Genomic DNA, 72,089 nt, shown 5'->3' with positions numbered 1-72,089 from the left:
TTCTAACAAGAAAAAACATGCTGGTAAACCTCATTTTAATAGAAAAAATGATCAGTTTTTTCAGCAGGGGCCCACAAACAACCTGCAGTCTGTGGGCGGCAGACAAGCTCTCAATCCACAAGTTTCAGGGAAGAGACCTTGGCAGGCAAACCAGTCACAGAACAGACAGGGGAACAGTTATGGTCAGCGCCAGAATCAACGCCAGAACCAGACCCAGAACCAAATCCAGACTCAACCTCAGAACAACCAAGTGTTCAAGAAACATGCAAATCGATAGAACGGGTAGGTCAAGAGAAAACTTTAAGTCATATACAAAACTATTTCCAATTACCAATGAATTGCATTATCAATCAAAATTCTATTCCTGTAGGGGGAAGAGTAAGTCTTTTCCTACAGCATTGGAACTCAATTACAAAAGATCCTTGGGTTCTCCAGTGTGTAAAAGGAATAAAATTAGATTTCTTAGCAACACCTTACCAAAATCAAATACCAAATCAAGCCTTTTTCAATCAAGAGAATCAGGATTTGATAAACAAAGAAATAACAGGACTTTTGAACAAGAAGGCCATAACACAGTCTTTCCTGACAAAGGATTCGTTCATAAGCAACATTTTTCCGGTACCAAAGAAGGGAGGGGGTCAAAGACCTGTTATAAATCTAAAAGGCCTAAATGTTTTTTTACGTTACGAACATTTCAAAATGGAGGAAATTCATTTGTTAAAAGATCTTCTTTGAAGAACGGTTGGATGGTAAAAAAAAGACCTAACCGATGCATATTTGACATTGCAAATAGCAAAAGAACACAGAAAATACCTCAGATTTTTTTGGCAGGGAAACATAATGGAATTCAGGTCCCTCCCGTTTGGGATTGCAGTAGCCCCAAGAATATTCACAAAACTAATGAAGGTACCCATGACTTTATTGAGACGTTTATGTGTACGTCTGATAGTTTACCTAGACGATATTCTAATAATGAATCAGTCAAATCAGAAAATTTTGTCAGATCTCTCAACAGTTTTGTCAATATTAAGGGGCTTAGGTTTTCTGATCAATACAAACAAGTCCGTAATGGAACCTTCACAAACAATGGAGTTTCTGGGTTATTCAGTAAACTCAAAGTTGTTGACTTTGTCTCTCCCGAAAAAGAAGGTAGAGAAAATAAAGAACAGTTCAAATTTAATGCTAAAACACAAGAAAGTGTCAGCAAGAGATTTAGCTCAGTTGATAGGTCAGTTACAGCAACCAATCAAGCTGTCCTTCCAGATCCTCTGCATTATCGCAGTTTACAAATATTGAAAACAAAACCCTGCATTTGGGGGGCCATTACGATCACCAAATCCAGTTAAACGAGGAAATTCAGAACGAGTTGCATTGGTGGGTAACCAAGCTGGGGTCTTGGAACGGGAAAGCGTTACTAAGACCAGAACCCCATTTAACCATTCAGTCGGATGCAAGTCTGTCGGGATGGGGAGTAACATGTCAACAGATAAGTATAGGTGGGCTTTGGATAGACGAGGAAAAATTCCTCCATATAAATCAACTCGAACTAAAAGCAGCAATGTTCGCAGTACAATTTTATGCCAAAAATCTACAAAACAAGCATATTCTTATACAAATGGACAACACAACAGCAATTGTATATGTAAAAAAAATGGGGGGAACGATGTCAAAAAGACTAAATTCCCTAACAAATCAGTTTTGGGATTGGTGTCTTCAAAGGCAATTAACAATCACTGCGGACTACATCCCAGGAAAAAGCAATGTTATAGCAGACTGGGAAAGCAGGCATTATGCGGATTTCAGCAATTGGCGGTTAAGTCCGATACTTTTCAAAAGTCTCATGAAACGCATAGGCCCTTGCAATGTAAATCTGTTTGCAGACAGGTCAAATACTCACCTGAATCAATATTTCAGCTGGAAGCCAGATCCCCAAGCGAAAGCGGTAGATGCCCTTCTCCAATCCTGGAGAGGGATAAAGGGTTATGCTTTTCCCCCGTTCTGTCTAATAAGTACGTGTCTGGCGAAAGTTCGGGAGGAAAACAGTCAGATAATTCTGATAACTCTAGTTTGGCAATCCCAGGCTTGGTACCCTCTGTTACTTCAAATGTCAGTAGATTATCCAGTGTTACTTCCCATGAGTCACAACACTGTATTGTCTCCCATGAAAGAGCCACACTCACTGATTCTGAACTAAACATTAAAGCAGAGTGGACGGTCTCCGGAGATCATTTAACGCAATTGGAATTTCAGAGGAAACTAAAGAATTACTCCTTGGATCTTGGAAATCGGGAACAAGATCTTCTTACGACAGTGCCTGGAATAAGTGGTCTAGCTGGTGTAACTCACGGGAAATTGATCCCTTTTCAGCACCTTTGGCCGCTATCTTATATTTTTTGACTTGGATGTATAAAGAGGGGTATCAATACAGAACTTTAAATGTTCACCGTTCGGCCATATCTTCAGTCCTGCCATATATCGATGGTGTCCCAATTGGTCAATAACCTATAGTAAAACAATTAATGAAAGGTGTTCTACAAAATAACCCACCTTTACCAAAATACTAAAATTTTCATGGGATTTGGATATTGTTCTTAAATATTTATCCGCTTTACCAATAAACAAAAAACTTGATTTTTCAGTTTTAGGTAAACATTATCAATTTTATTGGCTTGGCAGCGCCTAAAAGGATATCTGAAATTTCAAGGTTAGACAGAAGATTCATGTCCAGAAACAAAAGTAGTATAATTTTTCATTTACCGGGTCTGTTTAAAACACAAAAAGATTGCAATAACAGATCAGTGAAATACTGCAAATTTTCAAAGAAAAATTATGTGTTATTTCTTGTATACATGAATATGAATTGAAAACGGAACATTTAAGGCCTGTTAGTAAACATGAACCTGATCCTTTATTAAGGTCAACTAAGAAACCTTTTAAAGGTCTATCTTCACAGACAGTTGTAAATTGGATTAAATGGGTTATGAAGGAGGCAGGAATCGACATCTCATTGTTTCAAGCACATTCTTGTCGCATGGTCTCAACTAGCAAGGCAGCGATGAGTGGCATCAGTATGGATGATATTATGTCCATGGCAGATTGGTCCAACACTAGACTAGGACTAATGAAAAAGCGGGTTTTGCAGATAAAGTTTTAGAAATGGTAAGCTTGCATTAAACGTGCATTATTATATCTCACGAAAATCTTAGAAATATAATTTCAGATTTTATGAGGCCGCAAAGCGCCCGAAATGAAATATTGATTATATGATAAGATTAGAGTGAGATATAATAATGCATTTCCCACCCATCCCACCCAAATGCATTATTATAGAGAAATTAAATACATTGCAAATAGATGTGGTATGATAACAATAAGACGACTCTTGATCTAAGTATTTCTAAACAGTATTCAATAAAATATGAAATATTACACAGAATGTTTATTCTCGAATGCAAACTGGAAATATACATCTATATCATTAAATTTTTCAGAAAGGATAGAGTTGGATGAACATGTATATGACTGGTATTCCAAACAATAATTGCAGTTTTGCAGCAGTGTGGCGGAATATGATGACTTTAGATGCTGGATTTTGCTTTTTGCTTAGTGAACTGATAATTAGTATTTTGGGTGTCAATTTGTTTATTCATTATCCAGATGCATAGAAATATGTCTATGGTGAACTATATCCAATGTTTACTGAATCGGTTACTTTCGTATCAGATCTTTTGAACAAGAACATGATATTTTATTGGTACAGATATTGGTTTTGTTGTTTTATATCAAACATAATTGTTTGAGGTTGAAGGTTTGGCTTCATTGAAAGTCAATCTATTGTAGCCCGAAGTATACGATGTTACCTATGGGCATGCGAAGTAAGGTATTAACTGGATTGTAACATTTTTTATTCAGGGGTGTACTTTAAAGAGCTGTTATTTGATTAGAATTGAAGGTCAATGCATTATTATATCTCGCTCTAATCTTATCATACAATCAATATTTCATTTCGGGCGCTTTGCGCCCTAATAAAATCTGAAATTTCCCTATGTAACTCTACAATTTGGCTAGAGAATTCGTTTTCTTTAACTTCTATGCTTTCCTTTTTAATAAAGTCAACTAACCTTTCTTTAAATTGTATCAGATCCAAGTAACAATCCATCACACTTGAACACAGCTCACATTCTTCACCCACCAATATCATCTATGACTTCCCCTTCATCTTCCAAAGCACTAGCAAGTTTCCCACTTTGAATTTCTAATTTTTCGGAATACATCTTCAGCTTGTCCGCACATTTCGTTGCCTCCAACACAAAACGTTGTTCGTCGAGTTTATCTACCTCCGAGGATAATATGTGCTTCCCGTTCAGTATTTCTGTCTGAATACTGTACCTTTTTCGCACACCTTTGGGGAAACGCACATTTGACACGTTGAATTTCCTGAATTAAGATCCAATTTCGGTATAGACTTAATTCCCGGGTTCCGGCACCATTTAATGTTGTGAAGTATTCGTTACACTAACATTAGAATAAAACACAAACTGAAGTGAATAATATATCCTTTAATAATCCATTTGTATCATGTTACAGCATTTTATTATTTGTTAACATCTCCTTAATATTATCAATGTTCTTGTAAAATATATCTCCGTTATCTCCGATGCACGATTTTATAATGAGTTAATAACAAAGAAAACATACAATTACAGGAGTCATTAAACAATTAACGGAGTTCAATTACATTATATTCAAACGGAGTTACAGGTAAAGTCAGAGGAGTTGAAGATTCCTAACAGTGTCACAGATGACAACTGTCGTACCCACAATCTGGACCTTTTCCCGTCGGTTTTGATCTATCACCGGATCTGTAATTTCGCACGAGCAGCACAGAGGGTGATATATTTGGACTTCTAACCCTCCAGGAGCACCCATGTTAACCACCGATTTTTAGGTGGGGCTCGTGTTGTCTAGTTTTTTTTCTAATTATACTATGTTATGTTTATGGACTTGTTCGTCTTTCCTTAGATCATTTTAGCCATGGCGATGGGTTTTTTTTTATAATTGATAACTGATAATTATAGAATTGAAAAGATAATTGGATATCGCTTGATGTCAATTCAATCAACTATACTCAAATACAATTATAAATGACCCGGTTGCTCTCATGAGTATTTATACTTTTTTCTCAACATATACTTCTTACAGGAAAAATTGTCTTTATCCTAGAGAGATATTTTTGATTTCGCAGTCTCCACTTCATATGTATATATATAGAACGGTTTTAGATATTGCAAATATTGTGTCAGGAACTCAGACTATAATTTAATCAACAAACACGTTGAATGTTTGAGTACGATACTTTAATCAATAAACATGAGGAATGTTTGAGTACGATTCTTTAATCAACAAACACATGTAATGTTTGAGTACGATTCGAATTTATGATGGAATCAGTTTGACAAACATACATGACAAGTTGTTCTGTACATTATTGAAGAATCAGTCCCCCTAATTGCCAAGTGTTAATGAAAGGGTTTGCGATCTTAAACCCCAGGTTTATATTTTGTAATTTGATGAACTGAAAAGTTGTACTTTCCATAACGCACATAAAGGCAGATTTCTATTCTATCATATGCTAACTTTACAGGTATAATATAAAGCCATTATGTCATTAATTATGGACTACATTTTCATCCTGATACGAAAGCTGCAGTTATTAAAGTTTATCACGAATTTTGTCTTTTAATAAACGGAAACGCTTAATATCTGTAACTGTAATTACCAGTGACATTTTCTTCTAACCAGGCATCATCAACCTCAACTATTGTAAAATTACCACATCAAACGATAGAAGAACTGGACAATTAAAGATTGACAAAAATAGACAAAAAAGTAGTTACATAAATAAAGGTCATAATAATCAAGCCAGCACAATAAAATATCTTATAATAAGGATATGGGACGGATGAATACAAGAAGAAATCCTGATGTTACAGTATATGTTAATCATATTTTGCAGGTAAACAAGTTATATTGCTGCTCTTTATGTGCAAAGATTCAGAAATGCCTATGTCACAGAAGGACTTAACAGATAGATGCAGACCACACGTATAGGGTCAGATATAAACAAGGTCTTTGTTAATTACTATTAAAGACTTCAACTGTTCTATAAACTCATATTAGTCAGACATAACATATGTAACTGGTCAGGTCATCCTACAACTACATCCGCGTGTTGTCCGACAATGCAATCTTGTAAAAGCTACAAGTGGGTTGATGTTGATCTGCCCTATGTGTATATGTATTCGACACGAAAAGTGAAATCCCCCAAAACACTGATCTCTGAGGAAATTTCTAAACGGAAATTCCCTAATGAAATGACAAAATCAAAAGCTGAAACGAATTGATAACAAAACAAACAGTGAACATCTTACAATTGACAAAGGTTAATACAGAGATAGATAAAGGCAACAGTAGTATACCGCTTTTCAAAAGTCATAGAACCTATTTTTATTTATTTGTTATCATAACATCATTACCATGTCACCTATAAACATACGTACTAAATATAGAAAAAGACCTCCCAATAATATAACGTCCAACAAATCTTTGATAGAACTTTAATTTGTGGAAAGAAACTTAAATCAAAATAAATAATGGAAGCTCCGACGTCTAAGCTGTATACTATGCACGTCGATATAGATTCCATCCGTGCTGCAAAAATAAATTGAATACATTAAAAAAAAAAACAACGTAGTTTTAATAAAAAAAATACGAATTTTGCAGATTTCCCGTGCAAAGCTTGAGAATGACTAAATGTTATACAAAAAATTGGAGCCACCTCAATTCGATTCATGTCGTGTGGGGCCCGTATACTCTTGGGTTTACATAAAACGTAGTAATATAATTTGTTTTGGTTTTTTATTTTCGCACCGATATTTAACATGAAAAAGTATTTTAGAATTTATTTGTAGGGATTTTTTTTCAATTATGTCATATTATCTATTTTAAATTTATTGCAGACAGGCAAATTTATTTCCATAAGATAATCTCTTTTCTCAGCTTCGGTGTATTAATTTCAATACTTCCCAGAAGTTAATAAAACACATTGTGAATTATTTTTGTTTTCTTTTTTTCTATTTTTATTGAACACTGCCATTTATTTAGTGTATACGATACAGTTACATCGGAGGTAATGACGTTGCTAACGTAAAATGTTATTTCGCAACGTCAAACTGTGACATATCGGGACATTTATATCATTCAAACTGATTAAACTTTTAAACGAGTTCAGGGACCCCTCTTTTTTAAAATGACATTAGGTTTGATTACGTATGAAGATTATTTCATGAAAAAGTATGCATTTTTTTCAAATTTGATAAATATACAGCAAAAAAATACTTTTAATTTTTTCTACATTCATTAACATTTGACAAATTCTAGTTATTTCTAAACAAAAATTTCATGAATTTATAGCATACTTAGGTAAAAGAGAAATTATCTATAATATAACAAAAAACAGCTTGTGTTTGTCTTTAAAAAAAAAAGTTATGCATTTCTGTCGGAAGGAAAAATACATCCCCAGTCTGAATTTTGAGCATATATCTGAAATTTCGACCTCAATTTACTAAAAAAATAGCACATGAAGATATTTTTTTTTAATCGCATATTTGATTTAAGCAGGTAAAAAATAGTATATTTGCAAATTTTCATCAAAATTTTATATGGGATCAAAACTGTATAGTATGCCCTTAAGTAGAGCTATTTATAAAAAAAAACCAGGCCGAACTCTAGTATAATGATGATTCAGGATACAAAAACCGCAGCGATTTTTTAATTTTAACTACTAATAAAACTGGAAAATATGAAATTAGTTTAGAGAACGTATCTATGCATTATCGTTCAATCAGATACAACCTAATTATTTTGACTTTGGGTGAATTTATATAAAACAAACCCACAAAAAAAACCCGAATTCATCATCTTCTTTTCACCAAATACCGCTTGGTGGTAAAACAATTATAAATCAAATTTATCCTCTTTCATCGAACAATTCCAACATGAAAAATATGAAGAAAAAATATCAACATTCCTTGAAACATAGGTAGATCATTACGAATTTGATTAGTTGGATAACAGTATCCTTTCAAAAACATAACTTCCTCCAGCATTATTACGATTTATATATTGACATATTTCTAGGACGAAGACGTTTATGCACCATAAATCCTGAATGAGTTATGTATGTAGAAGTATAGATGCTCTAAGAAATAATAAAAAAAAACAATATTTAAAACAGCAGCGGAAGACTTTGGTCTTATTTTTAATTACTAAACAATCTACAAGGTTCTATAGCTGCTTAATCTATTAAATCTTTCCATTTCTACTCTTGTATTACATACAACAATATTTCGCGTAGTCGGGTTGTAAAATATCTATAAGCGTGGGGGCACATTTTATTTATTAGCTTGAGTGCATGTCGGCTTTTAAGTTCTAAAGACGTAGAGCTTCTTTATGGACATGTAAGATAAAATTCATCTATAACATTATGTATGTACATATGTATAAACCTTTTTTGTTTAATATCTGATTTGTCTTAGAGGAAGATAGTTCTTATTATGCATTAGCTACAATTTTTTTTTTTATTATATGACAAGTCTGTGGCTCCTTTTAAAAAACGTCTTACGACTAAATATGATCATAAGTAACATTGAAATGTTGATGAAGTTCTAGTATTTTTCTCATAACAGTTTTTGTGAACTGAATCGTTGAATACTTGACAACTTCACAAATGAAATTATTCATCAGATAATCTTGGTTAATACATGACCGACCAAACAATTCAAGTATAATTGGTCTGAAATTACTACAAATTGTCGACATTCCTATGTGAACGAATTGTGCACCTCTCCTTACCGACCTCTGCATATGAGTCAGAGTAAAAAGACCAATGAAGCCAGGTCATTTAACTTAAGATACACTGATGATTATCATGGTAGCATACGCTATAAATTTCTTATTTCGGAATAACATACGGCTTTTTTTGTAAATTGTGAACCAAAAGTTAAATAAAGGAAACAGTGGTATACCACTGTTCGAAAATCATAAATCGATTGAGTGAAAATAACTACCTTTTTCATGACTTGGTACAGGACATTTTAAAAACAATTGTTGGGTTGAACCTACTTTTGCGGCTAGCCAAACCTCGCGCTTTTATGGCAATGTTAAATATAACGCTAAAATTACAACATGACTACAGTACAAATAAACACAAGAGCTTTCAGCACAGAGAAATACACAAATAACATTACAATAAATAAAGGCAACAGAAGTATACCGCTGTTCGAAATTCATAAATCGGTTGAGAAAAAAACACAAATCCGGGTTACAAACTTAAACTGAGGGAAACACATCAAATATAAGAGAACTACGACACCACGGAAACACAACATTAAAATGTAACACACACAGAAACGGATTATAGTATAACAATGGCCATTTTCCTGACTTGGTACAGGACGTTTTAAGAAACAAATGGTGGGTTGAACCTGGTTTTGTGGAATGCCAATGAAATTTACAAAACTAATTAATATCAAATTGTGATAGTAATTAGATAATTAATTGTATTATCTAGCTTTGTCGGTGTTTCTTCTGAATTAAACTGTAAAACAAATATATCGTATACATTTAGTTGATTCAAACTACAATCGAACAAATGAACTGGGTGATTAATTATCTTTCCCATAACACACGAATACAACAGAACAAAATAAGATTTACAACTACAAACGATAAGACATTTGACAAAATCCGATGAGAATAACAAATATAACATTAAAACTAAATACAAGAATTTTGGATAGAAAAATACCGTGACACGTCTTATAGCAACCCGAATCCACACTCAGCAAAACAGTCACCATCGGGAATAAGTCACGTTCGGTAATTAAAAGATCAGACGACGAAATGACAAACCACAATCTAACACGTGGTAAAAATGTCCTTAATTATTTGGACAAAGACACATCGTATGGATCAACCAATTTGTGATGGTGTCAGTAAAATTTACAGAGTGTTATTTTTTATCTGTCATCCTCATAACTTTTTGGGAGCAGTTTCTGCGTTAGGAGCACACTCCTCTATATTAAGTCCGTATAGTGTGAACATGCACGAGCATAACGTATCAAATGAGATATTTCAACACCATACGACGGAGTAGAGGGTATGGTACTGCTGAGAAATGGGAAATTGATATTTCGGAAGTTGAAACCATCCCGTTCGTCATATATTTCAGTGTGAAGTCGTCCATCTGTGTCAATATTGAGGAAAAGATCAAGATAGGAAGCAGTCCTTCTATCATTTGTATCCTTAATTTCAAGTTCACTGGGATATATGATACTTATCCGAGGGCAAATAAATATATATATATATATAGTATAAAAAAATGAACATTTTTACGTAATACGATCTGGCGAATTTAAAAAAAATTGTTTCAGATAAACTTATAAATGTGACTTTGTTTCAGCAACGGAATATAATGAATCCCTTGAGTATAATTATATCAATCTATTTTACAAAAAGGTTAACAAAACTCATGATACAAAAGTGCCTTTGGTATCTTCCGCCTGACGTTAGCAATACGTTCACATAAGAATGTAGTAAAGCTATGACATTTGTCTTTATAGAAAATTATTAATTAACCACTTAACCTTTTCATACCGGTATTCATGCGTTAATCTTTCCTTTATTGCAGCAATGTGATTAATTCTTTGTATAATTGTCCTTAATATTATCAATACGATTTTACTATCATTTTAATTGGAATAATTAATCCTCTGTATAATACTGGTAACACTATGAACACGACTGTAATGTCAGTTTACGTCAACACAATATGTTCTGTATAATATTCATTAAAACAAATATTTTACTCTTATTAATTCTCAGCCCTGAATTTAATAAGATCTGTATAAATGAATAAAGAAATTGTAATGCAGAAAACCAACATATCAAATAAACCTTTTAAAGTAAGTTTTAATATTTGTGTTTGGTGGTACATATATATATATATATATATATATATATATATATATATATATATATATATATATATATATATATATATATATATATATATATATATATATATATATATATATATATTGAAACAATACAAAACGTTTTGAAGGATCCATTGTATATGCCAGTTATACTCATTGGTACTGCAAACACCAAAACGTCAACATATTTAGTCACCATGACTCCTACTCAGACTCATCATGCATTGTGCATTCCAAATTTCTGTATCATTCCATTGGCGTTCTCTTTGATTTCAAATGAACAGTTTTAATTCTGCCAGGTTGTTAGTCTGTCTTGGAGTGAAAGGAAAGTATTGTTATCTCTGGTTCCTGTAGTTTTTGAATCATTACTCAGCTCCTACTACAGACAATTATAGATATCTTTTTCATCGGTGATCAAAAGAGATAGATTTCATAGTTTTGATCATATTTTTTTTCACTTGAGAGATCTACTGTAAATTCTGAAATTATTGCGGTTTTTTTTTTATTGCGCATTATCGGGGTTTTTATTATTGCGCATAATGCGACTAGGAGAGAATCGCAATAATAACTCGCATTTTAATACATGATACAAATGTCTATTTGCACATCTTCTTGAAATTTCAATAGTTAATCTTTCGTTTTTATTCATTCTTAAAAAATTGCAATAATAAATGCACGCAATAATTTCTGAATTTACAGTATATTCTAATTTTCATTTTGCTTCGAATGTACTCGAGCGTAACGAACGACCTTTAATGTACATTTAAAACCAGGAAAGGCCCAAACTATTGCATTAATATCTTCTTCATGTTGATCGATACTCAAAGGTTTGTTCACTGCTAGAGTAATAGTCCTTACAAGGTAACATTTGCCCTTTCCAAATAACAAAAATAAATGGGAATTGATTTCAGATAGTTGAAGTTTTCATACGTCATTGAAACAATGAATTAATTAATTTCTCGTTCTATTTTGAAAGAAAGTGCAATTTCAAGCCACTGTTCATTTGTTATCTCCCACTTCACGGTCATATTGATGATTAATATTCCATAAATAATTAGGTGTCATGTTGGTGACGGTAGCAACTGCGATCATTTCCTGATGCATTTGACACATCTGAAAGTCGTTGGTGTTTTAACTTTGAAGAAATAACGTTGACTTCTGGCGGTTCATTGTTTTGTAGTAGTGTATAGCTTGATATTTGGTTCCTTAATTTCCATTTACTACTTACATTTGTCTTATAATTGCAATACAACTAGTACATCTTGTGAAGCTTGTATTTCCTTAACTTTTTTCTCTTCTCCCTTCGTCAGATACAACAAACATTTTGCACGTTAATACTGTTCTTATTTAACGTAATAAGAGTAAAACATTCATTCATTATAAAAACAAAATTAGAAATAAGGCTGAATTTAACATCTTAAATAAAAAACAAAACAACATTGCATGACATATTTGGCATACAAATATTTCTGTTTTATTCTTTTCAGATAATTCACTCTATTTGGATGAAAACAACATGCAATAATGTTCAGATGCACCGTAACATAGATATACTTTGTGAATATTTGGATTATTTCTGAGTGGATGAGCCTTATATATTTCAAAGCTAGGAAAATACAAGTACCAAGGGAACAATGACCAAAAAAAAAAGAAACTTTGACATAAAGCTGTCGAGAAAGATTTTACAGAAAACCAAGGATTCATCAAAGCTACTCCACTTATAAAGCTACGTAAACTCTTTTAGAAAGAAGATTAACAGTTCCACAATTGAAACCATGCGTATTGCTTTTATTAAATTTTATAAAGTTTAATAGATGTTTCTGGTCTCACCTGTTTATAAATCATTAGTGAATTATCTAATTCTACGATTAGATATAATCTGAATGCCTAAAAAAACACCGACCGCTTTCATTACAAAGGATAAATATTACAATAGAAAAGACAGAATATTTCAATCATGAAAAGGCATTAGAAAAACAAATATTCGTAAAGGTTTGGCGGAACCCAGTGTCTCGCCTACTTTTACTGTTAGTCGCAGACTCAACACAAATATGAAAAAACATTATTAATAATTTTCCTCTAGATATTATCCTTTTGATTGTAAGAAACTTCTGCCCAAGTTGGGTAAAAATCCTGGATGGTTTATGAAATAATAAATGTTTTAAACACTAAAACTGCAGACTATATGTAATGTTAAATGGAAGAACAAGCATATTTGTTGACGCCATCGCCGTGGCCAACAACGACGACAAAATATAGGATCGTCATGTCTCGCTTTTCCGACAAAAGTCGCAAGTCGACAAAAAATAATTCAAAAGCAAATCACATTCTATTTAAAACCGAGGATGATTTACATGCAATTGGAAGATGAGCGGTTCCTAGCTGCTTCAGTTTTATCACTTTTTATGCTGCTAATGATACTTTTAGACTTTAACTCGAAAATGTTTTCAGGAATTTTCATGAAGTCTCCCTTTTGATCTTAAATAAAATCCATGTTGTTTTCGAGTTAAGTGTTAACCAAAATATTCACATATAGTCATTCACTCATTTACCCTAGAATGCCTAAAATTATTTCCCTTTGAACTTTAAATTTATGTTTAGACTCCCGTTTGTTTTTCTTCTCATATGTTGTTCCAGAGACTTGTACAGGTCTTATCATACTGAAATAAGACAATTTATACATGTATTGGGCAATAACTGTCTTATGTCTGGACTATTCGGTTCTTTTACAACCTTCATTCCGCGGAGCATTTTATTATATTTTGCGTTCACTTATTGAAAATATAATAATTAACATGTTAATAACGACAACATGGTCGTTACCTGTGGCTACAGGTTTACTTAGTAAATACAGCTGTTTCACAAACCACGTCTCTTCATATATAGTTTGATTACGTACGGTTTCCTATATATGATCTCTACGTATCTTCTCATAGAGATATAACTTAAGAATGTTACCACCTGTATAAATTAACATTTATTAGCGGCCGCCTTGACTACTGAGTTAGACACAAGATTAAAGTAGGGGTAGTCCGTTATTTAAGTATGAGTTAACACTCTTAGAAGTTAGGAACATATACGTGTTGATAATGTGCATCACAACAATATAGTTTGACCTTTGAAAAAAAATAGTTGTGCAAATAAGCTGTCCATTCCAGGATTTATATTTAAAATTATATAATAAAAGTGATACAGTTTTAGCCTTAAAAGAAGTCCCTACGGTAAATTGCATTGTCTATGTGTACAGAAATGCAACATACAGATATTTTCGTAACGTTCAAACAAGCCGGTATTAATATTGATCATTAACAGTTCTGTTAAAGAACAAATTCCTGAATATTTTGATAATAAAATTGAGAAAGGAAAGGGAGAATGTGTCAAAGCGACAACAACCTGAACATAGAGCAGACAACAGCCGAAGGCCACCAATGGGTCTTCAATGTAGCGAGAAACTCCCGCACCCGGAGGAGTTCTTCAGCTGGCCCCTTTAAAATGTATACTAGTTAAAATTAAAGTGATAATGGACGTCATACTACACAACTCCCTCTCTTTTGTTATGTTAACAAAATATATACCCGGTTATATTTGTTAAGGTATAGCCAAAAGTGTAAAAATGTGAATATAAGTGACTGTGCACAATTTCATCTATATACATATTATCTATTTGATATTATTCCCAACTTTGTACTTAGTTTATATCTATTTTACCCTTTACTATAATGATCTTACTATTTTGAACATATTTTGTATTATATGGTTCAATGAATCCAAAATACTCTTTTTGGGCTATTGGACACTTTACTTAACAGTTGTTTTATCTGGTTCTATCTAGTTAACAGTTCACCTTTTGACTATATATATTGTACTTTTTAACTTTATTGTCAATGCAGAATAAGAAACACCAGAAACAACACTAAGAGCCGTAGCCAGCATTATCAGGTATTTACAATTAAGGGTTTTTCAAATTAGTTTATGGTTAAATGTTTTTGACTTTAATATTTTATTTAGTTTCATTTACTTTGCTAATTGCATTTCAAACTTTATATTTTCTTATTTACCTGTAATTAACTTTCAATGTCGTATAGTATTTTATATAGTCAACTTACTTTAGTGAACAGTTTTCATTAGCATTGATTAACAAATTGTTTACATTCAGAGTGTTCATTTAACTGTATTTTGCATTATTATTTAAGAAATAATTCCTTCATGTCATGCTCTATGCTCTTTTTAACATGGGTAGGCATTATATTTGTCGATATTTTACACTGAGCGTTAGCGAGGTGTAAAATGTGGTCAAATATAATGCATACCCATGTTAAAATGAGCAAAGGGCATGACATGAAGGAATTATTTCGATTCTAATAGGACAAATACAGTAGTTTTATAGGTCGAAGCGTACGAAATAACCGTAAAAATGTTTGGCTGTCCCCGTTTCCTCCTCGAGGAGTCTGTTCATTGCACTTCATATTTAATAAGTCTAAAAACTACGAGCAGGGTAAATGTATGTTGTTTCATAAAAATATATAATAAAAGTTTATGTTAGCTGCTTAAATGTATATATTGTAAAGAATAACGATGTAAATAACGTTAATATAAACAGTAAGTTCGTGCGCATGTGACAAACATATTTTGTGCTCATTAGAACACGGCTTTGTTTACAAAGCTTAATAAGGACGTCATATTAGAATTATTTGCAATTGTGTAATTAAACATAATATACATTAGTTGCTACAAAAAGATATATTCATATGCATTTATATGTAAAGTTGTATTTATTTGTCATTATCTGTTTATTTCAGATCTGTCGTTGCCTTCTATGTTATATTTATTAAAATATATGAACGTTCTGCATTCAATTTATCTGAGCCTTATTCCACCTGGTCACATGACAATACACCTACGTCATGTAACTGCAGTCATTCCGAATACATTTATGGCCCCAGTTCCCATGTTATAACAGGAAACCTTTACATTGTTCGTGTTCGAGAGTTGAAATCATTCCTCAGTAAATGTCCCCCGTCAATTATCAATTGGAATAAGTGTCGTTATATCATCCACGACTCACTCCGTACTTACTGCTTGCAATTGATAAAACGAGAAAAAGGTGACAAAAATCTTTGGACTCTTTTTTAATTCTGTAATATTACATAATTGATATACGTATGCATCATTTTAAAGACTATTTTACTCCTAACAACAGCCATACTAACCTTATTTCTCGTTTCAAATATAAACCAAAAGAACTCGCCAAGACTTTTGTTTTGTCCCAGCCGATAAAGCTGCTAATAATATCATTCTTCTTTGACGTAAATTTTACATTGATGTTCTGCAAAAGGAAAACACCAAGTCACCAACATTCCAACCAACTCGATTTTCGGAAATTGACATCTGTAACAAGCATAAACCTTAAGAAACCCCTTCACAAGTAGAACCATATACAATGAAAGTTTCAACTATGTACTGGCTTTCAAAACTGCACAGAACACCTTACAAATATAGATTTATTTCGTCTTTACGCCATTGTTCCACTACTAAACTGTATATTCTACTTACTAGCACGCATGGTACAATTAAAACATTGATAATAAAATGTTCAAATAAGGTTTTTGAAAATAGTGGAATTAATTTCTTTGATAGTGTCAAAAATTCTTTGAAAGTACTTGATAAATTGCATGCATATATTTGTGATTTTGAATCTGATCAAAGGTTTGATTTTTCTACCCTATATACCACTTTGCCTCATATTCTTATTAAGACAAAATTCACATAGCTGATTAAATCGGCATTTAAAAATCAGAATGCGAATAAATATATATATATATGTGCTCAAACTCTTTTAGGTAATTTTTTAGAACAACAAACAAAAGAATTATGACCAATAGAAACCTAAAAATAACTCATTTGATCAAAGGTCAATTTAACCAGACGCAGATAGGGCCTTTTTTATTTCTTAAATCATCAACGGTGAATTTTAGAGAAAAAAAACCGTTACAGTTCATTAAGTACAGATGCGCTGTCTACAGAGTTAATGATAGTATCCACCTGGTCATTGTCGTCACGAAATAACTAAATACCTACTATAAGTTTATGACTGACCTGGGACATAATTAAATGTATTAATGTCAAAGATTAATAATACATAAGCCATAAAAAATCCTGAACTAAAGGATCATATTTTATTGTCGAAATGAACACGATTAAGTATGATTTGTCAACGGTTTTAATTAATTGCAATTGTTATGAATTCCTTCGACCTTTCATGGACATAATACTTCAATCTACCGCCCGATGGAGATTATGGATACACAAAAAGTTTTTTTTTCAGCATTCAGCCAACTGAGCCAAGACAAAGCATCTGTACTAACATGTCTTCCTGTGAGATGTTAGAATTTCATATGGTATTGGCATAAAACCTCTAGTCAACCGATAGCGTCTTCGGTTCTTCTTAAAAATGTGCAAGCCAATGTAAACTCGCTGCGTTTAAGAACCATTTATGGCATTCGGCTGTTATCTCCTCTTTGGTCGAATTGTTGTCTCTTTGACATATGCCCAAATTCCATTATCAATTATTCTAATTATATAATAAATTCACGGCCTTATAGAATAGTTGAATCAAATTTCTGCCAACAATTCTGTCTGCTTTTTGCAATAACTACGCTGCGCGAGTGAAATAAGTGAATGTCCTTTAGGCCAACACATTTTCAATACCATTTGGCACTTGCAACAACTCTGCTTGTATGGCCATAAACATCCGTATCCAAAATGAACTGGTCAGTTGAATTTGGAAACGTGGTCACTGGTGTGGTTTGTAACGCACTCTTGCCTTCTATTAATTGTTCTCCAATCTGAAAGTTTTCTCTCTTTTGATATCTTGTTTGTGGATTAGCTATTTTTAGAATATCCTAAAACAAAATTGCGATGTTATTGAGAGAGCTGTTATCTATTTTTGTATCACTTCGACCTACTAGTCACCGGTTGTCATGCCTTTCTGGTTGACCGTCTTACATGTGAAACTTACTTCCCTGTTGCACAAATCGAATTTTCGATGCTTGAATTTTATTACACACTCACGAAGGCGTTCGCATGCAACTCTTAGATTTCTGATATGAAGTTTTCTCCACGACATTCTTGTCGAAGAAACAGTACAATTTTCTAAGTTGTACGTTAAATCAAATTCAAAGCACTTACATATTTGGATGGTGCATAATTTGCATTGTCCGGATCTCATTGCTTTTTGCCAATTTGAACAAACATCCAGTTCTTCATTAGCTTAAAAAAAATTTAAAATATACATTTGCGCCATTTTACAGGTAATATATAACCATGATATCGGAAAAGTTTAAAATATTCATGAATTCATCGTGGAAAAAAATTTAAAAAGTATTAACTGGGTAACTAAGAAAATTCGTACTGATTTTTTTAATAGAAAACTAAGAGTCACTTTTTTCAAATTATATTGTTCACATGTTTGATATGGCAATATGGATTTTGTCAAGTCTGAATTATTTGCTGTTAGTTTTGTAACGTGTAACCGGGCGGGGACGTTTAGATATTTTTATCCTCGGGTTCGTACCAGTTTCCTGGGATTTGAAAAGCAATTCAAAAGTTCTAAAGTCAATAAAATGTTTACACTATCACTATCATATATGAAACAAATAATATACTACATAAAACGAATTTCAACACCTATCAACCTAACCCGAACCTGTTATATTACAAACTGTTTAAACCCTTTCAGTCCGAAACTGTTTGAAACTATAGTCTGAAACATAAATGTATGGAACTGGTTTGAAACATAAATGTATAAAACTGGTCTGAAACTTAAATGCATGGAACGGGTCTGAAACCTTAATGTATGAAACTGGTTTGACGGTTTGGAACTATTGTCTGAAACCTAAATGTTTGGGACTGGTCTGAAACCTAAATGTTTGGAACGGGTCTGAAACCTAAATGTATGGAACGGGTCTGAAACCTAAATGTATAAAACGGGGCTAAACCTCAATGTATCAAACAGGCTGAAACCTAAATGTATAAAACGGGGCTGAACCGAAGTGTATCAGACGGGCTGAAACCTAAATGTATAAAACGGGGCTAAACCCTAATGTATCAAACGGGCTGAAACCTAAATGTATAAAACGGGGCTTGAACCTTAATGTATCAAACTAGGCTGAAACCTTATGTATGCAACCGGGCTGAAACCTATCAAAACGAATGTATTGAAACAAATTCCAACTGTTGTAAACTTACGACGTATAAAACTTTATTAAAATATATTTATAAAAGTGTTGGAATAGGGTAGCACTAAGGTATGGGTTAACAGCAAACACTCACTGCAATAGTTAGAGATGTGGAACGCAAAACCTTAGCACTAGCACTAGCCCTGTTTATACAACTTCTCAGGAACCAAAACTATCTATATCTTCTCAGGTTTCAAACACTCCACTTTGTTTGACTAATCCTGCTACTCGTCTCTAAATATTAACGGTCCTACCTTTCTATTCTTCTTCTTACAACGTCTCTGATACGAATGACAACTTAAACTGAATAGCTACCCACTTTTAATACTTCTAACGCGGATCTCGAAGAGAGCACCCTAGCAACAGCTGTACAGGTAAAGCGTCTGATAGCAACCAAGGATAAAGGGATGCATTTAGATACAGTTTTCAACGATAAAAAGATTAAATGAGAAACTCATAGAGATATCGGAAAACATATAACTGTAGAAATATTATAATATTCTTAAACAGTAAATTCGTAACAGTTTTATCAAAATTATATTGTTTCATGTATCGATTTGAATTTTTATCAAAGTTGGGTATTTTTGTGATTTTAATTTTCAGAACTTCTAGGATACTTTCATTGACATGGCCCTTGGATACACTCTTCGATCTTTCCAACGAATTACTAAAGTATAAATATTTTTACACTCAGTTTTAAATACCGTACGTTGAATAGAAACAGAATATAGTTTGGAAGTACTTGATAAATTGCATGCTTATATATATTGGTGATTTTGAATCTGTTCAAAGTTTTTATTTTTCTACCCTGTATACCACATTGCCTCACATTCTCGTTAAGAAAAATTCACACACCTTATTAAATGGGCATTTAAAAAGTCAGAAAGTGAATATATATGTTCAAACTCTTTTAGGTCATTTTTCAGTAGCAATACACAAAAAACTATGTCAATTGGACATACTTTGATACTATATATGTCCTTCAATTTTTTCTAGATAACATTTTTGTTCGCTTTGGAGTTTCCGTATATCGTCAGGTTATCGGAATTCCAATGGGGACTAACTGTGCACCACTTATTGCGGACCTGTTTTTGTATTGCTATGAGTTACAATTTATGACAAAAATCAGCAAAGACCCATCGAAACAACATCTGATAAACAAATTTAATAATACTTTTAGATATTTGGATGATATTTTGGCTCTCAATAATGACGACTTCAGTATGTATACTAAAGAAAAAAGTAAAAACACAAAAATACTGAACTCCGAGGAAAATTCAAAAAGGAAAATCAAAAATCAAAAGGCAAAATCAAAAGTCCAAACACATCAAACGAATGGATAACAACTGTCATATTCCTGACTTGGTACAGGCATTTTCTAATGTAGAAAATGGTGGATTGAACCTGGTTTTATAGCTAGCTAAACCTCTCACTTGTATGACAGTCGCATCAAATTCCATTACATTGTCAACGATGCATGAACAAAACAAACATACTCAAAGAGTAAAAATGTCAAAAATAGGGGTACAACAGTCAATATTGTGTTATCATCTTAATATCACTACATAAACAACAAATGTAACAAAGTAGCACAAAAAGGCATACATCAAATTTAACATTCTCATTTTGCTTATCTTATACGGCTGAATTTATCTATGTAAAGTCTACCCATAAATGAAAGAAGGTTTTCATTACTGGTGTAAAATTGCGCGTTTGAAATTCGCACAGGTAGACATAAAAATAATTTTGTCGTATGACGGCATACATAAATGCAGACTCACGTAAAGTAGATATAACAAAAAACAGACTTACAGCAAAAATAATAAATAAAATAATGGTGTGGTTCAAAGTATGACGGGACACATAAGTACAGTTTCACGTCAAATACGGCTGAATTTATCTATGTAAAGTCTACCCATAAATGATAGAAGGTTTTCATTACTGGTGTAAAATTGCGCGTTTGAAATTCGCACAGGTAGACATAAAAATAATTTTGTCGTATGACGGCATACATAAATGCAGACTCACGTAAAGTAGATATAACAAAAACCAGATTTAACAGTAAAAGTAATAATAATAAATAAAATAATGGTGTGGTTCAAAGTATGACGGGATACATAAGTACAGTTTCACGTCAAATGTATATCATAAAAAACAGACTAAACAGAAAAAGTAGTCTTATTGAATAAAATAGTTTAGTCATGCATAGTATGTCAAGATCCTTAAGTAAAAGTAATATCAATAAATGAAATAATTTTGCCGTTCAAAGTATGTGGTTTTACGTAACCACAGAGTCACTTCAAATGAATATCTAAAAAAGACATATAAAAGAATACTATAATACGTAATTAAGATGATAACAAACGTCAGTACGCAAAATCTATACTTCAAGACCATCTTGTATTATTTGTGAAGTTGATACGGAATATTTATCAACAAGTTCTGGGTATCTTCCGATGAACTTTTTTAGAAAAAGGACGAGACGTTCTTTGACATACCCCTGGTTCATCAATTTTCTGCTCAGACACTGGTGACGTTTTACAAAGTCTGAATAGGAGCTGCAAGCTCTTGAATACCTTATAAGTTGGGAAATGTATATTCCATATGCAGGTGAAGTTGGTATATTACTACTAAGGTGGGGGAAATTGATAATTTCAAAATTAAAATCGTCTCGTTTGTCATAGATTCTGGTACTGAGATGACTGTGTATGTCAAATTCGAGGTATAAGTCTAAAAATGAGGCAGAGGAAGCCGTGTCTGTGGTCTCTTTAATTTCTAGTTCTGGTGGGTATATTAATGGAATCCAATCAGAAAAGTTCGGATTGTTAATGGAAAGAACATCATCAATATATCTGAAAGTGAAATTAAATAACCTGGCTTCTTTGATCTTCTTGTTTTTGACAAGTGTCTGAAGGAACTCCGATTCATATGAAAATAAGAAGAGGTCGGCAAGGAGAGGCGCACAGTTCGTTCCCATAGGAATGCCGACAATTTGTTGAAAAAGTCTACCTCCAAATTCAACAAATATGTTGTCAATAAGAAACTCCAGCATACTGATCACTTGTTCCTCTGTGTAGTATGTTTTACCCTTTTGTTCCTTATTAACAAAATATGCCTTATGGTATCCCAAAGTGATAAATTTATAGCGTATGCTACCATTTTTATGATGAAAAGCATTGTGAATTATTTCTTTTAGACGGGTTTTCAATTTCACATGGGGAATGGTTGTATACAAGGTTGAAAAATCAAAAGTTTTAATAGAACTAATTTCAGAAAAAGACCGAGATTTAAAATGATCCAGAAGTTCTTTAGAGTTTTTCAGAATCCACATATGGTTAATACCACTACGTGAGTAAACAGTTTCACAGTATATCTGAAGACCCTCTTTAACTGCGGACAGAATTTTAGTCAATCTAATGGACAATTCTTTAGTAGAACAAGCAGATGAGCCGGCAATGTACCGTTGTTTGTACGGAATTTTGTGAAGTTTAGGTATCCAATACAAACAAGGTAAGTCCTCCGATTTGTTGTTCAATGCAATGTTCATAGAAGCCATGAAGGACTTATGATTCGCTAAAATCTCATCCTTGTCAAATGATATGTTTTTGTATGTGGGATTACCTGAGTGTTCATTTATTCCTAATTCTTTTATAAGACACTCGTAGTAATACGATTTACATACAAAGACAATATTATTTGAAGCTTTGTCCGCAGGAACAACAACATACTTATCTTGAAGAGATGATAGACATTTCACAGCCTCTTTGTCACTGAAAATGGACTTAGGTCGATCATTCACACAGTTTTTCAACTTATGAATGCGACGTTTTATCAGAGACCTGATTGTTTTGACCCATTCTGACAAAGTGTCCAGTTGCACTTCTTCTCGCTTAGCCCATGCTTTGGTTACATCTTCTGACATCAATTTATCCTGTTGAACTTACTTTAAATAAAGCTAATACTAACAATGACCACTGCCCTTTCCTCGATCTTGATATCTATATCACTAACGAAAAGCTTAATACTAAAATTTATGATAAAAGAGATGATTTTTCATTTCCTATCGTTAATTATTCATTTTTAGATGGTGACGTTCCCTTGTCACCATCTTAATTACGGTGTTTATATATCTCAACTTGTACGATTCGCCCGTGTATGTAACAATGGTTTAGATTTTAACGAGAGAAATTTATGTATTACTGAAAAATTATTACACCAGGGTTTTCGATGTCACAAACTAGTCAAAACATTTACTACATTTTATCATCGGTATAAGGACATCATTCGTAAACATAGCTCAACATGCAGACTTCTTATACGTTCAGGTACTTCACATCCATTTTTTATGGAAATATTCTTTATAAAGCACAAAAATGTCTGTATTCACCTCAGAAACTAACAAAACCTTTAAATAAATTAAGAAGGGATATAGTTACGATACTGTTGTCAGGACATTAAAGATTGCATATTTTGGCGTTAATATTGATTCACTTATAGGGTCTTTGCATCGGAATTTATTCAAAAACCAGTTATTGGCATGACACGGGTTATGTTCTCCTCATATATGTTATGATGGTATGATACTAAACCCCTAATGGGAAGAATTGTGCCTGATGTTCATATGATGAAATCATAATCTTTTAGTCAGTTTAATTGAAGTCTGGAGCTGGCATGTAAGTTAACTGCTAGTAGTCTGTTGTTATTTATGTGTTATTGTCATTTTGTTTATTTTCTTTGGTTACATCTTCTGACATCAGACTCGGACTTCTCTTGAACTGAATTTAAATGTACGTATTGTTATGCGTTTACTTTTCTACATTGGATAGAGGTATAAGGGGAGGGTTGAGATCTCATAAACATGTTTAACCCGCCGCATGTTTGCGCCTGTTCCAAGTCAGCAATTTTATTTACATTGAGAAATGACCCAAGTAAATATTTTGGGGTTGGATATATAAAAAAACTGCTGATTGTAATATACTAATAATGTTTGAGCAACTATTAAAACTAAAATAAAAATTACACAAGTACAATTCTTCCTTTTACCACCCTCAATTTTACTTTTATTAAATCATTGACTTCTTTTTAAGTATTCTTACTTTTATTCTGATTCTTGTCTGGAAGAAATTATAAAGACTTTTATATATAGAAGATTTCCTTTTGTTATCTAAGTTTCACAGAGACATAATTAAATAGATTCTAATCCAATATGTCATGTTATTTGAAAAGTGTTAAAAATTTGGCAAAAATAAATTGCTGAAGCCAAATGGATTCATGGAATGTCATAAGATACGATATTAAAAATCCGACGGAATTAACTCAGTGCAAAAATGTCTCCACACCAACGCATTTTTGTGGTATTATATATCTAATCAAGCTTTGGTATTATTGTAATATTTCCTGTCTTACAGGTATGAAGAAAAGTTTAAACTGAGTTTATCATACAAGGTAAATAGTTATATTTTAATTATTGTACATTTTTATAGATATCATATTTATTTCATATACCTTTTAACAATGGCATGTTTGATGCAACAAAATTATACTATGAATAAAATTTGAAGATAAAATTAAGTCAGAAACTGCATTTTACAAAAGGTTGAATCTAACTCTTTTTATTACTAATTTATTTTATCAGAAGGGAAGTGAAAAAAAACGAAACATTTTGTTTCTACTGAAAATTGGTTTTAAAAAATCATGACTTTGTTTTCAAAATCCGGTGCCTTACTGAACCTCAAACATGTACCTAAGACCTGGATTACTGGAAGACATTTATGTCGCCTGTGTTTGGGTCTTTGGTATCGTGTTATATCGTTTCTTTTTTAAATATCGTGTTTAAATACGTAAAAAGTATATATTTTTCAGGAAATTATGTGTTGTATTTATAATTAATTTCTCTAGCAAATACTTTTGCAATTACATATGTGTTTGTCATATTTTGTTTAGTATACTATATAATTGAATATATATTGGACAAGATGAAACGCATACATTCGAGTATAAAATCGTATTTGCAAATGAAGTGAGATACGATTATCTGTATCATTGGTGATTTAATCCTTTTTGATTTATAGGATGTTCTTTGAAATATTGTTTTTATTTATTGAACATTATCGGTACTTTTTTTATACAATACACCATATAAATATACAAACGCACTAGTACAAAAAAACTTATGTGATAATCGTATTGTATAACAATATCTGCTTCAAACGATAATATAAAAGTAACAATTTAGGTCACAGATTGACTTGCGTCCTATAGCGGTCTTTGCGAAGCTTCATCGATTATCGAAATCGAAGCAACTTTGGAACGACTGAAAAAGAGAACATTACCATAAATTTGGATAACAAAAACATCGACCAGTCTTTTGTCGAATTACATAATAATTAAAGAATTTCAGAGATTGTAAACGAGGTATATTTCTGGAAGTATGTAGGACCGTTAAGGACCCTACTTTAAGATGGAAAGATTTAAATTGAAATAATGTTTCTTGTCCAATACGGTCTTGAAACTGGATTTTTGTTAAGTAACCAAAGATAAGATGTCTTGAAAAAAGTCCCTTATCAAATGGCAAAATCAAAAGCTCAAACACATCAAACAAATAGATAGCAACTGTCATATTCATTATTCCTGAATTGGTACAGGCATTTTGAAGGTTATATGCAACAATTTATTTTGATTATACGTATATGTTCTTAAACAAAATGGTACAATTATATAGTGTTAACTTCAGTGAAAAAGGTTAATATAATTTCTTTAAAGTGTAGCATTTGAGTTTAGACCAAGAAGAGTAAACATACAAAGGAAACTGCCAATGAGCCTTATACAAGTCCGATATTAACGGAAGACATATTTTTTCCATATTAGTTTTGTTTGATTTTTAGTTGAATTGATAAATCATTGCAGAAATACCTTTATTTATAAATGCATTAATTTACAGATGACGGAAATATCAATCATGGTTACCAAGTTGATTGCTGCATCAATCACGTTACAAGTAGTGGCTTCACTGTGTGCACGGCAGCGAACTATTCATACTATACAATATCTTGACTGTCGACCAAAGAGAGTCTTATCCTTCGCTTGTTCTGGAACATGCAGCTCATATTCAAAGCCATCTTCTTTGCAGCCTGGAGAATTTGACAAACATTGTGAATGCTGCCAAGAGAAAGATACAATGACTAGACAAACAAGAGTAATGTGTCCCAATGAAGGTGGAGACACACCCTTTAAGTACAAAGTAGTATCAGTGTCTGTTCCCGTGTCTTGTATGTGTCAACCATGCTCACATTTCCCGTTGTCTAATGCTCAAAGTGAACCAGATAATATCCACGAAAGAAAGCGAACAAAAAATAACACATACATTGATTTGCCGTTATAGATCACTGCAATCAATGAAATGTTTTTGAGAGTGTACATTTTTAGTAAATGTTTGCAAATAAGTAAAATAACAATGTATACGTATGTGTGTAACTACAATTATTTGACAATGATTATCTATAATTGGTTCTAGTTAATATTTTCGTTGTTCATACCGACCGTTCTTTGCATTAGATAAAACTTGAAGGAAGAAAATATGAGGTGTTTTATAACTCAATTAAATATGTGTAGAAATGCAATGGTTTTCATGTTAAAACAAATTCGAAAACTCTCGTTGGACAAACATGAGATATTTATATATTGATACAAATTGAAATTTAATAAGAAAATTGTCCTGAAGGCGAGCGTATTACGCTCCGATAGGACAATGTCCAGTATCCTTAATGGAAATTGGTTTAAGTACTGAAAACATGTCATTTAAACGTATAAAAGAGGGACGAAAGATACCAAAGGGACAGTCAAACTCATAAATCTAAAACAAACTGACAACGCCATGGCTAAAAATGAAAAAGACAAACAGAAAAACAATAGTACACATGATACAACATAGAAAACTAAAGAATGAACAACACGAACCCCAATAAAATTTTAATAAAAGCTAATTGAAAAAACTATACATTTTGTTGTTCTTGGAATATTGTGATAGTTAAAGCATAGAAATATGGTTGTATGCATTCTCGCTACATTGAAGACCCATTGGTTGCCTTCGGCTGTTGTTTGCTCTATGGTCGGGTGGTTGTCGCTTTGACATATTCACCATTTCCTTTCTCAATTTTAGTTTTCAGGTTACAAAATTGGACGTATAAATACGCAGTAAAGCTGGGTAATAGTATTAAGATGGGTAATTGTATTGCGTTTCTTCATATTGTTTCATAGCTCGACCATGTATAAAATAATGATCCGTTATCAATTTAATATGAACTCCTACGAAAACAAATAAAAAAGTATAAATGCCTACGTAGTTGTACTTACTTATCCATCTTTCGAAAGCATATTGTTTGCACATCAAGTTTATTATCACATCAGTACGCAGTACACAAGGCGAATGTTACCATGTTTTAAAATAAACAATATTGTTTTGTATTATTGGTACTGAATGCTTTATAACAGACATATAGTTGTTAATTTCTGTGTCATTTTGGTCTCTTGTGGAGAGTTGTCTCATTGGCAATCATACCTAATCTTCTTTTTTATATTTATAATACATTTTGTACAATTCCACGTTGACATGATTGATATAAAAAGAATTTTCAAGGAAACTAAGCTTCCAACTTTCTTGGGTATAGAATAAAACTGAGAATGGAAATGGGAAATATGTCAAAGGGGACAACAACCCGACTAAAGAGCAGACAACAGCCGAATTGGTCCTCAGCTGGTCCCTAATTAAAATTGTGTACTAGTTCAGTGAAAATTGACGTCACATAAAACCATAAAACATATAAATAAACTAAAATTAAAAACCTTCAAGACTAACAAAAGCCAGAGGCTCCTGAATTGGGACAGGCGCAAAACTGCGGCGGAAAAAAAATGTTTTGTGATATCTCGCCCCCAACCTATGCCTCTAGCCAATGTAGAATTAAGAAACACATAGCAATATGCACAGTTCAACTCAGTTCAAAAGAAGTCCGAGTCCGATGTCAGAATAAGTAACAAAAAACACTAAACAAAAAGACAGGGATACAATATGTTAACAAAGGACTACTAGCAGTTACTGACATGACAGCTCCAGACCTCAATTAAACTGACTGAAAGATTATGTCTTCATCATATGAAAATCAAGTACAATCTCTAACATTAGGGGTTTAGTATCATACCATCCTAAAATATATGAGAAGAACATAACCCGTATCATGCCAACAACTGGTTATAGAATAAATGTGTGAATTTCCGATGCAAAGACCGTATAAGAGTATCAATCTGAAAACCAAAATATGCAATCCTTAATTACCTGGCAACAGTATCGTACCTATATCCGTTCCGAATAAGTCTGTTTAAAGGTTTGGTTAGCTTTTTGGGGTGAATGCCGACATTTTTGTGCTTTGTTAAGAATATTTCCATAAAATATTGTATGTGAAATACCTTAACGTATAAGTCCGTGTTCACAGCAAATGCCATGTACAGTAAGTAAACCTGTTGACAATTAGTTTAATATGATGTTCAATTGTTTCACATTAACTTTGTTCACATCTTGGTTTAGCTACCTATGCATAATATTTGTTCACACTTGTAAAATATATGTCATTTAAATTTTCATTATATAGAATCGAATTCAAATTTCTCGGACAACTTTTGGAGCAGTTCGGGAACGACCATTTCCGTGCAAAATGAATAAAATATTTGCGAATAAAAATTCTGCATCAGGAATAAAAACCGTAACACCCCCTTGAAGTAAAATGGTTTCTCTCTTTTGAAAGCCATTTTGATGATTTGCAGAACTTCAAAGATACTAAAGATGTCTCTATTACGCAATAAAAAAACGTAGGCTGCAGCAGCGTGCTTACAGACGAAGAAGAAGGATTGAGATGTTAAGGATTACTGAAGTTATATCATTTCTCCTCTGAAGGAGTATTTGGTTAAGAAAACTGTGGGAACATGTTGTGAATGGGTCATGGAATTTGACTGATGTTTGTAAAAACTTGAGACTTTCCAAGAAAACATTCAATTGCTTGTCCTAGGAACTAGAAATACATATAGAGAAAAAGCATGAACTTCAGGCAAAACATAGCTGTTAAAAAAGGGTTGCAATAACTTTATAGCGATTACCCACAAATTCAGAATATTCTAGTAAATAATTTCACCCCTGTTTGCTGTTTGGCGGTCGACGTATTGCACAATTTCAAAATGAAACTTGCAGAATTATAACGGATAATTTAATGCTGAAGAATATAACAACTACGACTTTGGCTTTAAAATAATAGTTCGTTGTTTGCAAAATAGTGCTTTGTCAGTTTTACACCGGATACTAGTAAAAGAATACAATTTACAATTTACGTATCTCTCTTCTTAGCAATGCATTTATGAGTGAATCGTTGATGAGTACCTGAGTAAAGACAGTGGCAAAAATTTCTGTGTACGTCCAGTCGATTCGGAAAGACATTTGAATTGAATTATGTGTTTGGCAATAATGATGTTTTGATTCTTGAAAAAGGAATAATAAAGCTACCTTCATTGTGTAACAAAGCAAATAACTTTATAATTGTTATAAATAATTATTTCATTCCAAAAAAGTTTCTTCTTTAAATACAAGGGAACGTCACCATCTAAAAAAGGGTAAATAACAATAGGAAATAAAAATCATCTCTTTTCTTATAAATTTTGGTATAAAGCTTCCCGTTAAAGATATAGATATCAAGATCCAATAAATCGAAATAATTATCAAAGGTACCAGGATTATAATTAAGTACGCAAGACGCGCGTTTCGTCTACATAAGACTCATCAGTGACGCTCATATCAAAATATTTATAAAGCCAAACAAGTTCAAAGTTGAAGAGCATTAAGGGTTGAAATTTTCCAAAAAAGTTGTGCCAAATACGGCTAAGGTAATCTTTGCCTGGGATAAGAAAATCCTTAGTTTTCGAAAATTAGTATTGTAAACAGGAAATTTGTAAAATTGACCACATTATTGATATTCATGTCAACACCGAAGTGTTGACTACTGGGCTGGTGATACCCTCGGGGACGAAACGTCCACCAGCAGTGGCATCGCCCCAGTGGTGTAAATAGTTATCAAAGGTACCAGGATAATAATTAAAGAGTTTGAACCAATCTAATTAAAATTAAATCCTTTAATTGCTCCCGTTCTGATATGTCAGAACGGGAGCAATTAAAGGATTAAATTTTAATTAGATTGAGTTTGAACATATATACTCGCATGCCGACTTTGTAAAAACCCATTTAATCAGGTCTGTGATTTTTTTTCGTAAGATTATGAGGCAAAGGGTAGAAAAACTTTGAACAGATTCGAAATCATCAATTTGAGCATGCAAATTTTATCAAGTACTTCCAACGAATTTTTGACACTCCAAAAGTAATTAATTACACTATTTTCAAAGGCCATATTTGAACAATTTATTATCAGGGTTTTGATTGATTAGTAAAAATAATAGATAGTTTAGTAGTGGGACAATGTTTTGAAGACGATAAAAACTCTATATATGTAAGGAGTTTTGTGCAGCCTCGGAAGCCAGTACATAGTTGAAACTTTCATTGTATTTGGTTCTGCTTGTAAAGAGGAAGCTAAACGTGTGTTTGTTTCAGCAGTAATTTTTCCGAAAATGGAGTCAGTTGGAATGTTGGTGAATTCTGGATTTCCTTTTGTAGAACCTCAATTTAAAATTTACGTCAAACAATAATGATAGTGTTTGGGCATCATCCGGGACAAAAACAAATTCCTTGGCGAGTTTATTTTTAGCTTATGGTTGATACGAGAAGCTGGGCTATTATGGTAGTTGTTAGGAGTAATATGATCTTCAAAATGTTGAATGCGATATTTAGGTAATTTACAAAGGAATGATTTCAACTTTTTATCTAAACTGGATTTTGTTAATCTAGCAGGTTGCTTTTGGTCATTCAGTTCTTAACATTTCCACGTATCTTTACATCCTGACTTTCAAATCTTTGTGTAACTGATGAGGATAAATCCAGATAACTGCTTAAGACATTGAAATTTCTTCATCGCTTTTTCATAAAGGGTCACTAATTATTTTACCTGAGATTATTACGTTATCGTAAGAAATCGTTTGATCTACTTCTAACTTAGGGTTATATAGAACAAAATTCCAAGTAGAGACAATAAACAAATTAAGAGGGGGAATAGCGATACAACTGAAAAGAGAAAATTAAACGCCTCCATCCTGAGTTGCGTACTTGTACATCCCACACAGCAATACGCACTTCCCACTCCGGCTAGGTTTTACTGCAGGTCGTAAGAAGACTTGAGTTACATCATTTTTATTCTCAAGTCACCGTGGAGGGTAAAACTACGTTAAAACAATTGAGTGACTTAGAGAAGGGCGTAACATTGGTGTTGAAAGTAGTGTGGTTGCATTGAGTGCATGAGGTCGGTGGATTGATCGTAGACCAGGTCAAACAAAAGGATTATGTTTTTAATTTCCTCTTCTCTGGTATTCAGGCGATTTAGGAGTAAGCATAAAGATAAGTTAGGTGTGATTAATGTGTCCAGATAGATTGACATGTCTGCCAGAAAAGTTACTATGGGAACATAAACGTTATCATTCTGGCTCAGTGTCCTGGTGTAGTATAAAGCAGGATTAATATTCATATATAATAAATATGTTTTGTAAGAAACGCCATGGCAAAGAAACAAAACGACAAGACAACCACGTCCACAAAACACTACATAAAACTGATATTTCAGATGCTCCGGAAAAGTAGACAGATCATGCTCAACTAGTTGCAGCCAACATGCTGGTCATGAATAGAACAAATTGTGTGACCAGTCACATTTTTGAACGTTTTGCAAAATTATGATAGGGGTTTGAAAACAAAAATTGGACAGAAGGCAAAATAAAGCATCGACATTGATTTATATTTGATTTTCAGATAAGACTTTATAAAACGTTAATTTTAATTTTAAGATTTACAAAAAACTCTTAAAACCCATAAAAGATAATGATTTCACTGTATTATTCAACTTGAAAATATTTTCATAACAGTCATGAGACGTAACAGAACCTCACATATTGTCATATAAATTTAACCTAATTTCTGTGGGCGAAATGTGTTACAAAAGAGTCTTCAATGAATCAAACACAGAAACACTTTAAAGATCTGTCACGATACCAAACTCTCAAGATTACAATAAAAACAAATTAAAAATAAATGATATAAGACAACCATTGAACGAATTCCTGAATATAGACAGATGAATAAATTTGTAATTGGTTGGAATTGACCTTAATCTCAATAAGTGCACTAACAAAACATTTCTCATCACTTGGCGTCCGTCGTATGTCGTCGTCGTCTGTCGTTAACTTTTACCAAAATCTTCTCCTCTGAAACTACTGGGTCAAATTTAACCTTGGCCACAATCGTTATGGGGATCTAGTTTAAAAATGTGTCCGATGACCCGGCCAACCAACTAAGATGGCTGTCATGGCTAAAAATAGAACGAAGGGTAGATTTTGACCAATAAATCTGACAGGGTAAAAGTGTTTATCAGCTCAAGATCTATCTGCTCTGAAAATATCAGATGAATCGGACAACACGTTGTTAGATTGCTGCCCCCGAATTTGAAATGTTAAGGAAATTTTGCCGTTTTTTTGGTTATTATCTTGAGTATTATTATAGATAGAGATAAAAAATTGAAAACAACACGTTTATTGATTTTTTGCGTCCGAAGCGTTTTTCTGGATCTACCTTCATCAGGAACGCTCAAAGCCAAACATTTGAAATCCAAAGATGTATAAGTACCGAAACCAATGAAGAGCTATATGTAAAAAATACCTAAAATAATAGCCAAATACATCTAAAGCCAACATTTAAAAATTTGTTAAATCATCGCATTTTAAATTTGTGGAAAAAGATGCTCTTCAGTTTCGTATTTGGTTTGACTTTCCGACTGTTTTGGTTCCAGCGCAACTGATGATTATTGTAACTTATGGAAACTCAAAAGTAAATGTATCAAAAACAAAAGTTGTGGTTTTCTCTTAATAGGCGAGTGCCATTCAGACCTTAAAAATATTTTTAATGCACCTATCTAAAACACAGCTATATTATATATCATTCGAAAGGAAATCATGTGAAGATTCCATTTTTCCCGGTCGTAAAAGTGAAATATGGTGCAATTTGTTTTAAATTGGGGTCAAAGGTCATTCATAAAAAATTGAAAGAATAACACTTTTGTAGTATTATTGTCTTATTTGAAGCAGCTGGTAATATAGTTAATTTAAATTTTACTTTACACGATACTATTATAATGAAGGTAAAATGAGGTAAAAATATTTAAAGACATACATTTTAATATTTCATATAAAACTAAGTGAATCTTCCCTGTAATTGTAGAAAAAATTTTTTTTTGTATAAATAGATATAATTAGAAAGACTATAATGTTATGTAACTTTTGATATATAAGTATTGGATGTGAAATTCTTCCTATTTGACACTTAGCGATATAAGTAAGGTTTGACAGCTTTAACTCTTAGAAGTATGTCCTTTAGCAAATATATCTAATTCTTTTCTATTGTTCACCTAGAATTCTATCTAACCAAATAATCGGATTTCCCTAATGGCCGTAAAAACAAAGTATTAAGTAATTAAAAATAGTAACCCCAAATTATGTAAAAATGAAAATTAGCTAAAAGAGATCTAACCAATAGAAACTGTTCTTATAAAAATATGTATTCTAAAAGTCATTTTGATTGGTGAATAAAACAAGTTCAACCAGCACGTGTTCTTGGGGTTTAAAATAGGAAACCCTAAGGAATCAAACATTAATTTCCTCGTATGGTTGGACTCGAAATAAACATATATAGACATCTTTGTTTTATTCACCAGGTTCGTAAACTTATAATATTTGTTAAATGGAATATTAAACGTAACCTTAGCAACGTTTTAATGTAATAATTTTATAACAGAAATCTTAAGTATTATCAAAGTTACCATAAATATAATGATAAACTATTTTAATTAATCTATAAAGTATTTTGATAATTGTTAATTCAAGTTCATTTTAAGAATCAAACTCTTTTATTTCATATTTATGTATTTGATTAATTTACTCGTATGGTTGGACTCGAAATAAACATATATAGACATCTTTGTTTTATTCACCAGGAGGCCTCGAAAGAACGTGAACGACAGTCCCCCAAACTGTTGTTGTTAAAATAGAGAACACAGACATGTAAAACAGAAACCAACAACTCATTTAACCATTTAGTGGGAAAGGGGAGGCAACTGCCTTAGTCAGCCCTTTCCCCCTCTTTCTCGCATAACACTATGATAACGTCTCTCTGATTCTTAGCTGCATATCGTTGATGGTTTGGCGATAATTTACGTCATTTTGACGGTTTCACTCTGCTATATGTAAAACGGTACTTTCTATCTACAAAAACGACGTATAATAACAAATATTTGACCTTAAATGTGTTAATATTTACTATAATTGATGGTGTGCCATGCAAAATCAATAAAATATGATGAAATATTTGTAAGTTGAACGGGTAAAAGGAAGAGAAAATAACGCAATAAAGAGAGTAAAAAGTAGAAGTCTTTGTCACATCAACAGTGACAATAGTCTCCTGTTTGTTAACAGCCTACAAATCGTGTCAAGATCGGAAATCACTATCGTACATGTTTAATACAACCACAAGCAAAGTTAAAGAGGATACATGAATCACATTTTAAGTCTGTCCGTCCGTCAGTCCCCACTTGTTTGTGGCCCGTGTCGAATTAAATCAGCCTGTAACTTATACATGTATACAGTTCATCCAAAAACCAATGATTTCAAATATAAAATGCATTGCATTGAACTATAGAACTGATGTTAAACACACTTAGTTCAGAGATGTATTATGGGATGGCACGTGGTTCTTCATAAATTAAATCAGTTCATTTTGACATTGGCATTGACATTTGAGCCGTCAAGTTTTCAAACATTGTTTAATTTCATCTTGTCTGTTTTGTGTCCGGTCCATATCTTTTGAACCGTTGAACCTGGGTTTTTCAAACTAAGTATATGAATTTACATCATATAGTAGGGGATGGTCATAAACTAAAATCAGGTCACTGTGATATTGATCCAATCATAATGGAATCCTGCCCGCGACATATATAGCTGCACAACTAAGGTTTACCAAACTTCCGATACAGAAGTCGGTTTCACAAAAAAAACCTTAAGACAAGATTCATCGTAAGTAAACTGAACTATTCATGACTTACGACCAGTTGTAGTCGTAAGATTCGTTGTGAAACTGACCCCAGATGCAAAATTAGAATGCGGTGATTTACAAATTAAAGTTAGGTCCCACGTTGACCTTTATTTTGACATTTGGGATTATATAATTTACAAACACTTAAATTTCTTAACTAATTTTTTTCTTACGACTGCATTTATTTTCACTCACATTTGTGCAGTCGAAAGGTTTGCAGTTAAAAATGCAAGCATTGATTTCTTACCAGTATTCAAAACTTAAATATATATAGATATTTATCAACTAATATGAAGGTGAAATTTGCAGGATTTAATTCGTCTAAACCTATATATAGTTTTTATTGTAATTCTGGAGGAGTTTCTGTGAATAATCTATTTCTTTAGAAGAAAAGAAATTTATCTAATTTATTACAAATAATGCAATTTTCAATTTTGTGATTTTAACAATATAAGACAGTCGAAATTCATATTTTAAACTGAGCCTGTAAAGCTTTTGCTTTACTGGAATAATTCCTGATACTTCGCTGTTACTAAAATAATTCTGTGTAACAGAGGCGTTCAATGATTTCAGTACATGCACAAGCTCCCTAATGCATATATTTTTTCTTCACAAGAACAAATTTATCAAATCCTGCAGAAAGTATGACGTATTAAGACCACTTTTGTCATCCGTACTCATACATGGGTAAACCTACTGCCGTATTTGTTTGTTATATGACGCCTTTGTTTGCTAGCTTTCAGAACATGTAGTTTGAATGATAATGCACTTAGTGGTAGGAGTGACACGCTGGCAATCTTTTTGGTTGGAAGTCTGATATGTAGCTTGCTCAAATCGTCTTCAATTAGACTTATACATACTTATTTTTGGTTTCGGACACTTTAGTGTTTTCTTGCAGCATCGATCTATAGACGCATAGATGCATTTTGTTTAATTTGTAATATACCCGCCATCTCTTGATGATTTCGAAAGCGTTAAAAGAGAGTTTTCTTAGGAATAAAGATAGATGATGAGCTGTTAGAACCTGTAAGAGCATTGAACTGCTGGTAAAGAAACATATATTTAATTAAAAAAAACTATACATGCACAATAATTAGCATGGTGCATCGTCAACCATAATTCCCACTGGTTATAGAACTCGTAACCAGCACACAGTTATTCCCTGTCTAGATTACAACGAAGTGTCAGGTCATCGTTGACCCTCTGATATTAGTCCTATTAAATTGTTAATCCGTATTTAGAAAAAGAAGCATGAATATACCATATTATAAGCCCGGTACCTTTGATAAGTATGATTTAAAAGGACACTATGATCTTTCTATACCAGAGACTAAATGCTTTGAGGTAAACAAGTATAGCTTATCGCATGGCCTAAATCAAGAAGCAATAGCCAACGCTTTATAATAAGCTATAAAGGTTCTGAAAATATTTTAATTAGATACCCAAAAGCTTGATTCATGCTCAAAACTACAAACAAAAGCAAAAATCATAAAAAGCAACTAACGACAACCATAATGAATAACAAATCAATTTGAAAGATATCAGGCATATGATCGATTGTTTACGTTAGACACGCGTTTCGTCTACATAAGACTCGTCGGTGACGCTCGAACCAAGTAAAACTTCGAAGAATATTTAGAAACACGTAATCCTATTTAGAATACGGCTTAGGTAATATATACGCCTGAGGTAGAACATTTATTGTATTTCAAATATCTACAAAGAATTAAAAATTTGTCAACTGAATGAATAGATATTCCATATATTAAAGTATTTATAGCATGTCAACTAAAAGGCTCTTGACGTGGCCCTAGCACATACAATATGCTTCCCCTAAAATTCTGACCATTTGCATCATCAATAAGTCTACCGTATGCGATGGTTAAAACAGTAGGAAATTTAAAAGGTGGACATGTCTCACGTTCAAGTTCATGGGGAAAATATCAGATTTGACACATTTTTGCGTACTTTTAGTTGCAAAACTAAAATGAGCATCGATCAATTGAGAAAGAAGTATTTCAGAATCTCTGCCTTTTGTAAGTGCAAATTGACTAAGAATAATAAGATATTGGTTTTCTACCAAGACCCAAAAAAAACGTTGACATCTCAGCTTCTATGGTCCTTTGATTTTTTTTTAATACTTTGTGCAGTATTTGTACCAAAAAAAATGCCTTCATGGTTATTCATACTCTTTTTCGAATAATACAGTAATAACAATATTTATTAAACGAGTAATGAACTTTTGAATAATACGAACATTATTAATATCTAAGAAATGAAGATTGGCACCATTTTTATAAAAAAATCCAAAAATGTTACAAAATCTTTTTTTTTCCCGTAAAAATTACTTCTTTTATTTTTGAAAAGTATTTTTTTTTATACATTGACATGTTAAACGTACACAATTTTTGATTTGTGACAACAGAAAATAAAGCTACATGTTAATTTTTCACGCTTCAACACATTTTTCAATTTGAAATTATTTCTTGATTTTAATTCAATTTTTACAAAAATTGCACCGTACGATTTTTTACGACCGACCAAAAAAGGAAGTTAAGATATCATACTATAACATATAAAAAATTCAGCTGTGTGTTAGGTGGATGCATTAAAGTCACTAACTAAGCGTCTTTTCTGAAAATGTCACTCACCTATAAGAGAAAGTGTACTGTCGACTATGATTTCGAAATATTTGGTGAAAACATTAGCAGCAGGATTGTTATAACTATTTAGGTATTTTGTTTAATTACAATGGTAATTTTTGTAAAGTAAGGTAAAACTTGTGGAACAAGCACAGAAATCACTATACTCATTGTACACGAAAATTCGTAATATTAGTATACCTATAGATTTGCAACTAAAACTTTTTGATGTATTGGTGTCTCCTATATTGACATATTCATGTGAGATTTGGGGTTTTGGAAATAAGAACATTATAGAAAAATTACACTTACAGTTTTGTAAGAAAATTTTAGGAATTAGATCAAGTACACCTACTTGTATGGTTTATGGAAAACCTGGGCGATACCATTAAGAAATACAGATAAAATTAAAAATGCTGCGACTAGTTGGATATACAGACAAATTGTCTGGGAAAACGTACAAATTACTGTTCAAATTAAATGTAAATGGCAATATAAATATGCTCTAGATTAATTCTATTAAATCCATATTTGATGAAACGGGGTATAGTGAAATATGGAATAATCAAGAATATGTAAATCCTAAATTTATAAAAAATGTTATAAGACAGAGATTGCACGATCAATTTATACAAAAGTGGTTTTCAGATGTGTCTTATTCTTCACGAGGGGAATATTCTCCTAAATTTAAGACAGAGTTTGAATTAGAAGATTATCTTTTACGGTTAAATCCTGTAAATAGAAACTATATATGTAAATATGCAATCTCAAATTTCCATTATTAGGCAAAAATTAAAATCACAAAAATACTGAGCTCCGAGGAAAATTCAAAACAGACAGTTCCTAATCAAATGATAAAACACGTCAAACGAAAGGACAACAACAAGTAACCCGAGTTTATATAAGTAGTGAATAGATATTATACAGACCGACAAAGGGTTGTTTCCTAAAGGAGGAAATACCTTAACAACTTTATAGAACTTATAAACTAAAAAGGGACCAAAGTATGGTTAACGATAGTCAAAGGCTGCCAACTTGCAACTGTCATGGACATTAATTAACTATTAATCAAAGTCATATGTCTATGTTCTTTTGCATAGATTCCACGCGGCTTTTATTTGAACAACAACCAAATTGACAATATAATGCCTAAACACTTTCAATACAGTTTAGACTTGAGGGTATTTATTTAAAATAAGACATAAGGAACAGACACTTTGTTTTTTTGTCGATGACAGTATGTTGACTCGATTTCCTAAATTATCTCAAATTATTAAGCGTTCTTATACTTCCATCAAAATCGTAGCCTTCGAGGAACACAATTCATTCCACGGTAATAAACGTTTTTTAATATAGCAACTGGTGATATTTCCTCTACACCTTTTCGCAAATCATTCTGTATGTGGGTATCAAACATTGAGGGTAGTTTTATATGCAATCAATGAAATAAATTCCGACATAAAGAATACAAAAAAAAATACAAAACAAATGAGTTTTTAGTAGGTTTGTGTGCAATCAATAAATATAATTCCCACATAAAGAATAAAAAATGACAAGACAAATGTTGTTGTACACGCTTCGGGTTATTTTAGTCATGTTCGTTGATTATCAAATCATATTCAGTGAAAGACTGTTAATTTAAGGGCACAAAAGGAAATCAATACCACAAACAACTACATATATTGAAACCTTAGGACTGCTGTTTTCAAAAGGATTTTATTTTTAGAGCTTCTAGTATTAGATTTCAAATTAACAATAATATGTACAGGCGTTATAAACGGATGAAACAAAGAAGCAATGACCCTGATAAAAAGATAACACACAAATAGGAAAGTCACTAATCATGGCAAAATTCAAATAACAAAACACATCAAAAACGAATGGATGATAACTGTCATATTCCTGACTTGGTACAGGCATTTTCAATTGTATAAAATGGTGAAACAAAGCGAAAAAGTAGTAAATGTATGCACTTCAACGATACAATTTCAATTTTGTTCGTCAAAAAAATTAAACAGAGTTTACCAATTGGAGATAATCGGTACCTCAATCTAACTGATGCGCGAGTGCGGTCCTACGCCACAGCCATTAAGGTTTGATATTACTCTGACTTTGCAGTTTATGTCACTTGATCGTTGTTTTTCAACGATGCCCATGAGATGCTTACATCATAATCCTCAGTTAATATGGGTATGAAATAGGCAAGAAAACTTAACATAACCGATATCAGGTAACTAACAGGTAGATGACCATTTTTTGTTAAAAGAAAAACCATGGATCAGACCCAAAAGGCCAAATGTTTTATTCAAATTTCCTTGGTAAACAAATTGTATGGCAATCGAAAACAAGTTATGAAAATATCAACTTTTAAGTTGCAATTTCTTATTCCCGTATGTTAATTAGTTTGTCTTTTAATGATGTCGAAAATAAATGACTCACGATAATAACTCAATCGCCCAAAGCACAAGATGCTTAAGTGAGAATAAAGGTTAAGGCTGTATATACATTGACAGTGACCGTTAAACAACTTTCTCGGAGAGGTAGTAGACACGAAAACAATCTTCTGAGGAACAAACAAGCTATATTCATACAAAAACGATGCAGGTACTTTGAATGGTATCTGTTTAAACATTGATTTATATTCCTTCGTTCTGAATACTTGAGACGCCGAGAAATGACGGGGAATATCTTTAAAATCGTTCATTGTTGACTATAGTTATCATTGATATGTTCATAATTAAAAATTAACTGTTTACAAAACTTTGAGTTTTTGAAATACTAAGGCTTTTTTACCTCAGGAATAGACTACCTTATTTTTGCAAAACTTTTAGGAATTTTTGGTCCTCAATGCTCTTCAACTTCTTACTTTATAGATTGTTATCTTTTTACGTACAGTGGCAAATATTTCAAACATATTTCCGATGAAAACAACATCTGATGGAGATACTAATACCGTGTCCAGGTTTCGCATACAACTATCTGATACTTAGTTTTGCTTCCTGTTCTGATATTTATTACATCAAACAACGAAATTTTTAAACATATGTATCATCGAGACAAAACACGATGAAAAAAATAAAATAACAAAAATACCGAACTCTCAGGAAAAATCAAATAGCAAAGTCCCTTATAGAAAGCTTAAACAAATCAAGCGAATTGAATAAAACTGTACTATTTCTGAATTGGTACAGGCATTTCCTTATGTATAAAATGATGGATTAAACCTGGTTTACAGATATAGCTAGCTTGACCGATTAAACCTGGTTTACAGATATAGCTAGCTTGACCTCTCACTTGTATGACAGTGTCACAAAATTCAAAGGTATCCATTTCAGAAATTAAAACGAGGGGTTATCAGATTGACATTCACCATGTTTACAACAGGTATAATCACGACAAGAACATTAAGTAGGTCTGTAATAGGAACCGTTAAGGATGAAGGTTGGCGTTATTTTTATGTCACTAGAAAACGAGGATATTTTTAGTTTTGGACAGAAATATAGCCTTGCAATAGGCCACATCAAGTAGTTGTTGTTAAGATTCTTACCAGTTCAGAGAGCGTGGCACTCTCTTTAAACTAAGATTGGATTTAACATTCTCATTCTGATTGGACGTGTCTGCATATTTTTACATCCTGCACGCTTACTTAAGCCAGGGTTTTTACTGCCGGTTGACAGAAAAACTAGAGCAAACATAATTATATTCTCCATCGCCCTTTGTTTCCTTAAAGGACATATTTCAAAAGATATACCAAGGCAGGAATATGACAGCTGTTATTCATTCATCTGATGTGTTTGAGCCATGTGATTTGAGACTTTCTTTTTTGAATTTCACTCTGCGTTCAGTATTTTTGTGATTTTACTGCATTCTGCTAGGTACAACGTTTCTCTCCATAAAAATGTTTTTCGGACCTAATAGTTATCAAAGGTACCAGGATTATAATTTAGTACGCAAGACGCGCGTTTCGTCTACGCACGACTTATCAGTGACGCTCAAAATATTTATAAAGCCAAAATAAGTACAAAGTTAAAGAGCATTGAGGATCCAAAATTCCGAAAAGTTGTGCCAAATACGGCTAAGGTAATCTATGCCTGGGATAAGAAAAACCTTAGTTTTTCGAAAAATTCAAAGTTTTGAAAACAGGAAATTTATAAATATGACCACATTATTGATATTCATGTCAACACCGAAGTGTTGACTACTGGGCTGGTGATACCCTTGGGGACGAAACGTCCACCAGCAGTGGCATCGACCCAGGGGTGTAAATAGTTATCAAAGGTACCAGGATTATAATTTTGTACCCTAAAATAGAAAACGATTCCTAAGAGTTTGTAACCTAATGGGACCGTTGTAAATATTGAATTCCTACACCTAAACATTTTCTGAATAAGAAATTGCGTCCAAAATCAATTGAACAAAACAATAATAAATTGTGGACAAATTGGACGTAAAATTTACTTTTCGATTAAAAAAAAACAAAACATGCCTAATTTAGGGTTTGTTTTACTTTGTTGACATATTAGTTTGTTTGATAGTAATTAAGTTTACAATACATTGATTTTTGTTTTGTTTTATATTTCACTCTAATTGAATCTTTATTGCACATATTGTTGTTTGACAATTACAATTTGTGTACAGCATACCATCGAATACCCAGGGAGAATTTTCAGTAAAATTAACTTTAATTAACATAAGCTTAAATATCTGAATACATTAATAGTTGTTACAAAGTCTTTGCTACTCCTCCACAATTAGTATTTTTTTTTTATATTTATAAAAATATCTAAATTACGAAATAAAACTACATAATATTAATTTTACGGAAGCAAATCATACTCCGGAATATGGATATCACCAGCCCAGTAGCCAACACTTCGGTGTTGACATGAATATCAATGATGTGGTCATTTTTCTTTTTTTATAAATTTCCTCTTAACAAAAGTTTAAATGTTTCGAAAAACTAAGGATTTTCTTATTCCAGGCAAAGATTTCCTTAGCCGTATTTGGTACAACTGTTTGAAATTTTGGATCCTCAATGCTCTTCAACTTTGTAATTGTTTGGTTTTATAAATATTTTATTTTGAGCGTCACTGAGGAGTCTTATGTAGACGAAACGCGCGTCTGGCGTACTAAATTATAATCCTGGTACCTTTGATAACTATTTACTATCTAAAAGCGGCTCACGATTTTCCCTTTCCTCGTGTTTGGATATAACATTTTTTGTATTGTTTCCCTATTTTTGTCATTCTCACCTATTATGTCTGTTGTTTTTGTTCACACATCGTTGTGATTATAATGAAATGTTATGCGACTGCGAGAGGTTTAGCTAGCTATACAACCAGGTTTCAGCTACTGTTTTCTACATAAAAGAATGCATGTACCAATTTAGGAATATGACAGTTATTATCCAGTATGTATGATGTGTTTGAGCTTTTCATTTCGCCATTTGCGTAGAGACCTTCCATTTAAAACTTTCCTGGGAGTTCGGTATTTCTTTTTATTTGACTTTTTTCTTAAGGATTATGTACCCTTGTGTTGCTTCAATGCTAAACATATGGAAATTTTATAGAAAATCCACAGCCTTCATCCTTATTCTATCATATTTGGCAATTTGATGACCGATAGATATAGGATTATTGCATGCAGTGCTAGCATTGATTTCCTTAAAACAAGTTTATTAATATAGTTATTGGTTAGAACAAATAAAAATATGGACCAAATCAAGTACACCTTTTAGGGTGTGCTCGACTTTAGTTACTCTGCACGAGATATTTTGGAATTTACAGGTTGGTTAGAACTTTTTGTAAAAAATAAACACTAGCACATCATAGAAAAGCAAGTGAGTAATCTATTTTTCAAATTTTATACAAAAATCTCTTTATTAAAGGCTGTGGATTTTCTGTAAAAATCTTGGTTTATTTGCCACAAAGTACTCCTTTTCTATTAAATGCAATACAACAGTAAATAATAATGCTTTGCATCAAGTTTCCCCCTAGTATATGTTCAAAATGGCCTGTCTCTATTATTCATTATATCTTTAGTTTTGATACAATTGATGTTTAAAAAATTCGTACAAAAATGGCTACAGAAGGGTACATAAACCTTAATGTTAAATGTTATGTTCTAAAAAGAAGTTATTTTGTATTAATACTTTCATCACAGCTCCTTTAAAAAAATTGTAGCACTATAAGTCTGAATAAGAAATCTTTAAAATCTTGGCTATTCGTGCACTTATATAATGCGCATAAAGGTTATACTTGTTCTATATAGCTGCACGTTTGATTACAATGACCCTTACAATTTTCATTCATTAAGCTACAACTACAGCTGAGCTCCATTAAACATATTTGTAAGGCGACGGTTTTGTACAGTTGGTTGATATAATACTGAAGTTAATCTAAATTGGTGAAACTCTAGTGACAATAAGTAAACCTTAGTACAACTTAGTCCATTTATCAAATAAAAAATAAAGATGAATAAAAATAAGAGAGTTTTCAATGACAGCTACATCTTTTGATACCATACAATTACTGTAATAAAATAGCCAACATCAATTGAGTAGTCACATGACTTGTCTAGTCTAGTGCATACTAGATATTTGATGAACAAAATATCATCGTGTGGAATATTTGACAGTTAACGAAAATGTCGGCGCATAATTATATTTTAATATATAGATGTTAGAAGATGTGGTATAAACACCAACCTAAGTCACAATTTGTAAACGTAAACCATTATAGGTAGACAATATTTTCTTATCTAAATTCAAATGAAATAAAAACATTTTCTATGCCATTCTTCGAAAATTATTAATCAAATGTTATCAATACTTTAATTGGCAGATTAACAACATTCTTCATGGGGATTTGAGTATAAAGGGAGGTAGCATCAAGCGAAAGAAGGGTCGATTTAGGTGGGAGAGGGTGCAAGCATTCCATTTTCTTAAGATTTTATGTTGTGTCTTATAAATTTGGGCTGGTAAACGTTCCAAAAGTGGTCTTAAAGTCATATGAAACCTCAAATTAAACAAAATTAAAGCATATGTATAAGTTTTCATTATTAAACTTAAAATTATGTTCACATTCAGACGTTTACTTTTTTTTAACTGCTAGCTTCAAGGAAGCAAATGGCCGGACATATTTTCCGTTTGCAAAGTAACCCTTCTAGTAAAAATCCGGTGATCGCAATATACATGGATCTGTCACTAAAATAAGCTATTATCTGATTGTACATGTTAAACACGAGCTCAATATCCATGATTGTTTGTTGATTGTTGACAAACGGGTGAAATCGTTTAACTTCGGCTTCAAAGCAAGAACTTTAATAACCTTCTATATGTTCACAACAACACTGACCTATTGAAAAAAAATGACGAGTATACGAAATTTATGCGAAAAAAATGATAAAATCGTGCACAGACAGAATATGCTATCAGATATATGTTTTAAGTGTCAATATCAATAAAAGACTTTCCAGTTACGATTATCTTTTCATTTTTAAATACCATAATTACGATTATCTTTTTTTCCGAGTTACGATTATCATCCCGAATTTTTCGACGGCAATTTTCAAAGCGCTTAGACAATTCCAGTGCACCTTTACGATTCAAATATGATGTAATGGTATAGATAAACCTTGCAGCTGAGTAACTATTGACAAAAGCATGCTACATTTAAGAAAAATGAGTGTAAAGGTTGCACTTTGTAAATACAGCTGTTTCTCAAAACACGCCTCTTTTGGGGAGTAATTGAATATTCATAGAAAATTGATTTTGTTTACATACTGGTTCCCAGTTATGCTCTCTGTGTTCCATATCGCAAAGACAGAACTTGGGAATGTTACCAGTAAATAAACACGTGCATATTGTTGACATTGAAATCTGTGGTAACCTTTCATTCGAGGTAGGGGTAGTTAAGAAAATTAGTGTAAGTTTAAACTCTGAGAAGTTCAGGGCATATAAACGTTGAAAATATGCCGCACAGCCCTATATTTTGACCTTTGAAAAACATTGTGGTGCATATGAACTTTCAATTCTAGGATAAGATTTTTTTCAAAACTTCATAGTAAAAGTGGTACAGTTTTAGCCGTAAAAGGAGTTCCTATGGGAAATTGCATTGCCAATATTTACAGAAATGCAACCTATAGATTTTACCTGTATCTACCGTCGCCATATTGGGATAATCGTAATTGCAGTTACTATTATCTCTTTAATACCAGTGTGTCGGTTTTTATATTGTATGAAGTTCAAGAGTAACTATTCTCGTTCACAATTGAATTTCGAACGGGTAAGTTTTGAAACTTGTCTATCGAAGCAGCAGTGGGGAATTCGATGCAAGTTGGGTAACGTCTATTAAAAGTTATCAAAGGTACCAGCATTATAATTTAGTACGCCATCTTAAAAGTAATTCATACCGCATTTGATATTTACGACAATAAAATTGAGAATGAAAATGGGGAATGTGTCAAAGAGACAACAACCCGACCACAAAAAAATTAACAGCAGAAGGTCACCAACAGGTCTTCAATGTAGCGATAAATTCCCGCACCCGGAGGCGTCCTTCAGCTGGCCCCTAAACAAATATATTTACTAGTTCAGTGATAATGAACGCCATACTAAACTCCAAATTGTACACAAGAAACTAAAACTAAAATAATACAAGACCTAACAAAGGCCAGAGGTTCCTGACTTGGGACAGCCGCAAAAATGCGGCGAGGTTAAACATGTTGATGAGATCTCAACCCTCCCCTATACTTCTAGCCAATGTAGAAAATTAAACGCATAACAATACGCACATTAAATTTAGTTCAAGAGAAGTCCGAGTCTGAAGTCAGAAGATGTAACCAAAGAAAATAAACAAAATGACAATAATACATAAATAACAACAGACTACTAGCAGTTAACCGACATGCCAGCTCAAGACTACAATTAAACTGATTGGAAGATTATGATTTCATCATATGGATATCAGGAAAAATCCTTCGCGTTAGTGATTTAGTATCATACTATTATAACATATATGAGAAGAACATAACCCGTGTCATGCCAACAACTTTTTTTTTATAAATATGTTTAGTTCCGATGCAAAGACCCTATAAGTGAATCAATATTAACGCCAACATATGCAATCTTTAATGACCTGACAACAGTATCGTAACTATACCCCTTCTTATTAAGTCTATTTAAAGTGTTTGTTAGTTTCTGAGGTGAATACTGACATTTTTGTGCTTTATAAAAAAAATGGATGTGAAATACCTGAACGTATAAGAAGTCTGCATGTTGAGCTATATTTACGAATGATGTCTTCATACCGATAAAATTTAGTAAATGTTTTGACAAGTTTGTTATATCGAAAACCCTGGTGTAATAATTTTTCAGTTATACAAAAATTTCTCTAGTTAAAATCTAAAACATTGTTACATGCATTTTTCTGAAACTGTATAATCAATATACATTTTCAGAGATAACAATTACATCAGATATTTCGGTAATTTATACTCGTAAACAAAGCGACTCTTTCAACATTTGGCTCTCCATAGTTGGTTTTTAATAAGTAGGATAGAATCAATAAAAAGATTTTATTCAGATATGAAAAAGGCGTCTGTTTTGCGGCATCAGTACATTTTATATGCAAAGCTTGATATTCACAATTAAGGCATTCATTATAAATACTTGCAAATATTGATGGATTGTTGTTTGCTTTTCGTCCAGTTACTTGTATTGTATTAATGGTTCGCTCGTATACAAGGAGATTGACAAGGATGATTGACGGGAAATTTGAAATGGCACTGAAAGTAAGGGTCTTTTGGATAGGGACAGAAATATTTGTTTGTAATTGATCTACCATAGACCCCAACGAGTTGTTCCAAAAGTTTTACACGGGCACTCACTCTTCGCACGAGGAATCGGATTAACCAACCCATTGTCATTGTGTATTTATACATCTCGCACAACCAAGAGGACGCATCTGCATGTGTACTTCACCAGAATCCAACAATACTTCGATTTTTGTTTAATTTCAATAAAAGTTCCAATGAGATTTATATTCTATTTACACTATTAAAAAATCAGATTAATATTTAAAAAGTTCAGCCGTGTTTCCCGCAATATATGCAAATTTTATAATCGCGTTTTGTGAATAGATCTCCACATCTATACAGAGACAAGTGTCAATAGATGTTGGTTTGCTTTCATTATGGTTCTCAAGTAGGTGTACATGTTGTTCATTGCGTTCAAAGTTCTCTCTGATGTTACTGTTGAAGCTGGCCATAGAAGGACAGATATAATAACAAAAACAAAAAAAAATGTTTTTTTTGTGTTGACATGTGTTTCATAGAGTGTCGTTGTTTTTGTTAACATGCTCCTGTTCCATCTAGTTTTCCAAAAACAAATTCGTCTTTAAATTTCAGGAGTGGCAATATCTGTATGTCATCGTAAGCATTTGATATCTTTTCAATGTGATCCGAAGTCAATTCTTGTAGTTTAACTGGCACCAATTATTCTGCTAGAAATCTGTCTTCTGTCTGAACGTGTCTCTAATTCCTGAACCAGATCTCAAGACAAACGTAGAATAGAGAAACATTCCAGTATTCCTGTGGTTCTTGTACATGGAGATTTACTGTGTGTATTTGGCGACCTGCGCAACGCGGTGAACCTTGATTAAGTTCAAACCTTTTAGCAATTTCGTCTGCCTTTCAGTACAATGCTTCCTACACAGCCGGAAATGATGACGTTATTCTCATATCCTACTTGTTACTTTAAGATACCTCCAAGTTTATGTGCTGCGAACACATGTCCACATGATGTGGATGAATGATCATCTGAGTTTACATGCAAGCTACGCCACTGATTTTTTAGAATGAACATTTTTAATCATCAAGTGACGACGGCCAAATTATCTAATCATTTTCGCAATAGAATAGTTAAAACGGCAATTGCGACAAACAACTGAAACTTATTGTGGTCGGTAAAACTCGACAGGTGACAAACTTTCCCTCAAAGGGTGACATTTTTTTTGCATTTTCGGAACTCCTACATCAATTTATGTATTTTGATTCTATTCTTTATTAAGATCCAGACCTAGAATGATTGTGCAGCAATAAACCGTGTAAAAAGTCCAAAGTATCGTTATCATCGTTATTGTTCTCTTTCTCAATGAACATTACATTTAACAACAAATCGCAGGACTTACCTTGTTTGTATTGGCAAACTTAGCTTCACAAAATTCCGTACAAACAACGTAAAATGGCATTTGCCAGTTCATCTGCATGTTCCACTAAAGAAGTGTCCATTAGATTGACTTAGATTCTGCACGTAGTGAAATAGGGTCATCAGAAATACGATGAAACTGTTTACTTAAAAGAACTTCTGGATAATTTTAAAACTCGGTATTTTTCTGAAAGTAGTTCTATTAAAAGCTTTTCAACCCTGTAAACCACCATTCTCCATGTACAATTGTCTAAAATAATTAATAATCCACAACTCTTTTCATCATAAAAATGGTAGGATACACTATGCATTTATTACTTTGGGGTACCAAAATGCATAACATACACTATAATTCGCACATACTATAACAGATTTTGATATATTATGTTAAAAATTATGGAAGGGAATATCCGCCAAAATTATACAATTCTTTAGTTTTGAAATGCAATTTCTTAATTCGTAACATGCAATTCATTAATTTGTAAAATGTAATTTCTGAATTTGTAACATGTATTTTTCCATCCGTTACATGAATTTCTACATTTCTTAATGTGTTAACGTATTTTCTTCATCCGTTACATGAATTTCTACATTTCTTAATTTGTGAAATGTAGTTACTTTGTTTGAGTCACGTTTTGTGAAATAGTGTCTGTATAATTGTTACCGCTGCCAGCCAATGAGAAGTTCCGTTTCAAAAGAAAAAATACAAGTCACAAATCAACATGTTACAAATAAATAAAGTGTAACGGATGGAAAAATACATGTTACAAAAAAAGAAATTACATTTTACAAATTAAGAAATTGCATGTTACGAATTAAGAAATTGTATTTCACAAATTAAGAATTGTATAATTTTAAGGGATTATTCCCTTCCATAAAAAACTGCTACTACTACTAACATGGCTACATATTTATGTTAAATTCTATTCTCTATTTCTGATATAATTTGTGTGATGTGTTTGAACTTTTGATTTTGGCATTTGAGTATGGACTTTCCGTTTTGAAATTTTCTCGGAGTTGGGTATGTTTTGTTATTTAGCTTTTAGATATAGTTATTTGATGAAAGCAAACAACAATGAAACATACAAAGCTTCAAATGTAAAAGTCAAAGCCTTCAGCATCTTGCCTAATGTTCCGAAGTCGTAAACAGAAGAATCGACTGCTAAATATTTTAAATCTCCATCGCATCAAAACTTTCCAATAGCTGCAACGAAGCATGATAATGTTTAAAAACCACCTAACTATATGCATATATATAGGTGTATTATGTGATTACGGACAATGTCTTGCATAGTCCATATAACTTTTTTCACTATGAAGAATAGTTGCTGATCAAATGTGTAACAGGATTCTTGGACGGAATAGAGTGATTCCTCTAGATGTTCAAAATGTTTATTTAGACGATATAAATAAATAACCCTGAAAGTACACAAATAACAAAAACATAAATACATAGACAATACGGTGTACAAAGGAATATAACTCTATAATTTATATAACGGAAAGTCCATGTATAAAATCCGATAAACTAGCTCTTTTCTATAAGAATACTATTAAAGTGTATATATTATAAATATGTGAATTCAATCAAACTCAATTATTAACCAAGTCAGGATTAAGTTCTACATTATGTCCAATAATATTACGTTATTCCTTCTTAGATTTATAAATGAAATATTTGTTATTATTATTATTATTATCATTATTATTTACAGTGCTTATATAGCGCTTATCTAAATAAACATTTACTCTAAGCGCTTTACAATGCATAAAATACAATGAAACAAGTACATAAAAACAAATTTAAAAATAAAATCAAAATATAAACCGTTAAAAAAATACAACTCAATATATGAAAATTCAAAATTGTTCATCAAAAATAATTTAAAAAATGTAAACAAATTTTGAAATTAAATATTAAAAGAAAATCAACAGAAGTGCTTCAATTTAAAACTTGGACTAATAGCTTTATTTATAAAAAGAAAAAGAGCAAAAGAAATAAAAATGCGATAAAAAAAGTAAGTATGAGAAATGTCTTAAAAAAAAGAAAAGTGTAAAGGTAATGAAAATGCAATAAAAGTTAGTATGATACATTAAAATCACAGGCACTTGTCTCAGAAAATTTTTTTCCTATATACCTTAATATAACACAAGGTACTTAACTAAATTTTTTGAAAAATGACCCCCAGTCCCGAATTCCCGTTATTTTTCGATTTCTCGGTTGTCAAAACTACTTAAAACTTAATATGCCGTAAATCTAAATTGATTTATCTACACAATGGTATATGACACGACTATCATTGTTGTCGGGATCATTAGTAGCAGGTCTCAGAATTCGGTCAACGGGATTTTGGCTTTGGCAACACCCAGTCCGCGTGTAATTTTATACTGGTTTCTCATTGGTCAATCGTCTTGCTAAAAATAAATGTGGGAAATTTTGGTTAATTTATAACTCTACATTAGTGTTGTTGTGTACACGTGTGTTTCATAACAAAATGAATGTCAAACAGCTTATATAAAGTACAAAGTTGAAGAGCAAAAATCCCAAGTTATCGAAGATTCGGGTCACATAAAGTTCCATGAACTGAAACATGATAAATGTACCTGAAACAGATTGTGAAGATGTGGTGATTTGCTTAAATGAGGGTTGCACAAAAACGTTTGCAAGCAACGAAGAACTTGTATTCTGAAATACGTACACTTGTATTCAACCAAATTGTTGAAGCTCTGATATTTCCAAGGTTAAATACATTGAAAAGGTTGCTGGTTCAAGTGTTAATAATCAAACAATCAAAATCTGATTCTGAATTAGACATGGGTTGGGCATTGAAAGATGAGAGAAAAAAAACAAGAGGTTTAACAAAAATCAAACTGATAATATAAATGAAAACTTTATCAAAGGACATCAAAGTGGTAGAAAAGAAGACCCAAGCATTGCTTCAGAAGCAATGTTGATAGAGAACTGATCGATTACTCTGGATTTCCTTGATAGTGAAACAGTCATTGTTCAACAAAATACAACGTTATTTTGTCCGTTTATGTAGAAAATTAATTTTGATGCAGTCAGGGAAGACACAATTAGCAATCTAAATCAGAAAGTAACTAATTTTATAGTATTATACATTGTTATTTAAGTTCATACTATTCATCATTATTCCTTGACTGTCCATTCATTATCCGCCCGTTAACATTTCATATTCTTAACGTCTCTGTGAGAGCCTCTAAACAGAGTTAAACATATATTTATTATCCTGTAACCAACATTCTTTGATTTCTACATATAGGGGTACCATATACGGTGTATATATCCTTTCTATAGATTTCTATTTTGGGCTTATATTGTACAAAACAAATCTTGCCCTTATTCAAATAAAAAAGAAATGGGAAGGTTATAATTGGTGAAAAAAGGGGGAGGGGTTTAATGAAGAGATCTTTTCATATACACGTAATATCTTCATGGGGTTGAAAAATAAATTTGCACCGTCATATTGTTTTTTTTTATAGTATTATGCAAACCGTTTAATCATTTCTTGAGATTATTTGTACCTATTTAAATAGAAAACGAGTTTTGTTCAATCATAAATAAGTTTTGTACTATCATTCACAACGTTATATCTAAAACTGAAAATGTTTGCGACACAAAAAATAGTTCATTAGGTACTTTTTTTTTATAACTACAAGAAGACCAGGAAGACATACATTACCGTTTATCAAATTCACAGCAGTAAATTACTTTTCTTTTATAACATTAACTAATAATCTTAGTCTCTGCGTCGAAAGAAATTATGTTAGTCTTTACGTGTTTAGAAAGTATTCTAGAGTTATCTTTAGTTGAACATAGTTGAATAATTTCCATAAGGGGTAAAGTATATCCATTTAAAGTCGAGTTTTTTTTCACAAACCATCTGTTTTTCAAACTTAATTGTTTCTTATATACTATTTTTGTATAAAGAAGTTGTAAACAATAGAAAAAGAACAAGTTGTTTAAATATAATTATTTGTTTGCACGTCTTTGCCTGTGTATACAATTTACTTTCCAAATTTAACATATAAAGAAGACGGATGCGAAATTATTTATTTCAACGATTCATATGCTGGTATAAGTGGAGACGGAAGTGGTATTGGTCAGAACCCTTCCAATAAGAGAGGGGTGAAAGATACAGGAGGGACAGTCAATCTCATAAATCGAAAATAAACTGACAACGCCATGGTTAAAATTGAAAAAGACAATCAATAGTATACACGACACTACATAGAAAACTAATGAATAAGCAACACGAACCCCACCAAAACTAGAGGTGATATAAGGTGCTTCTGAAGGGTAAGCAGATCCTGCTCCACATGTGGCATCCGTCGTGTTGCTTATGAGATAACAAATCCGGTAAATAGTCTAATTCGGTAGGTCACATTTATGAAAGTGAAGGGTATTGTAGTTACGACGTAAGGAACTTATCCGATATCATTTGGACATGCCTTATCGATACAGTACGGGTTAAGTGGTTTCAGCCTGACAATGCTATCAGTTCGTAAAATTTTTAAAGATGCTGTGTTTGCTTGCACAGAGACAAGGGTGTATGTTAATGACGTTGCTTTTGACGGACAATTTTTGGAAATATCTGTCGAGGATGACATTCATAAAGAAATTTTGGTAAAAGGTTCAACACATTGACGTGATGTTTAAGTACAGAGCCTCGTCATCTGTTAAAGAAACACAAAAAGGCATATATAAAAAGCGTATTAGCAAAAATGAAATACAAGAATAGGCCAGTTTCGGGAAATGATTTTCAGACGAATCTGTCATGTGACTAAAATGTATGCATAGAAATATCCAACACATGTTGCGCAAACGGGTGAAAAAGCTTTATTTTATACTGCACAAAACATTTGGGAAATTATGTCTAAAAGGATGGTTACCCTGTCTCAGTCATACGGCAATCACGACTGTGTACTTACGAAACATTAATTTTTTCTATACTACCCTATAGAATGACCGTTATGAAAGTGCTGGAAACTTTAATTAGAGCAGGGATGCAGGCGCGCCTTCTATTTGGTAAATGACGTCATAAAGGCGTGCAAAATTGATGATCTTTTCCGTTGAAAGACATGATTCCAGAAATGACCTGAATACGGAAACGATAACAGAACAATCAGACTAAGATGGGATGTTTCAAGTACAGAGCAACGTCATATGTAACAAAGAATTACAACAAGGCATGTTAAAATGTAAGTGCTTCTTATAGTGTAAAATGTTGTGATAACATTGACTGAATTGTACAGCGCTGCTTACCGGATTAATAATAATCCTGGGTACGAAACTTCCACTAGAATTGGACCCAGTGGTTTTATGAACACAACACAGATACGCGATTTGCAACTTGTTACTTGGGTTAAGTATTTATAATATCCATCAGTTGCCCTAGAATATTAGTAAAAAATGAAAATCATTCAGGCAAATCCAACTTGAAAAGGTTTGACAAAACAACAGTCAATGTGATAATAGAAGATGTGGTATGATTCCCAATGAGAAAACTATCCACCAGTGTTCAAATGAAGTAAATGTTATCAATTCAAGGCAACTGTACTGTCCTCAACAATGAGAAAGATATCGTATAGTCGGTTATAACAAGATTACAAATATGTAAGAATCCAAACGAGAAAACCAACGGCCTTATTGTTAACAATGCAATTTACGCAAGGCCAATTTTGACTGAGGTAGAAAAAACATTGAAACTACTACTATTGGTATTCACTTGTTTTTTCTTTTCTGTCAGTCTCAAAACATCAACCTAACAAATATATTACGAAAAAATGTCTTAACCAAGTCAAAAACATTTATTCCCATGCGTTCAAATTTTGTGGCACATCTTATTCTGAACTAGAATGGATACACGAAAGGGATGTTAAAGAGTTGGAGAAAAACTGAGGAACGTGGTCATTTGCGGAACAGAAAAAAAAAAAGGAAACCGAAAATATGTTTCGACTTTTGTTTAATCTGTTTAAACCTACGTTTCAATAAGTACGTGTTAACTCATCAAAAGGCACATGTTACAGACGTCACTTAATTACCAGTCTACAATTTATGTCACGACATTTTCAGCTTTTACCGCGATTAAATGATGTTGACAATAATTGCAATTGATAATTTTGACTTGCGTGCATGTTTTTATTTATTAGTTGTTAGTGGCTTTGAACTAGCGGTCAGTCACTGTGAGTACTCTTAGATCAGTACGTAGTGACTTTTTGTTGTTGGGATATACAAGTACCAAGCCACGTCCACTCTGTGTTATTGTTATATGTATTTCTATTTGTATCCATCTGATAAGTTTAGACTTTCTCAACTGATTTTTATAGTTCGTTCTTTTGTTGTACTATTACACCACTGTCCAAGGATAATGGGAGAGTTTGAATCCCGTTAACCCCAGTTTTTTGTATGTTTGTAATACTTTTGACACCCGTTTTATTTGTAATTGTCAACTCAGCAAATATTCGTGAAACACGCTTTACGTTATCTGTCACGACATTAAAAGTCATTGACACGACATGGATGCTAAAAGAGTTGAAGAACAACTGTGGAACGTGGTCATTTACGGAACAAGAAAAAAAAAAAAACAGAAACCGAAAATATATTATTTTTTTGGAGGAAAACAAATAGACTTGAAAAAAAAAAACGAACCAGACACTAGTCTTGAATGGAAAGAGAGTTATTTTCCCGATTCTGATGATTTGCTTTCGGCTGAAAATGACATTGATCAATTCGCCATAACAAATTAAAACCACTAGGTTTATGATTTAGAAAGGAAAACTGAACACAGCAACGATTCCTTGGGGGGCTCGGAATCTAAGGAAAGTTCAGAAATTAAAAAACAGAGAGAGTCCAAGAACCGCCAGTTATCAGAGCGTAGTTCAGACGAACAAAAACGCAAACACATTCTCCCACACATAAATACACATAAGACTACAAACATAATTATGAGGGTATCACCAGCCCAGTAGTCAGCACTTAGGTGTTGACATGAATATCAATTTTATGGTCATTTTCTCGAAAAACTAAGGATTTTCTTATCCCAGGAATAGATTACCTTAGTCGTATTTAGCACAATTTTTTGGAATTTTGGGTCCTCAATGCCCTTCAAGTTTGTACTTGTTATATAAACCTGTGAACACTAAACGGTCAGTGATTGGATATATACACAAGTAGTAGGGTATAAGTTTTTTTAAAGTGTGTAGGAAAAAGGTACCAAGGGAGGGACTTGTAGGTCCTAATTTGTTTATCTCTGTATTCAATTGTAATATTCATTTAGAAAATAGGAAGGGTTAATGATAAGCATTGAGACATGTACACATTTTGTAAATATGTTTCAAAACCTTAGGGATTGAATTTTGGCTAATTTTCATAAATAGTTTCAGCATTGACAAAGATGACAATTTTAATATACGTGTCAAATTAGAACTTATTTCCAAGAGATGTTGTATGATTGCCAATGTATCAAATACCCCCCTTGGATCAAATGACATATATATTTTTAAGTAAATAAAGGTCCTAAGCGGACTTCGACAATTAACGAAACCCATACTTCGAGGAAGCTACAAATGCCTATGGTGACAAAACGTACAAAAAAAGTAAAATCACAAAAATACTGAACTTAGAGGAAGATCAATTGGGAAAGTCCATAATCACATGGCAAAACGCATCAAAAACGAATGGACAAAAACTGTCATATTCCTGACTTGGTACAGGCATTTTCAAATGTAGAAAATGGTGGATTAAACCTGGTTCTATAGCGCTAACCCTCTCACTTTAATGACAGTCTCATCAATGTTCCGATATTTTTACATTGATGCGTTAAATAAACAGACACAATAAATATAATAGTCAAAATATGGGTACATCAGTCATCATCGTTTAACAATTTTAAAAGGAACAATTTAACAGAACACAAAAACATCTAGGCTATCTACGAACACATTTATTGAGTGTCTGACGTCAGAAATTTTTATACGTCACATAAATTTGTCGTTCAATGTGCGTACAAACAATTTTAAAATTTTCATGGGAATGTTAGCATACAGGGTTAAAAAATCAAAAGTATGTAAGAATAAATTTAAGAAATAGACCGAGATTTAAACTAGTCCAAAAGTTATATATAGAATTTAACAATCAATGACTATGGTGACAAAACGTCCACCAGCAGTTGCGTCCATTGAATGGTTGTTTGAACACCTATGATTCGATACGCAAACGCGATTTGTCGAATTATTAGTTGTACCAGAATAATCGAACAGGAATGTGAAGTGCATTTCAGGCTTAAAAAAGAGTATGACATTGCAGATTAAACAGCTACGGCCATTTGTGTCAGGGTGAAGACAGCACTAGAACTGCAATATTAAATTTTTTAAGCATATACAGGAGTGTGCTCCTTACGCAGTAACTGCTCCAACAAAGTTATGAGGAGGACAGATTAAAATTCACACTCCGTAAATTTTATGGACACCATCACGAATTGTTGGATCCATACCAAACTAGCTAAGGACATTTTTACCACATGGTAGATTGTGGTTTGTCATTACGTCGTCTATTTATTTAATTACCTAACGTGACTTATTACCAAATTCGCATTACTATAAATTCGCATTACTATAAGAAGTGTTACGGTACTCATCTATCCCAAATTCATGTATTTAGTTTAATTCTCATCGGATTTTGTCAAATGTGTTCACGTCTTTTCTATTATATTCATGTGTTATGGAAAAGAAAATTAATCATCGCCTTCATTAATTAGATTTCATTTTGTTCAACGTAATCTGTACGATGGTTTACGTTTCAAGTTAGATTCAAAACAAACCGGACATATAATATTGTTAATTGCTACCTTAGTTTGCTATTAATAAGTATTGAAATGTTATTAAATGTAATATCAGTAATTAGTTCAAATATAATCTTAAATCAATCCTTATTCTATCTTTAATATTCATTCAAATGTGACGTCATTTTTCATTTTTTGATGATCTGTTTTTTAATAATTTAAATGTGACATCATTTTTTGTCATTTTTTACAATTTCAAATATGACGTCACTTGGCGTTGAGGTTTAAAATTATTCGGATGTGCTGCATTTCGTCGGGTTATGTAGTGTATTTCGGTTGTTTCCTGTAATTAGTTAATACTTCAGTTTTATCATATATTTTTTGTACAGTTATTATATAAAATTTACTGTTTGCAAAAGTATAAATTATTCTAAATAATAGGGATGTTCTGGTAACTAACAGAAAACCCTGGCCGTTTTTGGCACAACTTTTTTTTTCTTTTGGTCCTCGATGCTGTTCGACTTCGTGCTTGTTGCGGCTTTCAAACTTTTGTATCTGGGCGTCACTAGTAGATCCTGTGTGGACAAAATGCACTTCTGGCGTATTAAAATATTGAACTTGTTGCCTTTTGTTGGATGTTGTTCGTGTGTTTCTTTGTCAATTGTGTTCTCCAATTTATTTATATTGTAGTCCTGTGGTGTTGAGTTGTTATTTAAATGTTATATTTCACATGGCTATAAAAGAGGCAGGTTTGGCATGCCACAAAATCAGGTTCAACCCACCATTTTTTCCTTCAAAAATGTCCTGTACCAAGTTAGGAATATGGCCATTACTATATTATAGTTCGTTTCTGTGTGTGGTACAATTTAACGTTGCGTCGTTTGTTTTCTCTTATTTTTTTTAGTGTAAATTGACATTGCGAGAAGACGTGTCACGGAACTTGTCTATCCCAAATTCATGTATTTGGTTTTGATATTTGTTATTCTCGTGGGATTTTGTCTGATGCTTGGTCCGTTTCTGTGTGTATTGTTGTGTCGTTGTTCTCTTATATTTAATGCGTTTCCCTAAGTTTTAGTTTGTTACCCCGATTTCGTTTTTTTGTCCATGGATTTATGAGTTTGAACAGCGGTATATTACTGTTGCCTGTATATAGTGTACTATTCAGTATGGGGTTTTCTCATTGTTGTAGACCGTATGGTGACCAGTTGTAATTAATTTCTGTGTCATTTGGTCTCTTAAGGAGAGTTGTCTCATTTGCAATCATACCATATTTTCTTTATTTTATTTGGTACTACACATTTTGCAGAATAAAGAAACAAAATAAAACGAGTTTGACATACTGTACAATATATACAGTTGTAATTATTACAACAGCAAATATTCTCATTACACCAAAATGCTAAATAGATACAATATCAGTATACCGGTGCTCAATAATAAGAAATTGATTAAGAGAAAAAAATCCGGATTACAAACTAATCCCGATGGAAACACATCAACTAGACGAAGGAAACAGGAACAGCAGAAATACTAGAATTGCATTAAAAAAAAAAACGCCAACCCACATGGAAACGACCTATTTTATAACAACTGTCATATTCGTAACTCGGTTCAAGAAACTAAATAATAATAATAGCAATAAAACTACCATAGTTTTTATTGTTTAGTTTCTTGAACCGAGTTAGGATGAGTTTATTTAAACATGATAGCGGGATCCAACTCTCCTCCTAACTTGGGACAGTGGTGTAACAGTACAACATCAGAACGAACTATAAAAATCAGTTGAAAAATGCCTAAACTCATCTGTTGGATTCAAATAGAAATACATATAACAAAAACACAGTGGACGTGGCTTGGTACTTGTATATCCTAACAACAAAAATACACTACGTACTGATCTGAGAGTACTCGCACTGAGTGACCACTAGTTCAAAGCCACTAACAACTTATATAAAAAAACATGCATGTATGACAAAATTGTCACATGCAATTATTGGCAACATCATTTTATCGATTTATGTCGACCTGTTATAAGGTGACGTCTGTTACACGTACCTTTGATGAGTAAACACGTACCAATAACACTAAATTGTAAACAGATTAAACGAAAGTCGAACTTAAAGATATTTTTAAAAGAGGGAAATTATTATGACCTTCAAAAACTATAGACTATATCAACCAAAGAAATTAATGGAAAACAACTGTCACATATCCGACTTGGTACAGACACTTTGCCAAAAAAGAGGGTTATGTTGATGTTTTAATTAGATACACGAAGATCAGGTTTGAGTGTCCATAGTGCATTAAGTATAGTTTACATCTATGATGAGTGTATGTACATCTACAACACTCGCTTAAATGAAGGCAACAGTAGTATACCGCTGTTAAAAACTCATAAATCCATGGACAAATTACAAAATCGGGGTAACAAACTAAAACTGAGGGAAACACATTAAATAAGGGGAGAACAACGACACATTAAAATTTAACACACACAGAAACGGACTAAGCATTAGACAAAATCCTGTGAGAATAACAAATATAACATCAAAACCAAATACATGAATTTGGGATAGATAAGTACCGTGACACGTCTAATAGTAATGTGAATTCACACTCAAAAATAAGAGAAAACAAACGACACAACGTTAAAATGAAACACACACAGAAACGAACTATGATATAACAATGACCATATTCCTAACTTGGTCCAGGACATTTTTTAAGGAAAAAATGGTGGGTTGAACCTGGTTTTGTGGCATGCTAAACCTCCCTCTTTTATAGCCATGTGAAATATAACATTTAAATGACAACACAACATAACAGGTCTACTATATATATAAATAGAACATAATTGACAAAGAAACACACAGGAAATTTAGAAAAATGACCACATTATTGATATTCATGTCAACATCGCAGTGTTGACTACTGGGCTGGTGATACCCTCGGGGACGAAACGTCCATCAGCAGTGGCATCAACCCAGTGGTGTAAAAGTTATTAAAGGTACCAGGATTATAATTTAGTAACAGATCATCAAATAAAGGGCTGCGCTTTAGCGCATGATACGCCCGTTGTTTGAAAGACGACGAGCGTATAAAAATGGCAAAAAAGACTACAATGACAATGAGGAGCAGCAAGAAGATAACAGGGAAAGTAAAGATGTTTAAAGTGACTCTACTGAAAGTTATGATCTAAATGAGGAATTAGGTGATGAAAGTAAGGATTTCATTGATGATGAAGAAAAAGATTTCATTGATGATGAGGAGGCCTCTTCTGAGAATGAAAATGAGAATTTTTCTGATGATGAGGACAGTGATTACAGTGAAGAAGACACTGATGATTAAACCTAGTTCAGCTTTTCAATATTAGCATATAAAACAAATATCATTAACATTTGCATATAAAATAGAAGTCTTCAATGCAATATAAGGAAAGTGATATATGATTATGAGTTTTAGTAATTCTATGGCTGATTTCCAAATTTTATAGTAGTTTGAAAGAAGGTAATTTTCTTGGGGTATATTGCTCATAGTTAGATTCTGTTGAACACAGTAAGGAATCCATACTAAATTATACAAAGATGTATGCAAAAGTTGTTCAAATGGTGCTTAATATGGTGGATAATGATTATTACCTTTTTATTGTTTAAAATATTCACAAGATGATGATATTGTTAAATGTTTAGGAGACTTGATTTCCTTATTTTTTTCATAAAATGACACTCTTTAACATTTAAGGAATATTTAGCCACATGTTAGGATTTACATGTTGTCACTTGTTCACTTATTATGTGCTATTGTAGACTAGTTATGTTTTATAACATTTTTTTATTGCGCTCAACCCTTCCACCGAAACCGAACTCTATAAAAAAGCTGCAATGCTAAGGTATCATTTGTGATTTCAGTTGCAACCAATTTTAACAAGAGTAAAACATCCTATATGCAAAAACAGTATTTGATTTTTATCCATAGCTTAGATGGTAGATTGTGGTTTGTCATTATGTCGTCTAATCTTTTAATTACCAAACGTGACTTACTCCCGATTGTGACTGTTTTGCTGATTGTGAATTCGCATTACTATAAGACGTGTTACGGTACTTGTCTATCCCAAATTCATGTATTTTGTTTAAATGTTTAAAATTATATTTGTAATTCTCATCGGATTTTGTCAAATGTGTTGACGTCTTTTCTTTTATATTTCTGTGTTATGGAAACAAAAATGAATCAGCGCCGTCATTTATTAGATTTAATTTTGGTCAACATAAGAGGGACGAAAGATACCAAAGGGACAGTCAAACTCATAAATCTAACACAAACTGACAACGCCATGGCTAAAAATGAAAAAGACAAACAGAAAAACAATAGTACACATGGCACAACATAGAAAACTAAAGAATAAACAACACGAGCCCCACCAAAAACTAGGGGTGATCTCAGGTGCTCCGGAAGGGTAAGCAGATCCTGCTCCACATGCGGCACCCGTCGTGTACGATAATTTACGTTTGAAGTTTGATTCATAACAAACTGCACATATATATATATATTATAGTTAATTGCTATTAATAAGTATTGCAATATGCATTGTGTTTAAATGCAATATCTTTAATCAGTCCTAATTCTATCTGACTTTTGAGATATAGTTTTTCATATGTGACGTAATTTTTCTGCTGTTTCAGAAATTTCTTATATTCAAATGTGACGTAATTTTTAATGCCTTTTCACCATCGTATGTGACGTAATTTTTAATGCCTTTTTACCATCGTATGTGACGTCATTTTCATAATTTACTGCATTGAGGCCTGGACTTAATCGGGTGTGTCTATTCTGTGTTGGTCATTCATTATGTATTCGTGTTTGTTTTATGTAATGAGTTAAAACTTCAGTTTCACTATGTATATCTGTTATATTCATTTGATAAAATTTACTGTTTACAATAGCATTAAAAAGTAAAATCACAAAAATACTGAACTTATAGGAAGATCAATTGGGAAAGTCCATAATCACATGGCAAAATCAAATAACAAAACGCAAAAACGAATGGACAAAAACTGTCATATTCCTGACTTGGTACAGGCATTTTCAAATGTAGAAAATGGTGGATTAAACCTGGTTCTATTAATTGTTCTAAATAATAAGGATGTTCTTATCCCAAGCATAAACACTTAGCCGTATTTGACACAACCTTTTTCAACTTTTGATCTTCAGTGCTGTACAACTTTGTACTCTTTTTTCCCTTTCGATCTTTTATATCTGGGCGTCACTGGTGAGTCTTGTGTGGACGAGGCGCGTTTTTGGTGTATTAAATTTTAAACCCGATGCTTTTTGTTATTCATTAATCATGTGTTTCTTTGTCTTAGTTACAATTTAACGTTGCGTCGTTTGTTTTCTCTTATTTTTGAGTGTATATTGACATTGCGATAAGACGTGTCACGGTACTTGTCTATCCCAAATTCATGTATTTGGTTTTGATGTTATATTTGTTATTCTCGTGGGATTTTGTCTTATGCTTGGTCCATTTCTTTGTGTGTTAGTTACATTGTAGTGTTGTGTCGTTGTTCTCCTCTTAAATTGATGCGTTTCCCTCAGTTTTAGTTTGTTACCCCGATTTTGTTTTTATCCATGGATTTATGAGTTTGAACAGCGGTATACTACTGTTGCCTTTATTTAGATGGTAAACATGTAATCATAAATGATATATGCCTCAGGGAACAGTTAGTATCTCAGGGACTGCTAATGTGCTTTCATCCTTGCAACCATTCAATAATAGTACACTTCAAACGTATGACATTCATGGAACCTATTTTTTACAAGAAATTTAATGTTTTAAATTGAACTAAAAATTTTACAAATTTTATGTTTCATCAGATTTTATTAAGTATTATTTGTTACATCAATAGATATAAACAATTCACCAAAGTTTCATGGACATTGGTGAAAGCCTTTTTGAGTTATTGTCCGAAGTGTTAAAAATCCCCCTTTTTTTTTATGAATAAAGCTCCATAAATCCAAAACTTAAAATCTGAAATTTATAAAAATTGAAAGGGAGCTTTCATCAATAGATATAAACAATTCACCAAAGTTTCATGGACATTGGTGAAAACCTTTTTGAGTTATTGTCCGAAGTGTTGAAAATCACCCCTTTTTTAAGAATAAAGCCCCATAAATCCAAAACTTAAAATCTGAAATTAAAAAAAAAAACGAAAGGGAGCTTAAGTCACTTAAGTTTCATGGAAATTGGTTAAAGAGTTTTTGAGTTATTGTCCGAAGTGTGGACGACGGACGGACAGACGGACAACGGTATACCATATTACGTCCCATCTAAAAGACGGGCGTATAAAAATGATAAATGACGTCACATTTGAATGAATAAGATAGAATAAGGATTGATTTAAGATTATATTTGAACTAAATACTGATATTACATTTATTAACAATGCACATTTCAATACTTATTAATAGCAAACTAAGGTAGCAATTAACTATATAATATGTCTGGTTTGTTTTGAATCTTACTTCAAACGTAAACCATCGTACAGATTACGTTGAACCAAATGAAATCTAATTAATGAAGGCGGTGATTAATTTTCTTTACCATAACACATGAATATAATAGAATTAGACATGAACACATTTGACAAAATACGATGAGAATTACAAATATAACATTAAACATTTAAACTAAATACAAGAATTCGGGATAAATAAGTACCGTAGCACGTCTTATAGTAATGCGAATTCACACTCAGCAAAACAGTCACAATCGGTAATAAGTCACGTTTAATAATTAAATTATAAGACGACGTAATGACATACCACAATCTACCAGGCGGTAAAAATGTCCTTAGCTAGTTTGGTCAAAGACACATCGTAGGGATTCACCAATTCGTTATGGTGTCCATAAAATTTACAGAGTGTCAATTTTAATCTGTCCTCCTCAAAACTTTGTTGGAGCAGTTTCTGCGTAAGGAGCACACTCCTGTATATGAAGTCCGTATAGTGTGAACAAGCACGAGAATAACGTATCAATTGTGATATGTAAACACCATACGAAGGGGCAGAGGGTATGTTACTGCTGAGAAATGGGAAAGTGACAATTGGGAAGTTGAAATCGTCTCGTTTATCATAGATTTTCGTATGAAGTCGTCCATCTGCGTCAATACCAGTCATTTTCGGAAATAAGTTAGGTTAAGTACTACAATCTTAGTCGCGGAAAAAATGACATCAGTTATTTAAGACACGGACACACCACGTATTCGTAATTGTGTGCTTAAAATTTACAAAGTGTCATCTTTAATCTTTACACCTAATGACACTGTTGAAGATGTTTCTGCGTAAGGAGCACACTCCTGTATATGCAGTCAGTAAAGTGGGAACATGTACGAGCATTACGTATCAATTGAGATATGTAATTGCCATACAACAGGGCAGAGGGTATGTTACAGTTGAGAAACGTAAAATTGATTTTTTGAAAGTTTAAATCATCCTGTTTGTCATAGATTTTATTGTGACGTCGTCCATCTGTGTCAATATTGTGGAAAATATCAAGGTACGAGACAGTCTTTCTTACACCAGTAGTATTCTTAATTGCAAGTTCATTGGGATATGTGAGATGCAAGTACTGTCTGAAATGTGTGTTATGCAATGAAAGGACATCATCAATATATCTGAAAGTAGATCCAATATGCCTTTTTGATTTTCTTTGTTGACCTATGTGGTTTTTTTTTTTGTTTTTTTTTTTAAATTTTTAGTGATTAAGATCAAAACACAATATTGAGTGATGTGTTAAGATTATAAAACAATGTTATGCTGTATTCTTTTTTTTTGACAATTTTTTCCTGTTCTATCTGTATGTATATGTTCATACATCCTTGTCATTATTTGAATAGGGACTTTCCGTTTTGAGTTTTCCTAAAAAAAATGATTCAACTCATTCAATGAGATTTTAGGTTAAAACATCAATTGTAAGTTGACAATGACTTGCATTATATTTCCTCATCTAATCAATCCTAAATAATATGTCTAGTTTACCTCTTAATATACATAAACTGTTTCACTGATCCGAATTTTATGCGACTGTCATACAAGTGAGAGGTTAAGATAGTTATTAATACAGTTGTAATCTACCCCTTTCTACATTGGAAAATGTATCTACCGGGTCGGGCATAATATTAGTTGATTACTTAAGGAATAACAGTACTATAGTTATTCTTTGCTTCAAAATCATTCATGAAATTTCGCGGAGTTTTTTTTATTTGTCAAATTTAGAAATTTTTCCAAGTTTTTTCGTATTATTTCTTTTTGAAATGCATTAGAATCGGAATAACAGTACTGTAGTTCAAGAGTTTCAACCGTCAATTGTAGATTTGACGGTCGCAAATGCAGTTCTACTGGCGACGTGTAGCATTTCAAAAAGAAATAATACGAAAAAACTTGGAAAAATGTCTAAATTTGACAAATATAAAAAAACTCTGCGAAATTTCATGTATGATTTTGGCGCAAAAGACGTCATGGGTAAACATGACGTCATACAAATTAAAACTTGCAAACTGGAGGTTATTACGTTACCTGTACGCTTCAAATTCGGATGAAATAACTTGAAAAAGGCCGAATTCGAGGTAGGTGTTGTTTTTTATTTTGGATTATATAGCAGTAATCTAACATTTGTTGATTCAATCATTTCAAAATGGTTGTCCCTCCTTACTTACGCCTGGTCAACTGTGGATTTGACGGCAACTTTTAGCCAATGAAAAAAATTGTTACATACAAATAGATAAGAATTTAATATTTATATCTATTTATGACTTTTTTATATGTCTATAAAAACTGTTTGGCCAATTATACTTTTTTTCACTGTATTGATTTGTGTGAACTGTTTTGCAATGTTTCTCTGCTTTGTGATTCGCTAGGCCTTTTGAAGTTGCAAAATTCCTGTTTACATAAATCAAACTGTTACTTGTTTTTGTTTTAATTCTGGCAACTTCGTGCATGTTGTTTCAAATTATGTGTGCACAAAAATGACTTCTCGCATTTCCCACATTTAAATGGCTTGTTGTTCAGGTGCTTGTTGACATTGCCATCAAAGTGCTTTTTTGAGAAATGTGTTACTATAAACAAAGGCAACAGTAGTATACCGCTGTTCAAACTCATAAATCCATGGACAAAAAACAAAATCGGGGTAACAAACTAGAACTGAGGGAAACGCACCAAACATAAGAGGAGAACAACGACACAACACTACACTATAAAACGGGCAGGTATGAATAAAATTAAGCTCCTGTAACTTTCCTCATATGGTTAACCAGATCTGTTCCATCTTTGAAGTGCTTGGAACAATGAGTACATATCAGCCCTTCTCCATGCTGGCAGTGTTTGTGCTCATTGAGGAGCGCGTTGTCTTAAAATTTTGATTCACACTGGTCACATTTGTGTTACTCATTCGTGTGGATCATCTAATGCCTGTACCAACTAGCTACCATTTGGTCTTAAAAGAACAATAAGTGCAATGATATGAAGACCCCCTCCTTCTTTACTTTAGTTATTTTTTTCCGGGATTCATCTTCCCTTGTTTTTCTACTGTTGAGTCCTCAACTGCTTCACTATCCATATTCTAAATGAAGGATAATTTTTGGTAAAATACATTTTCTTTGACTCGATTGTTGCTTGCATGTCCTTTACTGTATCAAATGAAACGGCATGTTACATATAAATTATCCAAAGTCATTAAAATGTGAAATGTAAGTCAAGTTGTGTTGGGTGAACTTATGTCCAAGATGAATGCACTGATGAAGTTGCATTGGTACGTGATGTAGAGCAACCTTGATACTAACAAAATCTAAATAAAATGATCCGTAATGCGCAGCTTGATACTTTCACAGAGGTCGAACGATGCAAAGTTGGGGGTAAGTATACATTATTCAAGCTATGATTCACTTTTGATGAAATAAAAAATGATGGAATTTTGGACCCTTTGGATCTCAATGTGAACCATTTCGATAACTTGGCCCCAAATCCCAATATATAAATATATATACCTAAATAATCATCTATATTTCACATCTGGAGGGACTTAGGCGCGATAAAAATCCGTCTGCATCTTTTACATGGTCTTGTACTGTTTATTTCTAAACATATACATTTGAACTATTTTTCTTTATTTTCTTCAAAAATCATGAATGTTTCGTCTGTTTATTTATCATTCTACATCAGAAATTTAAAAATAGTATTTGAGGATCAAATTGTTTTCACTTTAATGTAAAACCCAAATCGCCTTTTATTCATTCAAGTGTATACAATTGATATACTGAATATCTGTATGGTATGGTATTAGAAATAAAAAAAAAAACCTTTGAGACATGTGCAATTTACAAACACACCAGTCTATTTTGTGTTATACTTTGATAGATTACTAGAAAACAAATAAAAAAGGGAAAATGCGCAAACTAAATGTCGCGTATACTTTATTGATAAAGATGGAATTATATGTTACAAGTATAGCATAAATATGCTAACACAGGTTCAACATAATCTTTTTAAACCTGTATCATATTTATTGAATAGGAATATAAGAATGGTAGTTTCATTCTACTTGAACAGTACTCTGTTCAATGTTTAAGGTATGCTGTATACCGTACTGTGAATATTAAGTTTCACAAAAGCCCCAATCTATGCAGAGTTAGATTCATTGTTAGATAGCATGTATCATTTTTTTTTATATTTTATTTATCAAATTGCCTATTTTTAATGTTAAAAGTACATTTCTTTAGTTAAAAGGAAATGATAATACCATAAAACCAATGTTATGAAAATTAGATTAATATTAAACCCTAGATTTTTGAGAATCACAAAAATTTCATTGAAATAAAAAGAAGAAAAATTTCTAAACAAAATTGCTCTTTAATTTTTTGTTTGAATATCAGATATATTATATTATTTAATGTTAAGTGTATTTGAATGCTAAGATACTATCTAAAAAAACAATCATAATTCGATTATACTGACCTCTTGATCTGATCGAAACCATACTCTCTCACTTTCGATTAATCAGAAACTAAAAGCTAAACAAAAAACGGTCAAAGTTCCGTCTTCATTTTCATTGTTAAGTAAAGTAATGCACACATGTTGTAGGCAGCTATTACTCTGTAAATTGTAACTAACACGCAATACTATGTAGAATTATAAAAAGTTTGCCAATGAAATCCCCTGGTATTATTGGTAATTAACCATACAGGGGAGAACCTTAGTGCCATTGTTGTAACATTAAGGGGATTTGTTAACAACTATTATAGTGAAAAATAAGTATCTGAAGTTGAAAAAAGAAAAGAAAAAAAAGCTTAATATTAAACCCACCTTTACTAAATTACCTTTATGCACGATATATAACATAAAATGGTGATCAATTGAGGATCAAGTTGTAATTAGATTGCAAAATATCACGAATAGTCTTTTACATTTTACAATTGGAATCGGAATATTATCCAAGAATTGTTAGTTGGTCTGAAGTATTTCGGCCTAGCCTGAAAAGACACAATCTTCAGACTTATATTGAAGACATATATTTTGATTTTAATAAAGGTATTTGAAGGATCAACTTTGTACTTTATTTGGCCTTTTTAACTTTTTTAAAATTCGAGCGTCACTGATGAGTCTTTTGTAGACGAAACGCGCGTCTGGCGTATATACAAAATTTAGTCCTGGTATCTATGATGAGTTTATTTACAATATAAATGATATTTACCAAAATTGATTCGAAGCACTTTACTGTCAGACTCAATTTGAATCATATTAAAAAAAAAAACAAAAAAAAAAACGTGGTATATAAATAAAGTCAACAGTAGTATACGAACTATAACATAACAATGGCCATGACGGTGAGATATTTTTCCGCTAGAGACCAAATGATTTAGAAGTTAGCATTATAGCTTAGTTTGTGCCTAGTGTTAAAAGATAATTTAACAAGATTTTTATTGTTTATAGGGGAAGAAAAGAAATGGGGTAGTTAAGTTGATAAAATGAGTTTTCATAGATTATTCAGGGAAATCTATCTTAACCAATGGCAGTAGACTCACAGGTGAATCAAAACAATAAGTATTCTTTTAAAAATCCATTGCAATTAAAATTTAAAAAGTGGGGAGCAGATAATTTTTGTACAGTCCGATATTATTAAGAAAAAAAAACCCAGCTCAAAGTCTAAATAAAGGCAACTTTAGTATACCGCTGTTCAAAACTCATAAAACCGATTGAAGTGAACAAATTCCTTTTACGAATTAAAAACTGGAAACACGTCAACTATAAGAGGAAAACAACCAAAACACCGAAACATTGAAGTACAACATGATATGAAATAATAACACCCTAATATATTTGTACTAAATGCATATTTTTGTGAATTGCTGTCAACTTGAAAAATATGGTGTTAGGAGGTGAAGAAATTTCGTTGTTTTCAATTTAGTTGTTTGTTTTGTGTACTGTTGGTCGGTTTCTCTTTTTTTTAACCATGAGGTTGTCAGTTTATTATTGAGGTTCGGGTGTGAATGTCTCCTTGGTATCTCACCTCATTCTAAAATATAATGATTTTCCAATAACGGGAATGTGTACCTCTGTCGTTCGCAAAATTATTAACATATATCATGTGTATTTAAGCAATGGTTATGTATCAAACTCTTTGATGGTCCATGTTTACCATGTCTCCTTGTGAGGGTGGTATTCGTAATTTTAAAGAAACTGCACTGGTTGAAATTTAACAAAGATCATGAAATGTATTGTTAATAGGTTTATATCCCCGAAACGTCTCAAATTGAGTTATGAGAAAAAAATACTTAATAATATCTATTATCACATATTTTGTACTGATATGTACGTTTTTGCATGGCCAATAATAGCCAGAAGTCAAGGTTGGTTATCAGCCCTCGGGGCCAATATCGATATCAGCCCTCGAAATCCAAGTTGAACACAATGAAACGAAATTTAGAAAGTTACGAATCTGCTGTAGAAGAAAAAAGTAGAAATCAACAGTGAAAATCACAAAAGTTCCCGTAAAATTTTGACGTCATAAAGAATTTATAAAATATATGACGCCACACTGGAATGAGTAGCGATATAGGATTCTTCTTAAGCATTTTTAACATTTGTAATGTAATATTTTAAAGTCGTTCTTAGAATTAATATATTTATTGTTAATCATTTCTGAAACTTTTCACAAAACGTTGTTTACCTACTGTGATACGAACTTTTTAAAACTCACAGTGATACATTTTTTATTTTATTTTCGTTAAATATCTTTTTGATTTTTGATGAAATATCAAACATAATTTGGTGTAAGCTATTTGTTTTCTCTTGCTTAAAAATATGTGATAAATAGATTATTACATGTCATTTTTCATATGGTCCCTGGTATCAGCCCACGACCCATATCAAGCCCTCGGGCTAAAGCCCTCTGGCTTGATATGGCTGATACCAGGGCAATATGAAAAATGCCATGTAATAATCTATAAATAAAAAAACCGTCTCAAATTGAGTTATGAGAAAAAAATACTTAATAATATCTAATAAAAAGATTGAACTACGCTGTATAGATAATTTATGTTCCCGTTGTGCATCTCTAAACTAGGAGACATCAATCAATAATTCATTTAAATATCGGTGGAGGACATTCGCTTAGGTGCTACAATCTTGTTTCATATCACGGAATAGTCGTAAATAATGAAAATAGTGTTTCTTTATGGCACTAGTTTATTTATTATTTAATAACTTATTAGCGTTTGATGATTTTTAATTTTATTTTCTTGTGTACATTTAGGAGTTCAGTATGACGTCCATTATCACTAAACTAGTATGCATTTTTGTTTATAGGCAAGCTGAAGCACGCCTCCGG

At 32.4% G+C, this 72,089-nt stretch overlaps 1 protein-coding gene across 1 annotated transcript; it reads left to right on the top strand.

Annotated features, from left to right (window-relative positions):
• Nucleotides 1–14,958: 14,958 nt before the first annotated feature.
• Nucleotides 14,959–26,882, top strand: LOC139519067 (bursicon-like). The gene is made up of 3 exons (XM_071310847.1): nucleotides 14,959–14,996; nucleotides 24,703–24,739; nucleotides 26,235–26,882. Exon 3 carries the CDS (start codon nucleotides 26,235–26,237, stop codon nucleotides 26,673–26,675), a length of 441 nt encoding a protein of 146 aa, XP_071166948.1. The 5' UTR covers nucleotides 14,959–14,996; nucleotides 24,703–24,739; the 3' UTR covers nucleotides 26,676–26,882.
• The last annotated feature ends 45,207 nt before the right edge of the window (nucleotides 26,883–72,089 follow it).

Source organism: Mytilus edulis, chromosome 1 (genome assembly GCF_963676685.1).
Source record: "Mytilus edulis chromosome 1, xbMytEdul2.2, whole genome shotgun sequence".
Taxonomy (NCBI): Eukaryota; Metazoa; Mollusca; class Bivalvia; order Mytilida; family Mytilidae; genus Mytilus; species Mytilus edulis.
The sequence above is the reverse complement of the archived record's forward strand: the minus strand, read 5'-3'. Positions and strand labels throughout refer to the sequence as shown.

What these genes read in the sequence shown, in the direction of transcription:
- LOC139519067 (XM_071310847.1), top strand. Translation starts at nt 26,235, where the DNA reads ATGACGGAAATATCAATCATGGTTACCAAGTTGATTGCTGCATCAATC.